This window comes from Talpa europaea, assembly GCF_964194135.1.
Source record: "Talpa europaea genome assembly, chromosome: 12".
Lineage (NCBI taxonomy): Eukaryota > Metazoa > Chordata > Mammalia > Eulipotyphla > Talpidae > Talpa > Talpa europaea.
This window is the reverse complement of record NC_140079.1, coordinates 48,434,682-48,495,629: the sequence shown is the minus strand read 5'-3', so window position 1 is coordinate 48,495,629 and position 60,948 is coordinate 48,434,682. Positions and strand designations below refer to the sequence as shown.

Below are 60,948 nucleotides of genomic sequence, written 5' to 3'. Positions count from 1 at the left end.
GAAAGGGAAAGCGAGGCTGGGCAAGGCACCTAAGAGAAGGGTAGGACCTGTGGCAAGGGGCGGGGACTCTGAGGCTGCCTGGGAGCGCGCAGGGCAGTCACAGAGGCCGCGGCTGGACGCGGCACCGCGGGGGAGGTGGGGGCGACCTTTGCTCGGGGCGGGGCCGGATGGGCTGGTCCCGGGCCACCCCCTGCCCTGGAGCTCCGCCGCCGAGCAGCGGAGACCTGAACGCGCGGGTATCCGGGCCCACCGCTATGGACGTCCCGCCGCCGGCCGGCAAGATCGCGGCTCTGTCGCTTGGCGCCCTCCCGGTGTCCTATGCGCTCAACCACGTCTCGGCGCTCTCGCAGTGCGTGTGGGGAGGATGTGCGGGGCGGGCTGGGGGCAAGGAGCGCACTGAGAGAGGATGCGCCGCGGCCGCCCAGGTCCGGGAGCCCGGCACCCTCTTGCACCTCTGCCCACGAGTATGGGGGCGGGCCAGAAAAACCCCTCTCCCACCGGAAGTCCCTTTCCGTCGGCGGGAGACTGTTGTGGGGTTGGGGACACTCGTGGCAGTTCGGAACCAGGGGAGAAGGGGTATGAAGCTTTAAGAGTAACCCACAGATCAAAAGTTTCGGCGGGTTTCTGGGGGGCCCCGGAGAAGTGCCCGCACACTTTCCAAAGTCGCCAAGGGTCAAAGTATTGTCCCAGATAAGGCCCCAGTGACCTGACTCTCCAACACACACTACCCCGCCTCCCCTACCAGACAATCCCTTCATCACCTGCCAGTATCAGAAGTGGGGCTTTCTTCGGGACTGGCCCACCCTCTCCCTAGCCCGACCTTCCCCTATATACCTTGACCCCTCTCCTCCCCTTTCCTGTCTCCTATCCCTAGACCTCAGCCCAGTGGATCCAGTCACTGGGTACCTGGCATGGGAAAACCCCTCAACACCCCAACCCAATTCAACAAAAAAATGGGGCAGAAGGAGTACTGACCGAGGGGTAGACTCCTCAGGTACAAATATTCCTGGCTCCACCCTTCTGGGGCCTGGGTGAGCCTGGTTGCTTCTGGGAATCCCCAATTTTTCCTTTTATAATGAATAAATCCTAGATCCCATCCCATAGTTACAGTTAAAAATTGTGAATTGTGTGCAAAGACTGTTATGGCCTCATCTGATGATTATAATTGTCATTGGTAAGATGGACCCAGGATGGGATGCCAAGGGGCAAGAGGATTCATGAAAGGTAGGGACCTAGAGAGAGTGTGTGACTCTTTAAGTCTTGTGCCCTCTCTGGACCTAGTTTGGCATGTATTAGCGGCCCCTAGAGATACCTGGCTTATATTATCTACGCACTTACTGACCTGCCTTATCAGGTTGGCAGAGACTGATTAGGGCACAGGTGAGGTAGAGTCAGGGAGGCTTTTGGACTTTAACTGGGAGGAGTCTGAGCTTCAGACAGGTATACAGAGTGAGTACTAGAGACCCTCTGTCAGGGTTGGGAACTCTCTCACCCCCAGGGTTTGGCATTATTGAATGAGTGACAAATTGAATCAAACCTATATGATCAGCAAGTGACAGGAAAATTGTGTAGTCAGAAGTGTCAACAATGCCCCCTCTGTACTTGACCCAAGTTGGGCAATGAGCCTTTCTGATGAGTTGGGAAGGGCTTTTTGGAGGAGAGACAATATGGATGGGCCAGGAAGAATAAGTAGGAGTGTGCCAAGTTGAAAAGAGTTTTCTTCTAAAAAAATAAAAAAAATTTTTTTTTATCCATACGAGAGCTGGGGTACAGGCCAGAGATGCAAGGGAGGGGGGTGGGGGAAGGGTGAGAGGAGTCACCAGAGACAGAGTGGGGAGCAGAACAGGCAGATTGACTGAAGTACACTGCTGATACGCCATATGTGTTGCTCCATGGCCAGCTGGGGATCAAACTCGTGCTGCAGAGGCTGTAGATTGCTTCATAGTGCAGTGCTTAACCCCTTGCCCCACCAGGGAGGCCTAAAAAGAGATTTCTTGATGGATTTTCCAGGAGGGAGAAGCAGCCAGGGCACCAGCTTGGTGACAGAGAAAGTCAGTTTCACGGAATGGCATTCCTGGATGATGGATAGACACTTCAGTCTTTGTCCCCTGAGGCTTCCCAGAGTCTGCGCTTGCCCTAACTAGATGGAATGGGCCTCATCACTGGGCCTGGCCTCCTTCACTTGTTTTTTTTTTTCCCACAGCCCCCTGGGGGTGGCGTTGATGAGTATACTGATCCTGGGCCTGCTCTTTGTGGCTATCTACAGTTTGTCTCGAGGTGATATCTACTATGACCCGCTCTATGCAGGTGAGTCAGTGGGAAGGTCCTGGGGAAGAGAACTGCCTGGGCAAGGACCTCCCCTATTAGATTAGACACCACTGAAGAGTTCTCATCAGACAGGAGAACCTCAAAAAGACCTGGCTTTTTGGCATTGTTGAATGAGTGACAAATTGAGTCAAGCACATATCATCAGCAAGTGACGGGAAAATTGTATAGTCAGAAATATCAACAATGTCCCTATCAACCCTATTGATTGGGAAACTTCAAAGGGCCTCCCCCCTCTGACTTGGGGCTCCTAGGAGCAGTGCATCAGATGGGGAACCCCTGAAAGGCCTTGCTTCCCATCACTCTGGTATCTCGTAAGGGCCAGGATGGTAACTCCCTATCAGCTAGCACTCCCTTAAAGGCAGGAACTACGCCTCATCGTGAGGCTGGAGTGGGTCACATGACCTTTGGGGTGGGGGCCTGGATGGGAGCATTTCGGCCTTGAATCCTTTCCTGGAATTTGGGTACCTGATCTGCAACCTCAGTCCAAGCCCACACCTGGCCCTGCCTCACCTAAACCAGTCATTCTCTCCTCCCAACCTCTACCCACCCCCCACATCAGCCCAGTCCTGCTCACTCCCCCACAGTATTTGCTGCCTTTGCCTTCACCTCGGTGGTGGACCTCCTTATTGCTCTCCAGGAAGATGGCTATATGGTCGGCTTTATGGAGTTCTACACCAAGGAGGTAGGTAGGGGACTGCCTGGGATGTCCCCTGGCCTGCTACCTGTCTGAGCCTTGCACCTACCTCCATAGGGTGATCCATATCTACGCACCGCACATGGAGTCTTCATCTGCTATTGGGACGGCATTGTTCACTACCTTCTCTACCTGACCATGGCTGGTGCCATTCGCAAAAGGTATGTGGACAGACTGGGTGGCTCCTGGACCCTGGGAAGGTCAAGACCCCAGAGGGTTCCCAGGCTGGGGTGGAAGCCAAGTCTGTAGGGGAAACCAGGAGGCCCATCTCTAGGACTCTAGCCAGGGTTGGCTGAGAGAAGGTTCTGGCAAACGTCACAGGTGTATGTGGTGGCCAGCTGGTCTTTCCTGTGCCTGAGCATCCACTCTGCCCTTGGACAGAGGACCCAACTGTTCATTTCCTCATTCAACTCCCTGTTGTCCCTTCTGTCCTGGGCAAACCTTGGAGTGACCCGGAGCTATGAAGCCCAGGGTGTTCCCTGGGTCCTAGCTAGGGCTCTGAGGGGTAGGTATCTCCTGGTCATCCCTTGATCCCCTGCCCAGGAAGAGGTACCGGAACCTTGGACTCTACTGGCTGGGATCCTTCATCATGAGCATCCTGGTGTTCCTCCCGGGAAACATCCTTGGTAACTCCTTGGCTTTAAGGAATCTCTTCTCCCTGGGCTGGGTCACTACCCTGTACCCAGAAACCCCCATTGTGTCCTCCATCTCCTCCCCAATATCTTTGAAGCATTACCTCCCTATACATGTCCATGCACCAGGCAGTCATATGCCTTGCCTCTCCCTGTTTCTTCCTGGAGGGCGGGAGGGGAGGGAGGAGGGTAAACTCATTCCACTTTCTCCCCAGGGATTTGCCCCAGAATGCTCTTGACACAAGAAAGGAGTTTTAGTGTGAATCCAGGAAGCAAAATGAAAGCTTTGTAGGTGGATCCTGGGAGGTCAAGTGGAGAAGACAGCAGGTGTGAGGGGATGGTGTCAGGAGGAACAATGCAAGTGTGTCCAAAGGGAACACAAAATAGCTGAAGTGTAGGAGCTGTATCCAAAGGTAAATCAAGGCAGGTCAGACTGAGGAGGGTTTGGGGAGCCACAGATGTTAGAGCTTGAACAAGGATGACCTTTGTGAATCAGACTTTCAGCCAGGGGCTTTGGCAGAGACCCTTACTGAGTGATGCTGTCTCTTTCCCACGTGGCAGGAAAATACAGCTCGGAAATCAGGCCTGCCTTCTTTCTGACCATCCCCTATGTGCTGGTTCCCTGCTGGGCTGGCATAAGGATCTTCAACCAACCCCAGGTGCCAACCTGCTATACCCACAGGATGGTGAGTGTTTTGGCCCCTTGTGCTAATATGCCTGCGTGTTACCCATTTGAGCTGCTTCTGGTCAAAGACACTGTCTGCTTGGAAGGATCTCCTTGGTCACTAGGAAAGACATGATGAGCCATTAATGAGTGCTTATTGGATACCAGAGTTCCCATGCTGTCTCTCCCATGGAGCAGGTACAGGTGGAACAAAGAAAGAGTATCCTGCAACGCCCACTTGACCTGGCCCTCATCATTTACCTCATCCTGGCTGGCTTCTTCACCCTCTTCCGGGGCCTGGTAAGTCTGTGCTAGTCAGCCCGCACCTCCTTTTCCTCCATCCTGGCCCACCTCTCCTACATATGTTCCAGTAGCCAGGGCAAAAAGGCCACTACTCACCTGAGTGATCATCCAGGGAAGTTCTTCATGACAAAGCCTCATTCCCTACAGCATTCTCTCAATATCTTTGGCCTCCCAGACAGATGGAGAGAACCAACTGGGGGAAGCCAGAGCAAGGGGTGTGGCCTCTGCTGGGAAGGGTGGAAAAGCTTCCTTGGGAGAGGTATTTGAGAAGTGTTGTTGGTTTGTCCCCAGGTGGTGCTTGACTGTCCCACAGATGCCTGTTTTGTCTACATTTATCAGTATGAGCCATACCTTCGGGATCCTGTGACCTACCCAAAGATACAGGTGAGAGGGCAGGTGGGAGAAGAGAGGGCCACTGGGCCTCTTTGAAACAGGTGCCAGAAACATAAGTGAAACTAGCAGAAGTACAAGTGGAATTTGGTGTCCTAAAGAAAAGTAGCTGGGCTGCCTGGTCTTTAGTTATGGCTGGATCCAGCAGCTCAAGGATAACTCTGTTTCTAGGATCTGCTTTTTTTTTTTTGGTCTGGGCTCCATTCCCAGGTCTTCCCTTTGTGGGATGACAGTGACAGTCTAGGGTGGCTCCAGGTTACCCTCTGTCCTTCCTAGCCAGCCTAGGATAGTGTAATCCTTATTTACCCAGAGATTAAGCCTAAGTTTCAGGGAGGCTCTGATTGGCCCATTTTAATTACATCCCATAGCTGCATATCCCATAGTTGATCTTTATCGCCAGTGAGCTAGAGTTTCGTTATTGACCAGACGAAACATGACACTTCTGGACTGAGCTGGACTCAATTATATGTGTTCAGGTATCAGGGGGCAATGAATTGTGGTAGGGGTGGGAATACTCAGGGAAATAGAGCAGCACCATGCACAGGGGTGGGATGTGCAGAGTCTATCTTGAATGGGATCTGAGGCTGGTAAGATCCTCCCTGGACCCCCCCCCCACATGAAGGTTATCAGGAGACTTGCTGGGATAGCTGCTCACCCCATTGACTGTGTGCCCCCAGATGCTGGTTTACATGTTCTATGTGCTGCCCTTCTACATCCTGGCTGTCTATGCCCTCCTCTTCCCTGGCTGTTCCTGGCTGCCTGACTGGGCCTTAGTGTTTGCTGGAGCCATAGGCCAGGTGAGGAGGTGGGAGGTGGGGTGTATAAGTGACGAAAATTTCTGCTTACCCAACAATTGCTCTTGGGGAGGGTGATCTGGGCCCTGAGAGGTACAACTCAGTACTACAAGATTCCCTAGTTTCAGAGGGAAAAAGAAAAAAAAAACCAGACACAGACCCCATGAGGTCAGAACTGGAGAAAAGGAAGAAGTGATGGGGGCTGAAAGGGATTCCACATGGAAGGAAGTTTTTCTTTTTTTTTTCTTTTTTTCTCAAGATTTCTTTATTTATTCTATATAAGCACTGGATACAGTCAGAAGCGCGGGAGGGTGAGAGAATTCACCAGAGCCAGAGCGGGGAGCAGAGCAGGCAGAAGGACCGAAATACACTGCTGAGGGGAGCAGCGGGCGGCAGGAGAGGTCTGCGCGCCATGCGGGACCCTCCTCCGGTGGCCGGGGAGCAGCCGGGGATCGAACCGATCGAACCGGTGCTGCAGAGGCTGCGGGCAGCTTCGCAACCCAGCGCTCAACCACTGCGCCACCGGGGAGGCCCTGGAGGAGTTTTTCTTGAAGTGAAGTTTTTCTTGAAGTGAAGGCATAGGTGCTGGGCTTTGACTTAAGGGTATAAATTCTCCAGGCAGGGAAGGGCCTTCCAGGATGCGAACAGCTTTAGGGAAAGGCACAGAGGAGGACAGTGATTTTGCAAGGCCATAACATGAGTAAAGGCAAAGCAACAGAAGTTGGGAAGGGCTTTGAGCTCTGAGTGTGGGAGCTTGTGCTAAGAACAGTGGTGAGCTATGGTAGGTGTCTAAGAAGTGGAAGGTCTGGCTTCTTCCATGGGAGATGATAAAACCTATGACCAGTGCAGTGGGTACCAGAAAGGTATCTTCAGGATAGAATTGATAGGATTTGTGTCAAGGGCAGCTGCTCAGGGTGGTGATACTAGGAGGAAGAACTGGATCCACATCAGAGATAATGGGATTCAGGGCCAGCAGATGGAGTGAAGATGGTTCTGGTTATGCAGCGGGAGAGAGAGACTGACAGACAGAAGGACACAGGTAGACAGGACACTTGGGGAAGGTATATTTGGAGGTAGACAGATGAACTGGAGAGGGAGAGAGGTCAGCTAGTTGAAGATGGGGCCCTCTGGGTTCTGCCTGACTGCAATCTGAGAAGCCCTAGGGAGTGGGAGGGTGTCAGTAATTCCAGGACTTGTTCCTGCCCATGACATTCATCCTCCTGTGTGGCCACCAGGCACAGTTCTCACATATGGGTGCCTCCATGTATTTGCGCACACCTTTCACCTACCGCGTGCCAGAGGACACCTGGGCCTGCTTCTTCGTGTGTAACCTGCTGTATGCACTGGCCCCCCACCTGCTGGCCTTTCGCTGCTTGCAGTGGCCTGCCTTCTTCACGCGCCTGCCCCAGAGGCCCCCGGTCCACCACAAGCAGCACTGAGCTGGCCATGGAATCCCCAGAACTGTGTTTACATGGCCTGTTAGCTCTGGTCCAGGGAGGATGGGATGTGTTTTTTAGAGGAAGAAGGTATATCTCTGGGTGCTGTTGGTCCTGGCTATGGTGATTTTAAGCCAGCAGGTGGAATGGGAATCCCAGGAGCCTGGTGTTCTGGCAGAGAGGGCCACAGCCAGATCAACTGTCACTGTGCCCAAACTCCACATGGACTCTTGTACTTGCTCCAAGCCTTTATCCATAATTCCCCCATGTATTCTTTTAGTAAAAACTCTTGATGCCCAAAATGTTGTTGTCTGAGTGTTTCTGGGTGCAGGGGTGAGGGACTCTTTTCAGGCTCCACAAAAGCCCACCCATTGATACCAGTGTGACCATCAGGAGCTGGAGGTACCAGACAGCAGAAATCTGCCTCTGCTTGAATATCTTCCAGATGGTCAGAAGGAACCAAAGACCTGTTGAAGTAACCATTGGAGATAAGTGTCTGATGTCCTAACCCTGAGAATAAATTCAAATAACTACTAATGTGGCACATTTATTAAGCACCTGCTAGATTACCACACCAAGGGCTAACCTCATGTGCTCTCATCCCCTGTTCCAGATGGGGAGCCTACAGGAAATGAAAGTCTTAGTGCAAAGGTCATGCCTCTTGGATGTGGCTGAATTTGGGCCCTGGCCCATTCAACCCTCAGAGCTCATAACTCTGCTTCTGCTATCTGGTTGGCTCATATTTTGGAGACTGGGGAGACAACCAGGATTGTTGAGGGGAGAGTTCATTGTTTCCTGGTTCTGTTTTTGAAGACTTTTTTGAAAAAAAAGATTATTTATGCATATAGGAACTGGGGTATAGGCCAGAGGTGTGGGGTGTGAGAGGATTGACCAGAGACAGAGTGGGGAACAGAATAGGCAGGTCAAATGAATTACACTGCTGAGGGGAGCAGCGGGAGAGACAGGAGAGGTCTGCTGCACCATGTGTGTAGCTCCTTGGCTGTCCAGGGATGGAACTCGTGCTGCAGAGGCTGCAGATAATTTCATAATGCTGTCCTTAACCCCTTGCGGCACCAGGGCGACCCAGGTTCTGATTTTTAATTTTGGTGAAGGGCATGGTTCTCAGCTGACTCAGGTCCAGAAGGGAGCAGAGGCTTGATCAGACACCCCTGCTTCCTGTCTTTGTCAACCAGTTAGGCACCTATTTTGTATCCAAACATGGATCTTTATCAAAGAACCAGCATTCCATTTCCAGAGGAAGTTCAGAGAGACCAAGCTTCTTTTCCAGTATCCCATAGCAAATAAGCCAAATTGCACTAGGACCTGTTGCTGCAGGCCCCTTTTGCAGAGTGTAATTTTTGTTAGGCTCCTGCCTCCAGAGTGAGCACCTTTGCGTGCCTGAGCCCAGGACCCCATGGTGGTCACCATGTGACAGATCAGAAAACAGTCCTGCAAGCCAAGTCCCTCTTCCAGGTCACCCAGCGCCCCTCCTCCACCCACGCAGGACATCCATGATGGAAGACTCCTTCAAGTCCCGTCCTACAATTTATAGATGGTTAAACTGGGCTGGCCCAGTTTCCTGCGCTGGCCCACGTTCAACCAGCGGGGGCAGAGACTCTGACTGAGAGACTCTAACCAACCGAGGCGCGCGGCCCTACCTCCTCAGTGTCCGGTCACTTTGCGGAGCATGCGCCGCCGCGTCCCCTTTAACGACAACCCCCCCACCCCCCCACCCCCCAGCGTAGGACTCCCTCCTCCCCTTGCAGGCAGACGCCGGGATTGCGCCGCCCGCCTGGAACTGCCCAGTCCCTCCCCGGCGTGCTAGGAGCGCAGTCTCAGCGCGCGGGGGCCGCTCCGCGGGGCCGCGCGGGCAGGATGGTAAGTGGGACCGGGGGCGCGGGTCCGTCTCTCTGTGTCTCTGAGTCTACGTTCTGTTCAGTCTCTCTCCTCTCAGTCTGGAGTCTCCCTTCCCAGTCTCTCCCTTGTGTATCCTCTTCCTCGCGCTCGTGCCTCGCCTGTTCTACCCGGGTCAGTCTCTCGTGCTTGACTCTCCCGCCCCCCGCCCCCCGCCCGTTTTCACTCCCTCTCTCTGAATCTCTGACTTTTCTAGCCCATGGCGCTCCCTTCCCACGGCCTCTCTCTTTCTCTAAAGTCTCTCCCTCTTCATCTCTCCCTTCTTCTTGTCTCTTTCCCTTTGTCTCTCACTGCCTTTCTCTATCTCGCGTTCCCTCTGTGTCTCCACCATCCCATCGGCGGCCCCAGCTCCCCCCCCCGCCGGGTTTGCTGCAGTCTCCTGGCGCACGGATAACCTTGCCGGGGCTGCTGCTGCGGCTCCTCCTCCCCCCGCCCTCCTCGGCCTAGGCAAGTGTGCGGGAGGGGGGCGGGGCTCCGACACTCCTGGCTTTGGGGGTAGAGGATCAGGCGAGTTCCACTCGCGGCCGCAGGGAGGGTGAATCCAGGGGCGTGGGCTTTTGCGCAGCAGCCCAGGTGAGAGATGGTGGGGGGCTGTCAGTCTTCTTGGGGGAGTGATCCCACCCTGACTGGGGTGGGAGCCGAGGCGTGTAAGAAGTCCTCCCAGCGAAGAAGGAAAGACCGGAGGCTAGTCCTCCGAAAACCAAAGGTCAGGAGACTAAACAGAGCTCCCTGCCTCCAGGTGTGTGCTCGGGCGGCCCAGGGTCCCGGCGCGCTGTGGGCTGCAGCCTGGGGCGTCCTGCTGCTCACAGCCCCCGCGGAGGCGCAGCGCGGCCGAAAGAAAGTCGTGCACGTGCTGGGTGAGTTCGGCTGCGGGTGCTGGGCTTGCCCGGCAGGAGTGGCCACCTGTGACAGCCTGTGTGCAGGGAGGGAGAAGGGAGGACAGCCCCAGATGCCCCCACCCTAGTCCCCTTCCAGTACCACCACCCAAAACTTTTCCCCATATCCCCTGCCCAGGGTCTTCCTTGCCAGGTGTCCCGCCCGTAGGACTTTTTACTGAATTCTGCTTGGTCGCCTGCAGAGGGCGATTCTGGCTCCGTGGTTGTGCAGACCGCTCCTGGGCAGGTGGTCAGCCACAGGGGTGGCACCATCGTTCTGCCCTGCCGCTACCATTATGAGGTAGCTGCCCATGGCCATGATGGCGTCCGCCTCAAGTGGACCAAGGTAGTGGACCCGCTGGCCTTTGCCGACGTCTTTGTGGCACTGGGACCCCAGCACCGGGCATTTGGCAGCTATCGCGGGAGAGCAGAACTGCAGGGCGATGGGCCTGGGGATGCCTCTCTGGTTCTCCGAAATGTCACACTGCAGGACTACGGGCGCTATGAATGTGAGGTCACCAACGAACTGGAAGATGACACCGGGATGGTCAAGCTGGACCTGGAAGGTGACTAATCCCCCCCCCCCAGGAGGAGGTATTTCTAAGGGGAGGGGCATTGCAAAAACAAAAACCCAGTCAAACTGGCCTGAAGGAACTGGAGGCTTGTAGGGGTAAGGTAATGGTTCTCGTTCAGAGTGATTGCCAGGGACATTGGCAAAATCTAGAGATGTTTTAGATCACCGCACTTGGAGGAAAAGGTTGCTAGTGGCATCTAGTGGGTAGAGGCCAGAGATGCCGCAGTTAGCACAGAACAGTAAGAACAAGCCAGATCAAAATGTCAATAGTGAATACTTTGGGAAACCCCAGGATAGGATGAGGTACTCAACACTGTGTCAGGAGCCCCTCCCCTCAGCTCTGCTACCCTGGGTGGGCTTTGCTCAGGCAGGTTTGCTCTGATGGAATCAAAACCCTGATCCCAGGCTTGCGTCCTCCCAATTTAGCAATTTCCACCTAAAGTCCCAGAGTTCTTCGTATTGGCCATTCTTTGAATCATGTGCCCATCCATCAACCAATCACTATAGCTGGGAATGGGCTTGTTTTTATTAGCGGACTATGAAACTGAAATGTAGGGTTTCTTTTTGAAGAATTTCCTCGCACCTGATTCATCCTCCTCCGTCCACCTTAGAAGATGCTGAGAATGCTTTTCAGAGTTCTCCCCTAATAAACATCCCAACAATAGCAAGTAAAAGTAACAGCTCCCTTTTATTGAATGTTTTCTATGTGCCAGGAGCTTGGTTGAAGAATTCTCTCTAGTCTTTAATTTTCAAAAACAAAACAAAACAAAAAACAAACCCTGAGGGAGGTGCTATTACAAACTCATGGGTGGCTGACTTGGAAAGGTCAGAACCTTGCCCGGGGCACATGCTGGTGAGTGGCAGAGCCAGGACATGAAACTTGGTCTCTCAGGCTCCAGGTCATCTCTTTTGGTCCTGTTCACCTCATTCCAGTATCTGCTACCCAGCCCACCCCAAGGTCTACCCCTCAAACAGACACACAGAACTCTTGTGTTACTTAATGGACTATAGACTGGATGAGGGACAAATTATAACTGAAAGTGGAAAAGGAAATCAAAGGGAACTGGCCTTAGCAATGCTGGGACTCGTAGGGATCTCTGTCAAGGTTAACTTCTCAGGGGCTCCCACACATTTCCAGTTCTGTAGGCTCAGTGCTTAGCCAGAGGGAAGTTCCTAATGATGCAGAATGTCAGAAGTATATAGGACTGGAGGGAAGAGGATTGTAGGAGCTGGGTTTTGAAGGATGAATAGGAGTTTAACAGGTGGAAAAGGATGGAAAGAACATGAGCAACGACTCTAGTGATGGCAAGAGGGCACATAATTAAGTTGATTATGTTAATGGGGAGGGTCAAGTGAATCCCAATTTAAGGCTAGGAAGCCATCAGATGTGTGAGCCTGGGAAGGCTGTGGTCAGGTCTGAGGCCAGAGTGAGGAATGAGCAGGAAGATCCAGGTTGAAGAGTCACGTGTCACCCCAGATGTCAGGTGATTGGAGGCTGGCTGGGGCGCGCAAACTGACCCCCATGCATCTTCCCAGGTGTCGTCTTCCCTTACCACCCCCGCGGAGGCCGCTATAAACTGACCTTCACAGAGGCGCAGCGCGCATGTGCTGAACAGGATGGCATTCTAGCATCAGCTGAGCAGCTGCATGCGGCCTGGCGAGATGGCCTGGACTGGTGCAACGCGGGCTGGCTGCGAGATGGGTCGGTGCAGTACCCAGTGAGCCAGCCCCGTGAGCCCTGCGGCGGCCTGGGATTGACTGGAAACACCGGGGTCAGCGGTGGTGCCTCCGGGGGCGTGCGCAATTATGGGTACCGTCACAACGCTGAGGAACGCTATGACGCCTTTTGCTTCACTTCCAACCTCGCAGGTGCGTAGGCCTAGCTCCCCAAGAGGTCACTTCCCTGTTCCCTCTCCCTCTCATTCGCTCTACCCTAGCTTAGTATCCCTCTCTCTACCCCTCCCCACCTTGACTCCGGCTGGTCGGGAGCCAGAACTCCCTGCCCCAGGAATGCCACAGCGCTGCGAGGCAGTCCAGAATCTCCTGGTTCCCACACTGCTCCCGCTGAGGCTGGGTCCTGGGCTGTAGGGGAGGGTGTGCCAGAATCCTGACGCTGAGGTCTGGGCTGCACACCTCTGTGGGTCCAGAATCCCAAGGAGACCGGGTCCCGGGAGTAGCCCTAACCACCCCCCAACCTCACAGGGCGCGTGTTCTTCCTGAAGCCACTTCGGCCTGTGCCCTTCGCGGGAGCCGCGCGCGCATGCGCAGCGCGCGGCGCAGCCGTGGCCAAGGTGGGACAGCTGTTCGCCGCGTGGAAGCTGCAGCTGCTGGACCGCTGCACAGCCGGCTGGCTCGCCGACGGGAGCGCGCGCTACCCCATCGTGAATCCGCGCGCGCGCTGTGGCGGCCGCCGGCCAGGAGTGCGCAACCTCGGCTTTCCCGATGCCACACGCCGCCTCTTCGGCGTCTACTGCTACCGCGCACCCGGCGCGCCGGATCCCGCACCTGGAGGCTGGGGCTGGGGCTGGGCCGGAGGCGGAGGCTGGGCGGGAGGCGCGCGCGACCCCGCCGCCTGGACTCCCTTGCGAGTCTAGGTCCGTGACGCGACATCTGGGCGCTCGGCGGCTGGCCTAGTGCCCTGCGGTCCCCAGAAACAGGCCAGGCCCCTGGAGGTTGACCGCGCCCCCTGCCGGCTGCCGCGGCCTCCGGCGGGGCTGGAACGCCGACCAGGCCCCCTGAGGGTCCTTAAAACTGGCGGGTCCTGGGAGACAGGATAGTGGATATTCCCTCCTCCCACAACTTTTTCCTGGAGACGGACCACGCCCCCTGAAGATCCCTGGAGGCCAACAAACCCCGAGGTCACCTGGAAACTGGAAACCAACCACACATTTCCCCACTCTACCCCACAGTTGCCTGGAGGCTGGACCCCCGGGATTATCTGGAGACTGGGCACACACCTTCTGCATCTTTCTGGAAACTGGTTTACAGTCACTTGGACACTGAAACCACCTCTCCATCACCTGTAGAGAAACCAAAAACTATGGAGTTTCCCTGGCAGCCCCTGTGGTTGCATGGAGACTGTGGGCTCCTGACCTCTCCCCTGCAGTGACCTGGAGATTGGGTACGCCCATTCTCTCCCCCTTCGTCATGAGGCCCTCTGAAGTTTCCAGAGTAATAGGCCGTGTGTCTGAGTTACCTTTGAGAACAGCACCGCCCTTGGGGAGGTGCTTGTCTGGGAACACCACCCTTGTCTGTTGCTGCTAAGACAGATTAACATACCCCAGCTGGCTGGCTGGACTGGTGGCCAAGCCCCATCCCTCAGGTATCTCTCTAGAGGAAGCAAATCCTCATCTGACAGCCCTTTTCCTGGCTGTCACCAAAGAGACAATCCTTCTCCCTGCCCCCCCCCCCTTGCCCCAGGAGCCCATAGAGCCATGTCATTCTCTGTGGGGACAAGCCTCTCCACTTCCTCTGTCACCAAGATGACCAGCCTGATTTCTACCTGTCACCTAGCGTCACTCAGCCCTTCCCTAATCAGTGACACCCATGGAGACAGTACTGCTTCCTCCAACAGTAACTATGGCTACCACACATTCCCAAAGACCGACAACTCTACTTCTGGTTGTTTCCACCCTGACTCACAGCCATAGAGACCATCTCCCCTTAGCTATTCCAGGAATCACCCAGCATTCATTTAATCTCACTCTCACCATGGAAACAGTCTGACCCTTTGCTCAGACCCACCCTGCTCCTGCCACCTTCCAAGGTCTGCCCCCAGGCAGCTTGGACCCTCCCCTCAACATAGCTATTGCCATAGAAACCAAATTTTGGTGTCTGTGTTAATAGAACACCTGTCCCCCTAAGTTTTCCCTTGTGGGCAGGCCCTTTCCCTCCAGGCTGTCTCTAAAAAGACTGTCAATGCCTTCCCTACCCATAACACTGGACCTCCCAGCTCTCAGGAACTTCTCACCTTGGGCCTGAACTGTCCTGTCAGGTAGCCCAGCCCCAGGCACTGTCCCCAGACATGACTGGACTTGAGCTGCTGGTGCACTCCTTCTGCATGCTAACTATCCCAGACAACAGCTGTGCATGAGACACCCTGACAACACCAGGTTGCAACTGCAGATGATCAATCTGAAGTACCACCCTTTCAGCTGTGCAAGCACTAGCCTCTCCTTTTGCCTCTGAGACCCCATCCCCATCTCACCAAGCTCCTCTCTCCTTCCTGGTCTCCTGCCCCCATTTCTCTCTTTTGAGATCCAGGGGAGATGGAATATCCTTGAACTTCAAAATCCACCATGTGTGCCAGGTCTTAGGGGGCAATTCCTGCTAAGTCAGGACCCAGCCAAGCTCCTGTGTGAGAACCAGCTTGGGGGAAACAGTCCATGAGCAAGGGCACCCTGGGAGAACCCAGTTCCTGTGGTTTGCCTGAAGTTACACTGGGTTCCCTACTGGGCTCTCCTGTTATCACATCCACCTCTGGGAAACCCAGCTCTGGGTTTGGAACCAACTGGGCTGGGGTTCAAATCTTGGCTCTGTGGCCAAGTGACAAACCTCCTGAGCCCATTTCTTCTGTAGCAGGACTATTCTGAGGTACCAGTGAGTACAAAGCCTATAGCAGGGACTCAATGAATATTTGGGTTGGTTTTTTCTATTTTAATGAATGAGAAAATGAGGCAGCCAGAGGGTATATACTTTTTAAATGCACTTTGGTGGATAAAATTTCCCAGCTAGGTATGTCTAGTGATTCAGTTGGGAATCTACTCCCCTCATTTCTCGGCTACACCCCACTCCCCAATCTCTCTTCTCCCTTCATTCATCCTGCCTTCTCTCTCTTTCCCTTGAGCCATCTTCATGGACCTAGCCCTTCTCAGCCCCTTCCTGTCTAGGTCTCTGACAAATCTAGTGATTCCTCGATATCCAGCCTGAAGTGTGTAAAGTTGCTTGGGGAGTTCTGCACCTGAAAGGCAGAGACATTGCAAGTTTTTCCCAGGATGGGAGGGGGAGGGTTAGGGAAGTGGGGGTAAGGACCCTTGGACATATCTGGAATACAAACAAAGGGGAAGAGAAGCAAGTATAAGGTTTGGTTTGGTAATAGAAGTAGGGTAGTCAATTTAACTGGTTATCCTCATTATCTGGTATGGTGGGCTCCTGGAGGTACAACCATTCATCTGAGGTTGGTGTCCAGCTCAGTGATTAGATTACCTTGGGCTATGGCTGGGCCTTGTCTTCCTCCATGGGGGGAGTGGATATGGACATGTTTCCCAAAATGAATGTGTGGGATTTTTTGCTTGCCACCTTCTCTGCTCGCATCCTTTCTCCCTTCCATGTATTGCAGCATCTTGGTTTCCCATCAGGTTAGCAACTTTCCCAACTCCACCTGCTTCCAGCATGGCCAATGACAGCTGTAGTCCATCTCCCCAGGCAGCCCTGATTGATTCCAAGGTGGACATGGACCTGGAGTGACCAGTGTCAACTCCTGGGATTTTTTGGACCTACTGAACAGGGAAACTTCCTTCTTAGGTCACTGATGGAACAGAAGCCTCAAGGACTGCCTTGGGGAGAGCTGAAGGCTGGCAACCTGGAGAGAATCCTTCCTGAAGCCAGATAGTAAAATGTCTGTCTCCTGTGCCCCACCACCTAGCTCATTTCCCAGAGACATTGAAAGTTTCTTACATGTTCCCTGGAGATGTTTTGTGTTAATAAACATGCATATGTATTTCTTTTCCCCATTTTTACATAAATGATGGTGTGCAATGTATACTTTCTTATGATAAAAATTCACATAAAATTGACCATTTTAATCAAAGTGGAAAATTGAGTGGCATTTGTACACTCACTGTGTTATGCAACCACCACTTCTATATAGTTTTAAGTCATTTTCATCATCCCAAAAGAAAACCCTGTTCCCATTAGCAGTCACTCCTCATCCCTTCCCACCACTGCCAGGTCCCTGCAACTGCTAATCCACTTTCTGTCTCTATGGATTTGCCTATTCTTTTTTTTTTCCCCAAGATTTATTTATTTATGCATACAAGAACTGGGATACAGGCCAGAGGTGTGGGGGGAGGGTAAGAGGATTCACCAGAGACAGAGTGGGGAACAGAACAGGCAGACCAACTGAAATACACTGCTGAGGGGAGCAGCGGGTGAGTCAGGAGAGGTCTGCTGTGCCATGTTGGTCACCTCCCTGGCTGACCGGGGATCGAACTCATGCTGCAGTGGCTGCAGAGTGCTTCATAGTGCTGTGTCTTAAACCCTTGTATCACCAGGGAGGACCCTGGATTTTCCTATTCTTGATATATTTTTTTAAGATTTATTTTATTTATCTACGCATACAAGAACTTAGGTACAGATCAGAGGTGCAGGGGGTGAGAGGATTCACCAGAGACAGAGTGGGAAACAGAGCACCTGGACTGACTGAAATACACTGCTGAGGGGAGCAGCAAGTGAGACAGGAGAGCTTTGCTGTGCCATGTGGGTTAGCTCCCTGGCTGGGGATTGAACTCATGCTGCAGTGGCTGCCAACAGCTTCATAGTGCTGAGACTTAACCCCTTGTGCCACCAGGGAGGCCTCTATTCTTGGTATGTCATATAAATGGAATCCTACAAAATGTGTCTTTTAATGTCTGGCTTCTTTCAGCATAATGGTTTTGAGGTTCATCCATGTCATACCATGTATCAGAACTTCATTCCATTTCTATGACCACATAATATTCCATGATTTGTACATACCGTAATTTACTCATTCACCATGAGTGACTTTGGGTTGTTTCCACGTTTTGGCCATTGTGAATAATGCTGCTGTGAACATTTCATGTCATGTATACCATTAAAATAGTCCCTCTTTTATTTAATAAATAATTTTTGAGATAATGTCCATTGTAGATATCCTGCCTTCCCATTATTTTGAAGGTTGGCAGAATACTCATTGTTTGGATACACGTAATTTTTGTAGGCAGCTCCAAATGGTGGACATTTAGGTTGTTTTCTGTATTTTACTTTTAGTAATAAATAACCCTATCAGGAGTGGTTTGATCAAGCTGTCATTTTGCTATCGCTCTTCACCTCTGCTTAGGGTGTATCACTTTTTTTTTTAAAGATTATTTATGCAAACAAGAGCTGGGGTACAGGCCAGAGGTGTGGGGGGGTGAGAGGAGTCACCAGAGACAGAACAGGCAGATTGACCGAAGTACACTGCTGAGGGGAGCAGTGGGTGAGTCAGGAGAGGTCTGCTGCGCCATGTGGGTTGCTCCTTGGCCGGGGATCAAACTCATGCTGCAGAGACTGAGGAAAGCTTCATAGCTTGCGTCTTAACCCTTGTGCCACCAGGGAGACCCATGTGTGTCACATTTTTTATCATAGCCAACATGATAGGTAAAAAATGGTATCTTATTGTGGTTGCCTTGAAATTTTCTTAGTACGTGTGGAGCTAAACACCCTTCACTTTGAACTTAGGTGCAGGTGATTGAGTAAATCCTAAATAATTCTTAGTTCAGATACACTGTCTTCAATGATCTATGTAAGACCCCTCTCTCATTAGATTTGTTTATTCCCTTTTACTTACATGCCCTCCCTTTTATCTTGGTGTTCTTGGGAAATGTGAATTATTGTGTTGTGCATGTTGTAATTTAAAAGCTGGTTTTGTATCTCCTTCTATGTTAATTCTTCATAGCCTTTGCCTGTTTGGCTATTGAGTTATGTCTTTGTTTCTATAGGTTTGTAGTAGATGTTTACACATTAAGGCAACAAATCTTTTAACTTTGATTTGAAAAGTTATTTTCAAGTTTGACATTTTCCTTCTGACCTTGCTAATGGTGTGTGTTGCCACAATTGTTTTTAGAATAAAGCCCCAACTCCTTACTACAGCCCATAATGGCTCTGAGTGATCCCCCCTCTCCCTCTTTGATTCCCATCTCCCTCACTCTCTGTCTCTTTCACTCTGCTTCAGCCACTATGGACTCCCTGCTGTGTCTCAAATGAGCCCTGTTTCCTTCTTCATGGAAGGAAACTTCCTTTACTCTTTTCTCCCCCCTGAAACTCTCTTCCTCTCTTCCCCTCCCTCCTTGTCTAGATATTCCTTTAGATTCCATCCACCTACCTCCTCCAGGAAACCTTCCCTAACTTCCTCCTAGGGTACTGTCTATACTGTTCACCACTATTTTCCCAGCACACAGCAAAGTATATGACACATAAAAGCTGCTCAGATGGGCCTCCCCGGTGGCGCAGCGGTAGAGCGCTGGGTTGCGAAGCTGCCCGCGGCCTCTGCGGTGCGGGTTCAGTCCCCGGCTGCTCCCCGGCCACCGGAGGAGGGTCCCACATGGCGCGCAGACCTCTCCTGCCGCCCGCTGCTCCCCTCAGCAGTGTACTTCGGTCCTTCTGCCTGCTCTGCTCCCCGCTCTGGCTCTGGTGAATTCTCTCACCCTCCCGCGCTTCTGACTGTACCCAGTGCATGTATAAACAAACAAACAAATAAATAATAAAAAAAAAATGCCTCTAAAAAAAAAAAAAAAAAAAACCTGCTCAGAAAGAACTGGCTGAGTGAATGAATGAAGGAAGGTGTCGGGAGGTGACAGGCAGATTGAGCTGTTAAAAAAATTTTATTAAAATGTCCAAGTACATTAATGTCCACAGTGTCAGATACCACAAACCCACAGAACACTGCAGCTTACAGCAGAACCAAAGCTATTCACACGCACACACACTCACACATGTGCCATGCATGTGGCACACACAAACACACACACACATCCCAAAGGGAAAGACCAAAAGACAAACCACCCACTTTAGAAAAGACCAGAGCCCCCTCCCACTGTGGGGCTTGGGTGGGGGCAGGGCAAGGGGCTGAGGGAGCCACAGGTGGGGGGGCATAAACCAACCCCCCCCAAAAGTTGCATCCCCAGTATCCCCCCAAAAGAAAATTCTTTTGTGATGCCCACCAAACAAAGGAAATTCTTCTATAACATGGATAATTGAAGAATGTTGCTATTATTATATTTTTAAACCAAAACAAAAATGATCAAAGCAAGAGGGAAACCAATATCCCTGGGCTCTCTCAACAACCATAAGGTGGAACGGTGGGTTATGTCAATAGCAGGGAAGATTGAAGACCACAGTCAAGTATTCTAGCCTACTCTGTGCTTCTCAGTCTTTTCCTAAATCTGCCTATGTGTGAGAAAGAGTGTGATTATGTTTTCATCCCTTCTTCCAAAGAGAGTGGTGTTTGCATTCAGAGGTGAGATCAAACCCTTATTCTTGTCTTGCCTGTGACTTCAAGCCAGTGCCTTTCCCTTTTCTGATCCTCATTTACCTTATATGTAAAATGTGGAATTGTAGTTCCTAAATCACTGGGGGTGTTGAGACATTTCAAGGAGATAAGGCCTTGGCATAGTACCTATTCCAGAGTTGTCAACTGTGATTATTACTTCCCAGTAGGGATACAGGTTCAGTCAACAGTCCTTTTCTCTATTGAACCCCTGGAAGGACCATCTAGTTGCTTATTTTTCTTTTCTACAGAGATCCATCCTCCACTGTTGTTTTTAACATTAATCCACAGATTTGACCCAGATTTGATGGTTTGAGGGTGGACAAAAGACATGGAGGTGAAGCTGTGGCCTTTCCTGCTGGAGATGAGGACTTTTGCCTTTGCTCTCCCTCTGCCTGAAACTTTCTTCCTTTCTTCCCCTCATTTGGGAGGTCTTTTACAGGATGAAGATTTGAGGGAGGAAGGCAGGGTGAATTCTTTCCTACTCAAAAAGAAAAAGCTATGAGAGAAAAATGTATGTGTGTTTTAGTTTTAATACTGCACATCTTTCTAGAACATAACTGCAGGTGGATGTCATTATAAGTTTTAATTGTTTCCTAGTCTGCCAGACAATTTGTGGAGAGAGGGATGGAGGAAGCAGGGCGGGACCCAGGACAGGGGCACTACCAATGTCTGCTTGAGGAGTGAGTATGGACACTGAGCTAGAAAACTTGGCACCTCGTTGGTCCAGGAAGGAGGTTCTTTGTCTCCCTGAGAGATGGATGGAGAAGAGATCTGGGCTCACCAAGCCCCCAACATCCTTTCACCTATGTCTGTTGTCAGAACCATCAAATCTCAGCATTGGACTACACCTGGGAGAGAGAGCAGAACTTTCCCTCCACTGCCCACATATTTCTCTGACTATCCTGACCCCTAACTCTGATGGAACATAGGTTGTTCTTAAAAAAAAAGTCACTAAAATTCATACATAGGATTTCCACGCTATGTTTATCCACCAAGACTAAAGACCAGCCTTGGGCTGAAGTCCAGGAACAGCAGTGAAGTAAAGAAAGAACAGTAGCCAAGTTCAAGCAGGGCACTTACAAATAATTTTCTACTCCCAGTCAGTGACCTTAAAACTAGGCTTCAGTCTGCATTTAGGACATCCAATGGTTTACTAAGCCCAAATATCAGGTGTGAAAAGCAATTTCTTTCATGCAAGTCGAAAAATATACACTCTTGCACCTTCATCAAAGCCTTATTTCAACAATTGGCAATCAGCCTTGCCAACAAGTAACTAAACTGATACAAAGAAGATCTTTGTTGATTGTGCTTCCCTCCACTGGGAGGTGCTCCCAGAGTTCAACCTAAAACTGACTTTCCAGACACAAGGCTACTCCTGCCAGGAGGAACTGCATATGTAAGAAAGGAGAGAGGAGCTTTTTACAAAGGATTATGAAGGGGGGGCAGGGAGGGGGGATGTAGTTCGGGGCTCAGGGACTTCCAGACCTTCTTGTTTCTCTCTGGGCTCTGTCTCCCCAGGTGAAGGCTCCAGGGGAGGTCTGGGAATGGGGTTGTGCTTGCTTTCCCTGGCTCTTCAACAGAAATTCCCTTCTTCCTTCTCCCAGTCCTCCACTGGGTGTTTTTTGTGTTTTCTGCGCTCCTTGCGAGATTTGTGGTGGCGATGCTGATGGTGATGTTGGTGGTGGTGATGGTGCCGCCGCATCCGATGAGACCGTCTGGCTGCAGGGAAATGAGGGAGGAAAGGGACTGGGCATGAGGGGGTGAGAAGCAGGTGGCCCCTCAACGGAGGGAAATGGAGGAAACTCCAGGTAGGCTAGCAAGTTTCCCCTATGTGCAGGGCTACAGACCAGCGTATGTAGTAGTAAGACTACAAATAGCTAATAACCTGTGTTGGGGTGGCTGGGGCAGTCACTTACGTTTGGTGCAAACGATTTGGGGATGGTCCCACTTGCCGTTGCTCCGGCACCTAATGATGGCCACGTGGTGCTGAGCAAACCCCTCATTGCACTGGTAGCGAACTGTGGCATGGACATTGTACTTGGCCTTGCGAGCACCCACAGGTGAGGCGTTCTCCACTGCTGGAGGGGGACCACAGAGCACTGGGGATGGAGGAACTTCCAGTTAGGGAAGTGACCAAGGCTGGAACTGAACAGGTGTCCTGCCTTGTTAGGGACATTGCACCTGTCCATCCTCTGCCCCACTATAACCCCACGGGGCTTCCAATTGGCTGTGTCTGTCTCAGTATCCTCTACCCAAACCAGGAGCCCCTTAGGGAACTGCACCTCCTGGACATGCCCCACTCCCTAATTCTTATGTAAGTATGACAGGAATTAAGGAGATGGGAGGCAAGATGAGAGCAAATGAAAGGAAGAAAGGACATGAAGACTGGCAAAGAAATGGAAGCAAGGATGAACAAAGGTGTATCCTGAGATTGCATACAAATATTTCCTTAATGTGTTAAAAGCTCTTACGAGTCAATAAAACAAGCTGCTAGAACATTAGGCAAAGGAGATGAACTAGGAGGTCACAGGAAAATAAATAAACACAAATAGCTTATTAACATATCAAGTGCTGGTCATGCTCATCCTTAAAGGCATACTATTTTTTCGTCATTTAAATAAAGAATGAAAGTTTAAGAATGCAGAGTTTGCAAGTGTGGGGGAAAATGGGAATGCTCGCATCGTGCTGGAGAGTGAAAATTAGGCTGGGCTGATTCTTACATTTAAAAACTCAAGGAAAACAAAAAATCAGTAAATGAAGGGGGTGTGTAGAAGCAGCGTACCTGTGCCTTTCTTACAGACATAAGGGAGGTTGTAATTGCAGGGAACATCGTTCCAGCGCCCACTCTCATGAGCCACCATCACCACACAGTCCTCCCCACCGGCAAAGAAATTGTCAGGCTGGTTCTCCCGCCAGTTCTCATATTGCTGCAGGAATAGGGGGGAGGGGTGCTCAGGGGACCGCATCCTGGCCTCGATTTTTGTCAAACTCCCCTGGCCAGACCACTCAAACTCTAGGGACTCAATCCCCGCACATACATAATGAGTGCTGTTCCATCTCTCCCTGAGGTCCAGCCACCCTCCTCTGGCCACAAGGCTGCAGTACCCCCTTCCTCCCTGGTGCTCCAACCTCTAGTCTTGCCCCTGACTATCTATTTTCCACATGGGTTCTGTTAGATAGTCAGGAGAACTTCTCTGAGGTGGCAACAGGAGGACTGAAGATTCATGGAGAGGAATGATGCAGGCAGGGAACAGAATGGGAAGCAGAAGGAATAATCAGTGCAAAGGCCCAGAGGTAGCACAGCTTGTCCTGTTTGAGGGGTAAGATGGAGGCTAGAGGAGCTGGAGGTGCATGGTAGAGTTGGGGTGTGGTCAGAGAATAGGCAGGGCGAGTTCTCCTGGTGAAGGAGAAGAGGTGAATTTTTTCAAATTGTGGTAAAATATATACAACATAAAATTTACCACTTTAACCATTTTTAAGTGTCCAGTTCAATGGCATTAACTAGATCCATAATGTTGTATACCCATCACCACCATGTATTCAGACTTTTGTCATCACACCAAACAGAAACTCTGTACCCATCAACAATCACTTCCCTCCCCCAGACCCTGCAGACCCTGCCAACCACCAACCACTCATCTGCTTTCTGTCTGTGGATGTTCTGCCTGTTCTGGACATTTCATATAAATGGATCACACACTGTGGCCTTTAATGTCTGGTCTCTCACTCAGCATAAAGTTTTCAGGTTCATCCACATTGTAGCATGTGTCAGGGCATCTCTCCTTTTTTTAAAAGATTTATTTATTTATGCATACAAGAACTGGGGTACAGGGCAGAGGCGAGGGAGGGTGAGAGGATTCACCAGAGACAGAGTGGGGAGCAGAACAGGCAGACAGACTGAAAACACTGCTGAGGAGAGCTGCAGGTGCGACAGGAGAGGTCTGCAGCGCCATGTGGGAATCTCCCTGGCATGGCTGGGAATCGATCCCACCCTACAGAGGCTATGGACAGCTTCACAGCGCTGAGATCAACCCGCTGCGCCACCGCCACTGGGGAGGCCCCAAGGCATCTCTCCTTTTGATGGCTGAGTGATTGATGGATCAATTTGTTCATCCATTCACTAGTTGACGGATATTTGTTGTCTCCACTTTTTGACCACTGTGAATAGTGCTGCTCTGAACATGTGTGTAAAAATATCGCTGAGTCCCTGTTTTCACTTCTTTTGCAGATCTAAGTAGGATAGGAATTGCCGGATCATATGGTAAGTCTATGTTTAACTTTCTGAGGGACTGCCAGACTGTTTCCCACAGCTGGAGGAGGTGGATTTTTATCTTGAGAACAACGAGCAGTATGAGAGGATTTCAATCAGGGAAAATCCTGATCTGATCTATGATTTTTAAAAGGTTCCTGTGTACAGCATTTTTTTTTTTTTAGGGGATTGTGGAAATGTTCTGGAACTACATGGAGGTGATAGTTGTACAACACTGTGAAGGTACTAAATGCTACTTTAAAAATGATTAATTGTGTATTATATGAATTTCACCTCCATCTAAAAAGAAGCCCCCATGGCTGTCAGCTGAAGGGACAGGAGTGTAGGTAGCCAGTGGACGGCTGGCTACTACAGAGGTCCCAGTGAGCCATTCTGGAGGCTGTACAGACTGGGCATGTAAGGAAATAGGGATACCTGGGTGACCACAGCTGGAGGACCAGAGGGAGAGAAGAGAGGGGCACTGGGCTACAAACTGAGGTTTGCAACCTCAGTTACTGGATGGACAAACCTTTGCCGGGCTGGGCAGAATCTCCTTTGCAAATTCCAGCATTTCAGAGCCCCAGGGAACATTAGACAGTACCTCACCTGTAGATGCTCTACACAAGAGGGTAAAGTGAGGCTGGGGTGATGGGCAGGGTGATAAGTCTCACCCAGATTCCTCAGTGTGACTTCAGGGACCCAGGTCCTGGTTCCCACCAACTCACCAGCGCGGTGTTGTCTGTCCACTGGAAGTCCCTCTCCACAATCCTGTCATTCAGGCCAATCCATGTATTCTCACGTCCAAAGCCTGTGGGGTAGAGGGGTCATGAGGGCTGGGCCCATCTCTCCCTCGGCCTGGTGTGCAAGCTGAGGCTGAGTAGGGGGTGTGGGAAAGAAAGCTGCCCTCCTTCCTCACTCTGGAGGTGGGCTGGAGGGGAAAGGAGATGGAGGGGGAGTGAAGGTGAGAATGGGGTGGGAGAGGACCAAGAGCCCCTCCCAGCCTACAGTGTGGACTAGGGGCTGTGCCTCTCCCTCACTCCCCCCTACCTCGGCAGGCAGGACCCTGGCTGCCCTTTGACCTGGCGGGTGGAGTTAGGTCAGGGAAAGGCCTGGTATGAGGCCCCTTCGCCTTGCCACATGTGTGGCTTAAACAACCAGAGGAAGGACTAAACAATGACACATCAGACCTTTAAAGAAAAAAGGGAGCAAGGGGGAGGAGAGCCAGAGCTCTGGCTGGACGGAGGCAGGTGACATGGTCAGTCTCTGTCTGTGGGGGTCGGTCACTGAGGCTGGAGGAAGCTGCACAGCAGCTTGATTGATTAAGAGGAAAAAGAATCTAGGGAGGGGCCTCCCCAGTGGCGCAGTGGTTGAGCGCTGGGTTGCAAAGCTGTCGGCAGCCTCTGCAGCGCCGGTTCGATCCCTGGCTGCTCCCCGGCCACTGGAGGAGGGTCCCACATGGCGCGCAGACCTCTCCTGCCACCCGCTGCTCCCCTCAGCAGTGTACTTCGGTCCTTCTGCCTGCTCTGCTCCCCGCTCTGGCTCTGGTGAATTCTCTCACCCTCCCGCACTTCTGACTGTACCCAGTGCTTGTATGTATAAATAAATAAATAAATCTTTAAAAAAAAAAAAAAAGAATCTAGGGAAACGGAAATGAACAAATGAAAGAATTAACAGGGACAAGATGGGGAAAACATGAATCTATGGGTGCATGAATAAATGGCAGAGGGATAATGAACAAACCCATAAGTGCTGGGCTTTAATGCACACTCCTCTCCTCCCAGGCCCCTCACCGCTCCTTCTGAATTTCACCCCATCACAGATGCTTCCCTGGCATCCTCCATCCCCTGGCCAACAGCACACTGAGGACCAGCTAAATTATAGCATAGACTTATTTAATCAGTTACTTGCTTGACTGTGTCCCCGCCGGGACCTTGCTGCCTGAGGACAGGGCAGCGTGCAGCTCACTCACTGCTATGTGCAGTACCTGGAACCAAGCCTGACACATAATGGGTTCTCTGTAAGTATTTGGTGAATGAATGAATGAAGTGGTTGTACGAATTAACAAACAGACATGTGAATAAGTGGTCAGGCCTATGGTGAACATAGCATAAAGGACCCTGGGAAAGGACGGCCACCCCTGCCCAGCCCGAGTCCCTACTGTTAATGAAGCTGTGTTCCTCCAGTGAGTGAACGCTGGTCAGGTGGCCGGCTCGGCGGCGGCAATCTCTCTCAGCATCCTCCCATGCCCGCCGATGGGCAAAGTAGCGGTAACAGTGGCCCTGGAACTTGTGCCAGCCGCGGTCACAGCCCTCTGTGTCTGGGAGGGGGTGAGAGAGTGAAGGGAACTGGCCTCAGTATGAGCACAGCCAGAGACAGAACTCAATGCCAGGGCACCTAGGGCCAGATCACCCGTCCCCTAGCCCAGCCCCTCCTCCTGAAGCTCTGTCCCCATTCGTTTCCACCTCCCGTTTTCATTTCTCTGTTGTTGGAAGAGTTTCAACAGGAAGAACATTACATCCATCCCTTCTTATCCCACCGTCAATGTCTTCTTTTCTGACCTGCGTGTAACTGGGAACTCAGGACATGGTCTCAGGAACGTCTAAAATTCCCTTGCTGACAAAAGGTCTGAATGTACATTTCTCTCAAAAAGATATACAAATGATCAACAAGCACACGAGAAGATGCCCAGCATCATATGTCATTAGATGCCCATCAAAACCATAATGAGGGGCCTCCCCGGTGGCGCAGCGGTTGAGCGCTGGGTTGCGAAGCCTCTGCGGCCTCTGCGGCGCCGGTTCGATCCCCGGCTGCTCCCCGGCCACCGGAGGAGGGTCCCACATGGCGCACAGACCTCTCCTGCTGCCCGCTGCTCCCCTCAGCAGTGTACTTCAGTCCTTCTGCCTGCTCTGCTCCCCGCTCTGGCTCTGGTGAATTCTCTCACCCTCCCGCGCTTCTGACTGTACCCAGTGCATGTATAAACAAATAAATAAATAAATAAAAATTCATGCCTCTTTAAAAAAAAAAAAAAAAACCATAATGAGGGGGGGCCTCCCCAGTGGCGCAGCGGTTGAGCGCTGGGTTGCGAAGCTGCCCGCGGCCTCTGCGGCGCTGGTTCGATCCCCGGCTGCTCCCCGGCCACTGGAGGAGGGTCCCACATGGCGCACAGACCTCTACTGCCGCCCGCTGCTCCCCTCAGCAGTGTACTTCAGTCCTTCTGCCTGCTCTGCATCCCGCTCTGGCTCTGGTGAATTCTCTCACCCTCCCGTGCTTCTGACTGTACCCAGTGCTTGTATAAACAAACAAATAAAAAAAAAAAACATGCCTCTATAAAAAAAAAAATTAAAAAAAAAAAAACAACCATAATGAGGGGCCTCCCGGGTGGCGCAGCGGGTTAAACACCCCGCTGTGAAGCTGTCCACAGCCTCCGCAGTGCAGGTTCGATCCTGGCTGGCCGGTGAGAATCCCACATGGCGAGGCAGACTTCTCCTGTCTCACCTGCTGCTCCCCTCAGCAGTGTATTTCAGTCAGTCTGCCTGTTCTGTTCCCCACTCTGCCTCTGGTGAATCCTCTTACCCTCCCATGCCTCTGGCCTGTACCCCAGCTCATGTATAAAAATAAATAAATCTTAAAAAAAAAACCCCACATTGAGATACCACCACACACCCACCAGGATGGCCACGATCAAAAAGATAGATAGTAAAAGTGTTAGAGAGGATGTGGAAAAATAGGGCTCCGGTGCACTGCAGGTGGAAATGTAAACTGGTACATGAAAAACTGTCTGGCAGGTCCTCAAAAAGTTAAACACGGAATGACTACATGACCCAGCCTTCCCATGCCTGGTATATTCCTAAAAGAATAGGAGTGGGGGAATGGAAAATGTGTTCAAATAAAAAACTGTATCTGAATGTTCACAGCATGTTCACAACAATCACAAGTGAAAACAGCCTAAATGCTTCCCTGGTGGCACAAGGGGTAAAGTCTCAGCACTAATAAGCTGTAGGCAGCCACTGAAGCACAAGTTCGATCCCCAGCCAGGGAGCTAACCCACATGGTGCAGCAGACCTCTCCTGTCTCGCCCACTGCTCAGTGGTGTATTTCCCCTTAGCTGTGTATTTCAGTCAATCTGCCTATTCTGCTCCCCACTCTGTCTCTGGTGAATCTACTCACTCCTTGTACCTCTGGCCTACACCCCAGCTCTGATATGCATAAATATAAAATAAAACTTTAAAAAAAAAACAAAAACAGGGCCTCCGCTGGTGGCGCAGCAGTTGAGCGCTGAGCTGCGAAGCTGCCCACAGCCTCTGCTGTGCTGGTTCAATCCCCAGCCACTGGTAAAGGTCCCACATGGCGCGCAGACCTCTCCTGCCGTGCCTGCTGCTCACCTCAGCAGTGTCCTCCATCTGTCTGCCTGTTCTGTTCCCTGCTCTGGCTCTGGTGAATTCTCTCACCCTCCTGCACTTCTGACTGTACCCAGTGCTTGTATAAATAAATAAACAAATCTTTGAAAAAAAAAAAACAGCCCAAATGTTCTTTTTTTTTTTTAAAGATTCATTTATTTATACAAGCACTGGGTATAGTCAGAAGCGCGGGAGGGTGAGAGAATTCACCAGAGCCAGAGCGGGGAGCAGAGCAGGCAGAAGGACCCAGGTACACTGCTGAGGGGAGCAGCGGGTGGCAGGAGAGGTCTGTGCGCCATGTGGGACCCTCCTCCGGTGGCCGGGGAGCAGCCAGGGATCGAACCGGTGCTGCAGAGGCTGCAGGCAGCTTCGCAACCCAGCGCTCAACCGCTGTGCCACCGGGGAGGCCCAGCCCAAATGTTCTTGAGCTGATAAAGGACAAACACAATGTGGTCCAGCCACACAGAGAGTATCACTCAGTCATAAAAAGGAGAGAAACCGGGCCTCCCTGGTGGAGCAAGGGGTTAAGATGCAGCACTCTGAAGCTATTCATAGCCACTGCAGCATGAGTTTGATCCCCAGCCAGGGAGGTGACCCACATGGCGCAGCAGACCTCTCCAGACTCGCCTGCTGCTCCCCTCAGCAGTGCATTTCAGTCAATCAACCTGTTCTGCTCCCTACTCTGTCTCTGGGGAATCCTCTCACCCCCTACACCTCCGGCCTGTACCCCAGTTCTTGTATGCATAAATAAATAAATCTTTAAAAAAAAGAGTGAAACCTTGACACACACTACAACATGGATGAACTAAAAACATGATGCTGAGTGAGAGACTAGACACAAAAGGCCACACAATGTGTGATCCACTTACATAAAAAGGCCAGAATAAGCAAGTCCATAAACTGACAGCAGATTAATGGCTGTCAAGAGCTGGAGGAGGGAGATGGGGATAGAGTCTCTTTTTGGGTCATGTAATGTTCTAGAACTAGATAGAAATGGTGATTGCACACCATTGTAAAAGTACTAAATGCCGCTGAACTGCATCTGCATATCTCTCTGTTACGTGAATTTTATCTCAAAATAAAAACAACTTCCCTCCTGCTGGAATTACCCTGAAGCAGAGGCAAAGAAAGACCTGGATCACATGTGGGAGACCTATGGCCAGCACACACCCCCACCACGGCACTGTTCCTGCCACTGTTTTCATCAGGGACTCACCCTTCTCACAGAGGCTGCCCCCGTAGCTGGGGAGGCAAAGGCAGATGAAAGCGTTGATCTCATCAATGCAGGTGCCCCCATTCTCACAGGGGCTGGAGACACAGTCATCAATGTCTGCAGGGGAGCAGAGGAGTTATAGGTCAGTCTAGCTCCCAGCCCCCACAGAGAACCAGGCAGAAAACAGGTCATGATCCCGCCTTCTCTCCAGAACCAGAGTGCAGGGACTGGTCTGGACAGATGGCCCAGTGAGTGTGAGGATCCAGGAGGGGGTCCTCCCACAAGTAACATGAGCTAACATGAATGAGTCATGCCACAAGCAGCTGCAGGCCAGCATGCACAGGCTCTCTCATCCAATTCCAGAACAGACGTTGATATTCTGGCAAGAGACCTATAGAATATCAAAGCTGGGGTTTGTTTTTGTTTTTGTTTTTTTGAATATGGGACTCAGGGATGCTGGGTTCCAGAGCACTGCAAGCACTTGCAGTGTCAGCTCAAATCCTTAACTACCAATCCCCCTGTAGATGGCGTCTGAGGCACGGATGACCCTGGTGGGTCACTTTGAGACTCAGTTTGCGTTTTTTTGCAAAATCACAATAGCACCTTTTCCAGGCTGGTTGTGAATGGAACAACAATGGAAGAGCTCAAGAAATTGTACAGTTTATGTTTATTGTTATAATTCTTTAATTAGTACAGCCATGTATCGATTAAGGATACCTTCTGAGAAATGTGTCACTAGTCAATTTCATCATTGTATGAAAGTCATAAAGTGTAATGACGAAAATCTAGAGGGTATAGCCTATCACACACCTAGGCTCTATGGTAGAGCCTATTGGGACCACTGTCATATATGTGCTTTTTTAGTGATCAAAATGTCATTAAACAACACATGAACTAGATAGAGATGGTGATTGCACACCATTGTAAATGTACTAAATGCCATTTAGTACAGGAAGGGGTCCCTGTCCCCTTCCGTGTAGCCTTTGTAAAGGTTTCCACAGTCAAGGGGATGATGCTCAGAGATAAAGAAATTATATTATTTATATTTATTGTTATAATTTCACAATTTGCCATATTTCCTGTGTTGGGCTTTAGGGTTAGCATCAAAATGGTCTGGGGGTAGTGCCTGTACCCCTGCCCACCCAGGAGAGGATAGAAGCACCCTGAGCCCTAGGCTGCGAACAGTCTGAGCCTTAACCATTATATCCCCCGCCTCCCCCCAGTAATAAGTGAGGGAGCACACTAGCCTCAATCCCCAGGATAGCGCAGCTGTTTGGAGCTGGCTCAGCTAACAGGGGTTAATTCACTGGATCCAAGAAGTGGGGGAGGAGGGAAGCATCTGAAACCAGTATTCTGTGACCCCTGAGTCCTGGGAGTGGCCCTGGGGTAAACCCTATGACTTTGAGTCAGATAAGTCTAAATGAAGACCCAATTCTGGGCACTCACCTATCTCGCAGTTCTCCCCGGTGTATCCCTGCTCACAGCTACAGCCATACATGGTACCATTGGCTTTACAGGTGCCACCATGCAGGCAAGGGTTGTTCTCACAGGGATCCAAGGGGGCTGCAGATAAACAGGAAATGTGGTGAGGAGTCACTACCTTCTTGCAATTCAACCCTTAGATCCTTTCTTATCCAATTCTTCTTTATGATTGTCAGTTTTTTCTCATATACCATTGTGATGATGAAGAGCTTGCTCTGCCCAGGAACTACTCCAAATGTCTGTAGGCTGCTCTGTGTGTATTAAAGGCACTTGGAATGAACTGGAATGGGCTTCCCAAATCTTCTCTGAGAACATGGGTTTAAGTGCCCTCTCTAATTGTCCCCCTCTTATGGACATGCCCTGTTAGTCACTATACTTGTCACAATTCAGAGCATAAGGGTAAACGAAAAGTTCCAGACAGGCTATGAACAGCTCTGGGAAGAGCAGGAACTATCACCTTCTCCATTCTGGTGGTTCAGTCTCTTTTGATACAACCTCAGTGGTTATACTGAGAAGTGGTAGATTATAATGATTATAACTGTGGGCAGTGAAGTCAGAGAGGCTGGCTGGACTCCTGGCTCTGCTATTTATAGGGCAAATTATTTCTCTGAATTTCAGTTTCCTCATTTAAAAAATGAAATAAAAATAATGCATCCTTCTCTTCTGATCATAATGCCATGTCCAGCTCTGTGTATATCAATCTTGAGGGGACTCAGCATGGATCAACACCCAGGGGAATGTGAGTCCCTGTCCCCTTCCTTGTCATTTCCCAGCTAGGTTTCCCTAGAGGCAAGAAGGTCTCCCATCCCCATCTTGGGGGTGGATGGTCTCTATTCTGGAGTCTAGGAGGGGCAGAAGAAGAACTCCCATCCTACCCCAGTCAACTCCAATCCTTTATCAGGGCAGTGTTCAATCCTTCCACTACAAAGACACTAGAACCAAGGTCCAGAGAAGGATAGAGCCTGGCTCAAAGCCACAGAGAGATAGTACATGAGCCATCATGGCCTCCAGAGACCTGGAAGCCCTCATAAGGCCCCCTCTCCAGCCTTATAATCTAGAATTTGTTCTGTTTTGTCCAGACTGGAGCTTCACAAAAAACCGAGATGGTAACAAGCAGTCTCTTCCTCCCTGTTTTTCTGATGCCTACTTCACTCCCCACATTCACCAGAGGGGGTCTATGTAAGCCTGAGACAGAACACAGTCCTCCTCAACTTAGATCCCATGATGCCTCCCCATCACCCTCCGAGGAAGTTAAATCCCTTACTGCAGGCCACAGGGGAGGTTTCTCAATACCTGCCTTCCCAACCTCCCCCACTCTTCACCTTGCTCATGCCATTCCAGTCACAATGGCCTTGCTGTTCTTTCCACATATCAGGTACAGTGGACCTCAGGGCCTTTGTACAGACTGTCCTTAGACAGGCTTCTACCTGGACCACTCTTCCCTGGATTTCCACCTGGCATCTACTTTACCACAGGAATTTTGTCTGATGAGAGGCCTTTCCAGACTCCTTCCAAAACTTCAAACCACCATCAATTGTTTCACTTTTTTACTCTGCCCTCATCGCTTTCTAACTCCCAATATAATTTATCAAGGTCATTACCTCCTGTCCCTGCCTCCCCCAGAGTGGTTATGTTCCACAGGGCAGCTACATACAGCTCTTGAGATTTAATTAAAATGGAAGAGAATAAAGAAAATTCCTCTGTTGTACTAGACACTTTAAATGCTTAGTGGCCACCCATGGTGGTAGCTGTGTACGACAGTGGGGCCTGAAGACATTTCCATTTGGGGAAAAGTTCTAGAAGGTCAGCTTTCAGAGGCAAGGGGCTTAGTCCCGGCATAGAGCCTGGAACACAGAAGGCACTCAGTAATTGCTTGCTAACTGAATGCAGGTAGCTATTGGCCCTCCTGTCTTGCCTGGGTGTTGGTTGTGTCTGTTCCAGGTGTGGCCCCAGCACGTGTGCGCACATGCATGGGGTTGTTGGGCACAGGGACGCGTGAGACCTGCCAGGTGCCCTGAGCTGCCGACACCTGCCCACGGACTGGCAGTGACTCAGTCACTTGCTGGTGCTGCATTTATTTTTGGCTTCATTAGCATTTCTGCTGCAAACCAGGGTGGGAAGGCGACCGGGTCTCCCTGCCTCCCTCCACTCAGCTGCTGCCGCCGCCACTGACTTCAGTCTGTATCCAACAATACAGCAGTCAAAGGCGGACCCAGCTCTCATTCAGCAACCCCCGTGTGGTCTCCTTCCTGCCTTTCTGCCCACCCTTCAAGGTTGGACCTCCCCAGAACCTCTCCTTCTCTGCTCCCTCTCTGAACAAGCTCACCCTCTCCCAAGGCTTCAGGCTGGGTGCTTTTTTTTTTTTTCCACCCATGAAAGAAACACCATACAGCCTAATGGGTGAAACAGAGACCCTGTTGTCAGATGGCCTGGTTTCAAGCCTTCTTCTAGGCACTCCCAAGGGTGTTACTTTGCAAAAGTCACTTAACTGTTCTGTGCCTCAGTGTCTCCATCAGTAAAGTACAGAACTTGTTCCACAAGGATATAAAATAGGGATTAACCAACATGATTTCAGTAACGTGATGAGAACAAGGCAAGCATGCAGGCAGAACCGAGAGGTGTCAGTCTTTATCAGCACATGCACCCAGAGTCCACCTGAGCATCTAAAAAAAGAGGATTTGACCCAGGACACAGTCCAGAGGTGACAGAGTGGGCAACAGTACCCAGCATCTGCTACTTCTACCACTGCCTTCAAAAAAAAAAAAAAAAAAAAAGAGTGCAAAACCAATTGTGTTAACGAGTGTTTTGCAACTCAGATAAAGTACCTTTTTCTTAAGCTTACTTGGCCAAAACAAACAAACAAAAGCTCAATATGGCAGGACCTAAAAAAAGAGGTGGAGGCAAGATTTGCAGTCTGGGTTGTGGACACACCTGGCCCTGGAGAACAGGGCATGGCTTTCTCTGGACCCCGACACAGAGCGAGCACTGACGCCCATGTCGGCATGGGCCCCCAATGAAGTTCAACCACTGACTGATTGGTAGTGACATGCCTCCTGTGCCTTAGTCTCCTGTCTGTAATATGGGGTGATGCCCATCACTCTCACCCCTTCCCAGCACACACTTTCCCTGTGGCTTTGGGTCCCTCCATGATCCATATCACTGGATTCCAATACAAGTCCCACATGTCCAGGAAGCCCTCCCTGCCATGCCTTCTACTTCTGCCCCCTCACTGTCCCAGACTGAGGAAGCACTGAAGGACAGCCCCCAGCACCCCACAGCTCTTAGAGCAGACATGAACATGATTTGTTGACTGACCTCATCCCCCAAGCCAAACTGTCCCCAGTGCCTCCATGTGCATCTAAACACATCAAGTTCATTATCATCTTCTGGTCTTTTTGCCCTTGCTGATACCCCTCCCAGGGAAGTCCTTTATACAATTCAACTCCTGACAAGTTTCCACCTCCCACGTCACCACTGCTAGAAACCTTCCCAGGCCCCTTCACTCCCTGCTCTGGCTTGCCAGCCCCAGGTTCCCAAGGCCTGACCTCAGTAGATGGGATGGGGCCATAAGCTTGGAACTCACCCTCCTCCACAGTGCAGTTGGTGGGGCTCGCTAGCATGGTGGGCTCTTCTCCACTGGCTGCGTCTTCCCAGAAGCCTTCCACACCTGGGCTCCCCCCCAGGACTTCCAGCTCAAACTCCTCTCGGCCCAAGGAAGTAGGCAGGAGGGTGCTGGGGGGGTTCCACAGCATGGTAGTCTCCCCTGAGGACACTGAGGCAGGCTCCTCCATGCTGGCTGAAGTCGGTGTCCAAGGAGGAAGACCAGGCTCCCCCAGGAGGCTGCCCTTGTGTGATGGAGCTGAGGTTCCTACTGTCTGGCCCTCCAGCTCTGGGTGGGGTTGGGACCTTGAGGAGACCAATGTAGAAGGGGCCAGGTCTCCCACCTTGGTCCCCTGGTCCAGGGATATTAGGGACGTGACCACACTTGTGTCCACAGGCCCTTGAGGACTCATGGTGGAAATTTCAACTCCCTCAATCATGTGGGAATTAGGTTCCCAAATTCCACCAGCACTGCTGGGGTCCAGCATGGCTGTAGAAGCCATGGGACCCATTGTGGCTTTTTCGTCTGTAGCAACCCAAGTCTCCAAACTTGGGGTCACCCCAGGCATCAAGAAGACCTCAGGTCCTCCCAAAGGTGTATATTTGGGGTGCAAGTCCAGCCTTTCACTGTGTAGTGTGGGCCACATGCCCTGTACCTCCTCCATGGTAGTCTTCCATGCTGTGCTGATGACCCCAGAATCAGTCTCCAAGATGCCTCTGGCTCCTGTGGGCTCAGTGGCAGCCTTAGTTGGGGGGAGATCTGTCACTAAAATCTTGTCCACAGAAGCCTGTGGGCTGGATCTGGGGTGTTCAACTTTGCTGAGCTGAGTGGGCCTGGTTCTCCCAGTTTCTCCAAAGTCTGCCCTGGGAGAGATAGGCCTAGCCCCAGCTTGTGTGTCCATGTCTGCCTGTGAGGGAGCTGTGGGACTTCCTGCACTGTGACCACTGGGTGTGACCTCTCCACTCTGTCTTGTTGGGACCGAGGAGGTCAGGGAATATACCTCTGGATCAATGGGGTCCTGGGCGCCAGCCTTGGTGTCTGAAGCAGGGGAGGGTGAAGAAGATGCCGTGGCCTCACTAATCACCTCAACCCTGTTGGCCTGGGTGGGAAGGGGCGTAAAATGTGGTAGGAGCCATAGTTTGGGGGCACGAAGCATGGCCATCACAGGGAGGTCTTGGGAAGTGACCATGGGGGAGGCATCCCATGGGGCAGAACTGGGGCTCTCAGAGGGACTGAGAGCTGGGGTAGTGGTCTCTGAGGGGGACCAGGGCAGGTTGGGCATGACCGGTCTCACACTAGGATCCTTAGCTTCCTCTGGCTCTAGGCCAGGGTCCCTGCTAGGGCCTGAGATGCTGTGTGGGACCAAGGTTGGGGGCCATAGCCAGGGCTCTGCGGGACTCCTGCCGCCAGCAGAACCTACAACATCAATGACAAGAATCATCATTACCTTTATCAATAGTTGTCGACATCTCCTTGGCTCTAAGCATAAGGAAGAGAGCTTCTGAGGAGTGATAAAATCAGGGAACCCAGCTGGGATTCAGACTCTCCCTTCCTCCCTACCTCCCTACTCCCTTTCCAGGCCCTCAGTCAGATCCCACCTCCCTCTTAAATTCCACTCACCCGCTCCAGGGACATCCACCTCATTGGTCAGTACGACCCAGGGTCTTTGGCTATGGTCACTCCCCAAGGACTCTGTGGTTTCTGTAGTCAGGGGAAGCTCCACATGATTTCCAGCAGCTTCTGGGGTAGGGGGCTGAGAACTGGCCTCCAGAGCCCCCTGTAGACCTTGCTGGGGTTCCTGCTGCTGGAAGTGGCGTCCATTCAGTCCCTTGAAGCGTCCCCTCTTCCTGGGTATGGGACTGGCAGGGGCTGTCACAGTGTTTGTGCCAGTACTGACTGTCACCACCAGATCAGGGCTGGGGGCTACTGTGCTCAGCCATACCCCTTCAGCCCCCAAAGTAGGGCTTGAGGCCAGCATGAGACTCCCAGGGGCAGGGCTATGGGTGTCTACAGATTCCTGCTTCTCTCCCAAGATCAGAGGGTCTTCCTCTCCACTGGATACCAGTGGCTCCTGGAAATTAGGTGTGACCACTTCTCCCAGGCTGGGCTCCAGTTCTCGGTTTGGGGGCCCTTCTGCAGACAAAATCTCCCCCTCATCCCCAGATGAAGGGGTTTCTGGGTCTCCATGCTGTGGTGAAGGGTGATGAGCTGTGGAAGAAAATACAAAAGATTGTTAGGCACAGGAACTGGCTGGGAAGTTCTGACTGTCTATCCACAGTCTAGTACACTATAGCACAGACCTGGGTATCTCTATCTCTGTGCTCCTCTATCTCTCTCTCTGAGTGGTCGCTGGGATCCCCCAGCTTCAGAGAGGGAAGTGCAAAGTTATTACCCACACTGTTCAGGCTGCAGTCCAACTGAACCCCCAGTCAAGGTTAGAGTCAATTGGTCACAAGTGGTAAGAGATCAAGAGGTGGCTCCTGGAGGCAGGTCCTACCTGCACCATGGTGCCTGGAGGGTGGGGAGGGAAATATCCAATGGACATGGCTTCCTACAAGATCTTTGTTTCCCTTACACAGAAAACTCAGTATCTTGAGGTTGAAGTTTGCAGCCACTGAGGCTGTGGGCCACCCAGTTCAAAGGTGAGGGTCATCCCTGATCCTGACCCTGGGGTGTGGTCTTGATGGAAGTGTGGCCAGTGGGGGAACTCATGTGCAGGACTCCAAGTAAATTATGCTCCACCCATGGTCGACACTTCCAGGGACCTCAGGAGATATGGCTCATTCCCAAACAGAACTTCCTGCACCAGAGCTGGGTTGTGTCCCTCTCCAGGAGTATGGCTCCTGGAGCAAGGCCTTCTATGGGGGCGTGGCTTATCGCAGAGCGTATTTCCACGCCCCAGTCTTGGCCTCCACTAGAAAGCAGAGCACCTAGGGTCTTCACCTAGGTGCATGCATAGGGGCGTGCTCATTAGGGAACCCAGCCTCTGAGGACTTGGCCTTCACCTGGGGCGTGGCCTTCAACCGGGCAGGGGGCGTAGTCACCCGGGGACCCCGCCCTCTGAGATACGGCCTTCACCCCGTACAAGCCGGTGGGGACATGGCCCTTCGCGCACCTCGGAAGCAGTAGGCATCGAAACGCGCTCCTGGAGCCGGGAAGCCGGTGCGGTTGGCGAAGCGGTACACGGTGCGTACTCCTGGGGCCGGGCCCCCACAGCGCCGGCGCGGAGTCTGGATCGGGTAGCGCACGCTGCCGTCGGCCAGCCAGCCCGGGTCGCACTGGTCCAGGCCCTCGTGCCAGGCGAGGTGCAGCTGTCCCACCGAAGCCAGCGTGGCTCCCTGGCGGCGGCACTGGGCACGCGCGCCAGCCAATGTCAGGCGGCGGGCGGGGCCCACGTAGAAGACCTCGCCTGCGGGAGGGCGCAGGAGAAGGTCACCTGGGGCCAGGCACCCTCCTCCGGAGCCAGGAAACAGCCCCACTTCAAAGAGCCTCCCTCCACCAGGCTGGATTTTGGTGGTGGGACTTTAGCTTCTTTTTAAAAATGAGGTAACCCAGACAACGGAGCTAGTCAGCCTTCGGAAAGAGGGTGGGGCTCAGTGAGGGGATCCAAAGAGAGGGAAGGAAATAGAAAAGGGGATGGGGACCAGTAGGGGATTGCTCAGGGAAGGGGTAGGATGGCTGCAGGTTGAGAAGAATGACACTTAGGAGAGTGAGGCAAGAATTTAGGGAGGAATGGGATTTGAGAAAGGTAACAGGGCAGGGGGTGAGGGTCCTGCCAGCCCAGACTTACCCCCCAGCTCACGGGCAAAGCAGTAGACGTCATAGAGTTCCTGTGGGTTTCTTCTCCCATAGCTCCTGACTCCTGGAAGGCTGCTACGGTCACCATAGCAACCTGGTCTGGACTGAGTGATGGGATACCTGATAAGACAAGGAGGGATTCCTGCTCAGATGTATGCTCCTGAGGTCCCCCACAGACCCATCTTTTCTCAGAGGCTACCTCTCCACTTCCCCCCACCCCAGTAGCCCCTCACCTAACAGTACGATCAGAGAGCCACCCAGCATCACAGTTGTCAAAGCCATCCTCAAAAGCAGCCTGCAGGTGCCTTGGGGCCGCTATGGTGGCTGAGCTGAGACGGCAGGCTTCCTGGGCTTCAGCAAATGTTAGTGCATAGCGATCCTGGGCAGCCCGGTAGTGGAACACAACACCTGTGGGGGAACATCCAGGGTGGAGGGGGGATAAACTTAAGTTGGAATCTTAAAGAATAAAACTCCCCCTTACAGAATGAACACTCCCCCATGTCTGATAATAAACCTGCTGCTCTTCCCTGCCTCATACCACACTCACTTGCTCTGTGCTAAGTACAGCACAGGAAGAGGTTGGGAAATGAGACTGATATGCTCCCATTTGACAGATGAGAAACTTAACTATGGTCATAAAGGGCTAGCATTTTTCAAATGTTTACTATGTAAAAGCACTTATAAGCATTACTTCATTGCAATTTTACAACTACCCTGATAATTCTCATTTCCAGAGGAAGAAACTAAGGTTCAGAGAAATTGAGGGACATGTCCATGGCCAGTATGAAGCAGTGCCAGAATTTATATTCAGGAAGATGTGACACCAAAGATAGCACTCTTCATGCCCAGGGTTAGAACCTGGAAGTGACAGGAGGCCTGAAGAAGAGTGAGAGAGAGTCTGTCTTTTAGGAATTATGGACATGTGCCAATAGATGAAGCAAAGGCAGCAACCAAAGATGAAATGTGGTTCTTGCTTGGTCTGGGAATGGAGTCATAGGAGGCTTCCGGGACAAGGTGACATGTAGGCATCAGTAATAGGCTCCCTGTGACTAAAATTCTGATTTAGGGATGAAAAAAAATGGCTGAGCAAGACAAAGGAATGAAACACTCCTCCATCTAATCAGACCAAGCGCCACTGGAGGATGGCAGCAGCATCTCAGCCGTGGCTATGTCCCCACCCTGAGTTGGCACATGGCAGATGCTCAGATGTCTGAGTGGATGAATTAACTGAACAAATGTAGAGGTGGGATTCATTTCCTTCACCACTTATTAGTTTTCTTCCAGGTTTATGGATTTTGAGAAGCAAGACTGTAGAAAGGGAATGATGGTAGACTTCATAAATGCAGTGAGGCCCTGTAGGATAGGCGAGACGGAGTCTCCGGACAGGAGTGTAAGATCCTGCTCATGACCAACAAAAGTGATGGGAAATGGACTTTGCCGCAGGAGTCCAAGAGTATTTTCCATACAATAACCCATGCAATGAGTGATTCATCAGATATTCAATAAGCAACTGCTATGTGCCAGGCCCTGTTCTAGAACTGTGTTTTAATAATTAAAAAAAATATATCTTTGCCTAATTTTCTTTGACCAGTTAAGAAAACAAAAAGTGCACTGGGTAGTTCAACAGAAAGGATTTAATACAGGAGTTGGTTAAACGTGTATTTGAGGACTATTATTTACTTAATATAGTTTTAATTGACTTTTTGAAAAATACTCACTTTTTTAAAAACATAATGCAAATTTCCTTTATTTTAAAAGGAAATTTGCATTCCTATTTTTAAAATTTATTTTATTTATTTATGTATACAAGAACTGGGGTGTAAGCCAGAGGTGCAGGGGGTTAGAGGATTCACCAGAGACAGAGTGGGGAGCAGAACAGGCAGATCTACACTGATGAGGGGGAACGGTGGCTGAGACAGGAGAGGTCTGCTGTGCTATGTGGGTAGCTCCCTGGCTGTGGGTTGAACACATGCCACAGTGGCTGGTGATAGCTTGATAGCACTGAGACTTTAACACCTGCACCACCAGGGTGTCTCCAGCATTCCTATTTTAAATGCACTATCCTATATCCTTTGCCTTATGTAAAATTAGGTAGCCATAAAATGGTTTAGGTAGCCATAAAACTTGAAGCTATGAAATCCCTTGAAATACTGTGATCCATAAAAGAGACAGAGGCTGCTCTCAGCTAGAGAGAAAGGTGTAAACACAGCAGTATCTTTGGGGACTTTCTTTGTAACCTTATCTGGAAAAGGAATAGTTCAGAGAGTGATTTCTGAGATAACACACAGTGGGTGGGCTTCAGGCCCAGTCCCTCCCATCCCAGCTCAGCCTCTCCCCTGCACCCCACTGACCTGTCACCTCTAAGGGCACCAGGTCCTGCTCATCTTCAATGCCTCTCACCACCTGGCAGCGGTAGAGCCCTGAGTCGCTGGCCCGCAGCGGCCCCAGCAGCAGCGTGGCATTAACCCGGTGGCGGGGATAAGCAGGCAGTGACACACGCCCCTGCCAGCCCTTGGCCACTCGCACCACATTGTCTTTGGCCACCAGGATGGGCAAGTCCTGCCGCTGGCCAGACATAGTCCGAACCTTGGTCCACTTGATCCGAGGGGCCTCTCGGGCAGCACCTGGCTGTGGCTGCAGGGCAAAGAGACAAGGCAGGGCCACCAGCTCTGCCAGCGCAGCCCTCACTGACCCGGACCCCACTTTCTGCATGTGCAGTCCCTTTTCAGCAGCATCCTGCATCCCTGGGGTGGGGAAAGTGGAGAGAGAGTATGTTTCAGAGACAGGGGCTAGCACAGACTGCTGTGTCCCTCACTTTACAGATGTGGAGGCCTAAGCCAGGGAGGGTAGGCTTCCCACACAATGTCACAACACAGGGCACATATCTCCCATCACCCCCATCTGTGAGCAGAGGAGGATGAGTAATTTGAATTCCTCCAAATTCTGCCTCCACTCAAAATCTTTATCCTGGAGGTCTCTTCCTATAGGGACAGAAATTTGATTCTCATTGTCACTCACTCGCTGTGTGGATGTGGAAGTGTCATTCTTTCTGAGTCATGGTTTCCCCAAAAGCTAAGCAAAAGACAGCCATTGGAAAGAAAATGGTGTTTGCAGAGTACATTCTATAAAGCAGACACTTCATAGATAACTCATTTGATTTTCATTACCATCTGGAGGTAGCCCCCATCTTCCTTTGGGGGTTGAGGAAACTGAGGTTTGAAGAGATCACTGTACATGGCTGAGGCCACAGAGCACATTTCTACAGCCTGGGCTTTTGACAACCACTGGGGTGAAGCAGCACAGGGATCTCATTTCTATTGCCCCACCCATGGCAGGCATCACTAATCAATTTCTGCACTAGTCTCATTTTTCTCTTTTTTCAGCTCATCTCAGCAAAACTGTGAGAGGCGGGAACCTCCTGCCTCCGCTGGCAATGACTAAAAATAACCTCTCAGGTGTCTTGTTCGCTTTTGACTGTTCAAAGACCTTTTTTATCTATTCTCATTTTATTCTCCAGATCAGGCCAGGGAACCAGCAGGAGGAGGCTCTCCAGGTAAAAGGCTGCCTCATCCATCATATGAACCCCTAGATTCTAACATCTCGCACACATAATTCAACTCACCCCGCTCTCCAGTCACAAAGAGCAACACCTGGAACATCAGGAGACCCAAGGTCCAGACAGACATGGCCCCCATTCTGGACCTAGAATGAGGTGGAGAGGGAGAGAGAGGGGGGTGGGTGAGCACAGCCATCCTGACAGTGGACATGAAAGGACATGACCCTAGCTCTACAGATCTGGAAATGAACTCAGAGAGGTGAGTATGGTCCCTCAAGGTCACACAGTCTACAAGCAAGAATCCGAACCCCGTATCCAAGCAGTGAAGTCTCATTGTTAGAATCATGGATGCTGAAGTGAATCATACCTGGGGTTATCTCTCTGCCTGTACCTTGTTGTGTGACCTTGGGTAAGCAGCTTAGCTCTCTGTGTTCAGTTTCCTTGTAGGTCAGATGAGGATACATCAGGTAGTTGGAAGAAACTGATGAGTTAATACAGAACATATATATATCTATATATATGTATCTATACACACATACATATATATTTCTAAGCATACACACACATATTATTAGAACTGCCTGGCACCAAGGAGTATAATATATTTTTTAAGATTTATTTATTTATGCATACAAAAGCTGGGGTACAGGCCAGAGATGTGGGGGCAGGGGGGTGAAAGGATCCACCAAAGTCAGAATGGGGGACAGAACAGGCAGACTGACTGAAATACACTGCTGAGGGGAGCAGCGGGCGAGACAGGAGAGGTCTGCTTCGCCATGTGTGTTGCTCCCTGGCCGGCCAGAGATTGAACTCATGCTGCAGAGGCTGCAGATTACTTCATAGTGAGGTGCTTAACCCCTTGCGCCACCAGGGAGGCCCAAGGAGTATATTTTAACTATTATTATCATTAACCTTAACACAGTTAAGATAAAAATCTCACTTTTCAAGTCAGTCTCCCCCATCAGACTGGGGAGTCCTCCAGGGCAACAGACTGGCCTCCTAGCCAGACTTTAATCTGGTTTTGCTTACTGACACGATTCTCAACTTCAATTCCAGGAGTTGGTTGTCGCCAAGGTTCTATTCTTAGTTTCTAAGATTTTTTTGAGGAGCTTCCAAGTACCATCCAGAGGAAGGGGCCTCACCACTGCCCACCCCATCTTCTGCCTTCACACTACCTGGTGAAGATGCCTCTAGGTTTGCAGAGAAATTCCAATTGTGGATCCAGCCTTTTATAGGGGCTGTGGCCCACAGGCACAAAGTGGACAATTATTAAGCTATAATCTACAAACAAGCTATAAGCACCAGAACACAGTGGTGCCCTCTCAGACCTCACATTCTTCCAGAGACTAGACATCCTGGGGAGGTGGCCTCTCCCCAAAGTCTCTCACCCTTCTGGAACACTCAGCCCACCTCTGGAGCTGAGGTAGGGGCGGATGGAAAGTTAGAGCATTACCTACAAACCCACTCCTGCTCTGAGGACAGTATGGTTGGAATCCAGAAGTTGTGTGTGAGAGAGAGTGGATTGTGGGGAACAGTTGCTTCCCCTCCAGTGCTCACCAGGTGGTTCCCAGCTGAAGGCCCAGCCTGGAGGCCGGTGGGGACCTGTCCGTGGTGCTGAACCGTGGGGTGGCAATGCAGCAGCAACACACACTTGGTTTTGCCTTTTTTTTTTTTTTTTAAGATTTATTTATTTATGGATACAAGAACTGGGGAACAGCCAGAGGTGTGGGGGTGAGAGGATTTACCAGAGACAGAGTGGAGAACAGAATAGGCAGACTGACCAAAATACACTGCTGAGGGAGCAGTGGGCAAGCCAGGAGAGGTCTGCTGAACCATGTGGGTAACTCCCTAGCTGGGAATCAAACTCATGCAGAAGTAGCTGGTGATAGCTTCATTGGTTGCATCTTAACCCCTTTGTGCCACCAGGGATGCCCGGCCTTGCATTCTTAAGGTGGTGCCTCCAGGCCCAGAGAGGAAAAGTGGTTGCCTAGTGCTACACAGCAAAGCAGATCCCGAGCTCTAAGATAGTACCCCCAACTACCAACCTGTAAACTTCAGAAACCTCTGTCTCCCTCTCAGGTTGTCTACATTTCTCCTTCTCAGAGCCCCTAGCAAGTGCAGTGTCACACTGATGGCTGTTCCAGGCCTGGCTGAGTATTAGTCCCAGGAAGACCTTAGGAGGGGATGAGTACAGAGAATTCTGCATATGTGTGTGTGTGTGTGTGTGAGAGAGAGAGAGAGAGAGACAGAGAGAGAGAGAGACAGAGAGAGAGAGAGAGAGAGAGAGAGAGAGAGAGAATAATTAAGAGTTCGGACTTCATCCAGATTACCTACGCACTGCATGACTCTAGACAGGCTACTGCATCACTCTGCCTCAGTTTCCCTGTAAAATAGGTATCACCCAACATATACCTCAGAGGGTCATTGTAAGGATGGAATGAACAAAGCTTTGTAAAGTCCTACAAAATATTAAATTAAAAACCAGCTTTTGGAACACAAAGGCTCACATCATACACATGCAAATACACTGTGGGCACTTCATTGCCCACAGTGACACAGTTTCAGGTGCATCCCCCCCACAAGCGTGCGCATGTGCGCACACACACATTCGCCCTTCCACACACACTTGTCCCTTACACTCACACCCTCATGCATCCACACCTCTTCTCTTAAAATATCTCCTCCAGAGGGCCACCGGAGGTGAGCATTTACACAGCTGTCTAGGGCTTGTCCCCTCATGAATAATGTATGAGCCTTATGCATATGCAAGCAGGGGCCTGCAAGAGGTGGGGGAGGGGCAGCCCAGAAAGAGTGGGGGGAGGAGAGAGAGAGAGATTGAAAGAGACAGAGATTGAAAGAGGTTGCCAGCAAGCGTTCCAGTCTGTCTGTGTCTGGGTGTACTTCAGGGCAGGGATGTTCATGAGGTTGTACCCTGTGGTAAGTCTTGTTCACATCTGCAGCAGCTGCATGCACTGGATGGAGCTTGAAGGACTCAGAGTGGACCCTGGATGGACCATGAGCACGTGTGTGTATCTGGTCTGTAAACCAGAGAGAATTTATGTACATGGGCATGAGCAGGGAACTCAAAGGAGAAAGGAAACTGCGCTCAGTAAATCATTCCAAGCTACCCCTTGGGTAATTCAACCCCCTGCCAACTTGTTCCCCCTCAACTCCCCCACTGCACACAGACCACATCCCACACCCTTACGCCCAGAGTCCACATGGCCAGTCACATAGACAGGACCCTTGCTGTACACATGGGTCACACACGTGGGCACTGCCTTGGACACAGAGCCTGGGAGACACACACAGATTCACAATGACATTAACAAAGAGAGACAATATGAGCACTCAAAGGCAGGCAGCACATCTTCTGTACAAAGAAACACACCCAAAGCCTCAGGCTCCCCACAGAAACCCCTCGATGAGGCTAAACCATCGGACAGCTCCCCCCATACACTCACACACACAAAACACAGGTTCTGGCACGGACTGGGCTGGATAAATGTGGCTTTGATGACTGGTGGGCACACATTAATTTTGCCACCTGGTGATGTGTCCCCCAGTACGAGTTTCCTGACAAAGACATAACCTCAGTGACACCAGACTCATAGAGAACCCCAGAACCCATCCACCCTGCCCCCACCCTCTCTCCCAGTCTGGGGTAGACACATACCCGAAGCCCCCACACCCTGAGGGATACTTTCCATTTGGGAATGCCCACAAACCAGTGAGTTTGTTGGGTTCTGTGGTCCCACGGTCCGCCCACCTCGCCCTTCCCACCCTTCCCCCACAACCCCCGCTGGGGCCCGTGCCAACCCTCTCCTGGGCCTGGCTGTCTCCCATTAGTGCTGCCTAGAGGAACAAAGCCCTGCATGGAAGAATGGGGGTCGCTCCTGCCCAGGCTGGGCCTGGGTCCCAGTCTCCTACTTCCCAGTGCCTATGTCCCCCAAACAGGACAGGACTTTCACACTCGTTCATATGGATAGAGAGAAATGAAGGGGTGAGGCAAGGGTCTGTGTATTGCTGAGGACTCGATCAGCTATGGAAGTGCTGAGGGTAGCTCCCTCTTGGGATTGGGTGCCCCTCATGGGCCCTGGGAATTTTAACTGGGAGTTTAAGGGTGCTCCCACCCAGCAGTCACCTGAGAGACCCAGGGTGCTCCCAGTAAGAAGGGACAGCACCCCCAACTCCAGGTTCTAGGGGGAAATGGGGACCACCTTGGAATGGAGCCCCTAGAGCCTCCTCCTTGAGTCAGAATGTGGTGACCCAGCCTGAGCAAAAGGATAGGGAGACCGCAGGTGTCCCTTCCTCATGGTACTCACTCTCAGTGCAGACCCCCCTCCATCGGGCTCAGGCTGTTCTGGGGGGCCCCCTCTCTTCTGCAGTCCAGCCTGGAATCCTCAATTCATCTGCAAATTGGGGATCCCCACTGAAAATCCTGGGGTGTCTTAGCTCAGACACCGGGGATAGCCTGTTCTGAAGTCCTCTATAGCTATAGCATTGGGTGTCCCCCTCTTCTCCCTAAACTCGAGGCGCCCCTCCCCTAGCCTTGTCTCCCAGTGTCCCCTTCCAATTCAGAGACCCACCCCCAGCCCAGTCCCCTCCCTACCGTGGGGTCTTCTCCGCATTCTCGGGACAACCTAATCTTTACATCTGCATCCTACTGACATTCTCAAACGACCTCCCAGTTGGCGTTTGTTCCCCAACCCAGGGCTCCCCTCCCCCTCCCAGCCCCCTCCCCAAGGAAGGGGAGGCTTCTCTCTTATCCTAGTCTCCCTCCCTAATCCCGGGTTCTGTCTCAAATCCCAAGGAACTCTCCCACGACGCGACACCTTCCCCACGACGGACCCCCACCTGGTTCCTAGCTCGGACGCATCCCGGGGCGGTCGCCCAGCACAAAGGACGCTCGAACTCTGCAGGCTCCGCGCGGGGTCCAGCCCTGCGCCCTGCGCTCGGCTCTCCCCGCGCCGCCTCAGCGCTTATAAAGGGGCCATGGGGCCTCTCTGCGCATGCGCCCCCGTCCGCCGCCCGGGGCTGCGCGAGGGAGGGGGCTCTCCCTGCCTAAGTCCCACCGCACACACTCTCTGCACCACTCACCCCACCCCGGGGGAGATCGCTCCTGATTTTTCCCCATTCACTTCGTTCAAGGAGCCACGTTAAATGTCCCCAATCGCCTCATGGTGGTGGTACCTACCCCATCTTACAGATAGGGAAACTGAGCCCCAGGGAGGTCAAGTCTCTCCCAAGGTCATGCAAAAGGGAAAGTCAAAGATGGCATTATAACCCTGGCATTCCTGACTCTCCAGGGCCCACTCTTGAAGCAGTTTGGCTCCAATTGTCATTTTATATTGTTGATGGAAAGGCAATGTTTCAGAGAGGACAGAAGATTCCTGGGTGACACACAGCTGGAATGACTTGTCAGGACCTAGCCAAGAAATGTTGCACCCCTGAGCTTTTTCCATCACCTTTGGCCACATCAGGGGCATTCATTCATTCCTTTGTCCATTTGCATTCATAGAGCACCAGGTACTGTTGTCACAGGAATAATTTTTCTTTGGGCAGGGGACATGTGTTGTGTCTTTGTAAACTGAATCTTAAAATGTCTCCAACATGCACTGGAATATAACTCAGCCATAAAAAGAAGTAAATCCCTGATACACTACAATATGGATAAACTTTAAAAACATGATGCTGCGTGAGAGAAGCCAGGCACAAAAGGACACATAGTGTGAGATCCATTTAAATAAAATGTCCAGAATAGTCAAATGCACAGATTTGTGGTTGTCAAGCACTGGAGAGGGGGATGGAAGTGACTATCATGGAGATGAGATCTCCTTTTAGGGTGATAGAATATCCTAGAACTAGATCGTGGTGATGATTGTACAATAATGTGAGTATAGTTGGTTTCACTGAAATGTACATTTAAAAATGGTAAATGTTGTAAAAAAAATGGTAAATGTTGTGCCTTTTATTTTTTTTAAAGATTTATTTATTTATGCATACAGAGCTGGGTACAGGCCAGAGATGCAGGTGTGTGTGTGTGTGTGTGTGTGTGTGTGTGCATGTGAGAGAGAGAGAGAGAGAGAGAGAGAGAGAGAGAGAGAGAGAGAGAGAGAGAGAGAGAGAGAGAAAGGATCCACTAGAGACAGAATGGGGAACAGAACAGGCAGACTGACTGAAATACACTGCTGAGGGAAGCAGCGGGCATGACAGGAAAGGTTTGCTGCACCATGTGGGTTTCTCCCTGGCCAGCCTGGGAGAAACTTGTGCTGCAGAGGCTGTGGATTGCTTCATAGTGTGGTGCTTAACCCCTTGAGCCACCAGGGAGGCCCTGTTGTGCCTTTTGGCATAATGAAAAATGATAATGTGAGGGACAAAAACCAAAAAAACCCTAAGGAGATTAAGCCTTCCCTACCTTGCTTCCCAAAGACTGAATCTTCAGCACAGAAAATGGTCCATGCCAGGGAAAGGGTCTGGGTACTGCATCTTGTGTTCTGAGTGTGCATGTGCATGCATGTGCCAGCTCTGAGAATGGATCTCTGTCTGGTGTTTGGGGTAGGCAAACAGAGAACATGATAGTTTTGGCAGATTACTAAAGAGGAGTTGGGAATAAGTGAGGTGTGTGTGTGGGGGGACCCTAGGGGTGCAAACTCAGCAACTTTCTGCACTTGTCAGTGTCTAGCAGCCAGTGTCTACTGACTGGTGATGGGGATTGTAACTGAGCAGTAGCCCAAAGGATACCATGACACTTGGCTTACTATCCCATTCCATATCACAGAGGAGGAAATGGAGATTGGGGACCAGGCAGATGTGAGTGTCTGCAGGCTGGTGTGAAGGGGGTGGTTGTGGCTGTGGTAGGGGACTGGGGTCCGGGTGTGGTTGTGTGATGTGTGTGGGAGCAGAGCAGTTTGGCCTCCACAATTTCAGGGTTCAAAACTCCTCTGCCATTCCTAACAGGGTGACAGTCATTTTGTGTGTCTGTGCCTCAGTTTTTGGCCATCTAAAACAAGACAAATGAACAGTTCCACTATAAGGGTTGCTGGGACAATGAAATGGGAAGTTAACGCACAATGTGGGTGCTGCCATCATATTGTGCCCAATTTCCAGCTGGGAAAACTGGGGCATAGGGGGACACCTCTTGTTTGAGGCTGCATATATGAGGAAGGGCCAAGTGGGAGCCAAAATCTGTGATATCAGAGCCAAGTTGACCACCCACCCCCTCCCTGCTCAGGTCGCTCCTCCTTCTCCTGCTGGTGCCAGGCTGAGCTCAGAGGGGCTGGCCTGCAGCCCAGAGGCAGGCTGTTGCTGGGGGCTTGAATGGGGTGCCCTTGCCTGGGAATTTGCTGGGCTCAAAGAGCTATTAATAGGCCAGTGCTGGGATTGGGCTTGCAGCCCCTAGCCTTGAGTGCCTTCTCTGTCCCCCATGCTGGGGCCCAGGCCAGGGGCTGCTGCCAGTCGGGGGAGAGGGCTGGTGGGCCAGATCAGAGACATGGAGGATGGGCCTCCTGGAGAGCTAGGTCTTAGAGACAGATGTTGTCCCCAAAGTGCCTCTCAATACACCTAGGGTGATGCATGGGCATGTCACATGCAACCATGTTCACATCTGTCATACACCATGTGGGTTTATGTTACCAGTACCACTCATACCCAGTTACAGTGACAGCAGACAGCACAGGTATCTCAGGTACAACCACGCCCAGTTAGTTACACAGGCCATGTATAAGTCATACAGATCATACATATTACACAGGTAACATACAAGTTACACAATGCCAAACAACCTCCCTGGCCACACACAATCTCACCTGACTATACAAGTCACAAATGCCACAAATAGATACACCTGCCACACACAGACTCAAGTAGTAACACACAACTATACCTGGTCATACACAAGTCATGCCTACTGCTGCATAACTAAACTCATTTGTGAGTGTGGCAGGTCCTAGATTTCCTTCACACTCAAACACACCCACTGTTCAAAGCCACCACACCTTAGCTTTCCTGACATTTGCCCTACATTGTTCATACCCAACCACCTTACAGCTGTGGGCACACCTACCGATACTGTGTCCCTAGTATTGGGTGTACAGGCCCCCCAAGGCCATGCTCACAGCACAGCCACTCACACTCACCATTAAACACACTCAGTCTCAGCCCAGAAGTTCCCACTGTGCAAATTCACCTCAGTTACTCCATCCTATGTCATCCCCTCCCACTGTCACTGTCACCTCTTACCAGACTCCTAGTCTTATACCCCGCTAGATGGACAAATGCATCTGGCAGTGAGTGAATGCTTGTCCACTCTCGAGTTGGGCTTTGTGGGACCTGGGCAGATCCCAGGCAGACCCTAGGCAGACAAATCACACCCAGTCTTGTCTCACAGTAGATTGAACCTCATTATACTCACCCCCAAGACCCTCCAGGCTGGGGCCTCGGAGCAACCATCACACTTGTTCCCCATGAGGAAAATGAGGTTGGAAGGTAGTAAGAGCCTTTCCCTGCAGAGTTATAGGCAATAGGCTCAGCCATGAGAGGGGCTGCCTCCCCAGAGAGTCACCCTCTACCTAATCCATACTTACTATGTAACTTCAGCAAATAGCTGTCCCTCTTAGAGCTTTCATTTCCTTTCCTGAAAAATGCAAAACAGCCCAATGGAGGGAACTCTGGAGTCAGATTCGAGTCAGATTTGAGGTCCTGGCCTCCCCAGGAGCCAGGAGACCATGGTCAAATGACTGCCTCAGTTGCTGTGCCTCAGTTTCCCTCAGTGACCCAGAGGAAAGTCTCCTGGCTCTTCTAGAGCTCCACCTATCCCATGCCCTGGGGTTTGTGGGGAGGCAGTGCTTAGTCTTCTCTTCACTCAGGGGAATGAATGGACCACTTTTGGCTGCCCTGATGGGATTTGCTAATTCCCTGGAGAAACAGGAGGCTCTTTCATGCCCAGGCGCCAGTGGGGTGAGGAGGCGGGAAGAAGGTACTGAGCTGGCCTTATCCCAGTGGGCAAGGCGGCTCCATGCCAAGAACAGGAGTTATGTTAAGGGCCCTAAGGCCATGTGTATCCTTGCTGAGGAAACTTGCCTGTGTCCACAATTATAAAATGGGGTGACATGGAACAGCAATAGCAGGTTTCCCCAGTCAATGGATGGAGATAAGATGAGGCTTCAAGTCAGATACAAATGTCAGTCCCTGTTATGTGTCGCCCTGCTGAATTCTTCAGCAGTCCTATAAGTAGAATGACCCCCATTTCACATATAAGGAAACCAAGGCTCAAAGAGGTCAAGGTGTTTGTACCAGGTCAAATGGCCAATGAGTAGCCCAGCCAGGAATTGAAGTGGATCTGGGCCCTCAGGATTCATGCTTTTCCTCCCTTCTTCTCAGGGTAGGGAGGTATTTCCTGCCAACCCAACCCTGAGACCAGCAGAGTCGGTCTGCATGGCACCAAACCCTGATTGAATACAGGAAATCCTGGCAAGCAGAGATTGATAAAGAGACCCTTCCGGGGGTGTCCCAGTTTCCAAGCCAACCCCCCTCCTAGAGTGGGCTTGGCCAGACGCTCAGAGGATGCTGGAGGACCATTCCCCCAATCCTTGAAAGGACTGGATCCCAGGCCTTTCAGCCAAAGCCAGGAGCTGCAGCCCTGCCAGTGGCAGCTCTCCCTGGGAACCCTTCATTCATGCAGATCAGATGGGGTTCCACCCTTCCTCAATCACCTCCTGAGACTGCTCCAGGCCCAGAAGGAACTGGCAGGCTCCATATATTTTATTCAAATTCATGGTTTTTCAGTAAGCGAGGCCCTTGCTTATACTGTACTCCCTGCCTGGAACTCCCTTGTGCCCTTACCCCCAGATTTTCTCACCCTGGTGAATTCCTGCCCATCCATTAAGGAGCAGGCACAATATCCCTTCTCCCAGGAAGCCCTCTACCAGGTTGAGCTCCTGTTCCCCAGACCAATACCTCTCTCTTGACCTCAGCCCTGGCTCCCCGGGACTGGAAGTACACATCTAGCTCCGCCTTGCTCGGAGTGGAGCTTCCTCAGGTATGTCATGGTACCTGAGGCTTCTTGCTGTCCCCAGCATCACTCAGCATTGGGCTGGAAAGTAGGGGATAGGAGTTGTGTAGTGAATCACTGAAAGAAATCTTTAGTCTAGTATCTGAGGCTCTGTGTAATCTGATTTGGCAAACTCCTATTCATCCTTCAAAACTCACCTCACATACCCCCTCCTCCAAGAAGCTTTCCTTGATGTGGGAGACAGCAATTTAGTGGGAAGACAGATTTAGAGACTGGCCTCTTGCGTCTGAAACACCAAAGAATGATTCACTGTACTGAAAACTTCATGGTTTCTCCCTCAGTTCTTCCTTTGGCCTCTGGGAGGCAGTGAGGTGCAGGGGCTCGGGCTGAGTTAGCAGTTACGAGAATTGATTCCAACGATTTCTCCAAGTAGGAAGACATCATTACAGGAAGGCCTAGGGACTCCAAAACCAGTGCTCTATAGCCGCGGGCACCAAAGGACATTGTCGGCTAGCAGCCGGCACGCAATCGCTCTAGGTACTAGCCTTCTCCAGCTCCAGGGCAAAAGCCACCACTGACGTGGCTCTTTAAGAGGAGGGGGCGGGGGGCGGGGCTCAAATCCGAGCCCGTCCCGTGATCGAGGCTGGGCGGGCCCGAGTCGCACTGCGCCTGCCCGGACTCCTGCGTTTCCGGGTCTGGACTTTGGTGCCGGGAGCTGTTTGCTGAGAAAGTGAGCCTCGGAGAGCGCGCGGGTGTCCCTAAAATCCCGAGGTACCGTTTCCCTTTCTTGGACATGCTGTGAAAGGCCTGGCCGCTGTCACTGGCAGTTTTCCCGACACTCGCAGTCCCTCCCCAGGTTAACGCCCTCTTGTTCCGAGTTACGGGTGAGGACGTGCGGACCCACGTGTGGACTAGGGTGAGCCGCTGTGGCCGCGGGGGCGCTGGGATTTGAACCTGGGCTAAGCCCAGCTCTGCGCTCTGCGAGACCCTGTGAGCCGATATGACCCACTCTTTGGTTTGCTCAGAGACCATAAGCAGGTGAGAACTTGGAGGGTGTGGGCGGTGGTGGGCAAAGCCCTCGGCCTGGGGTGTTACAGAGGTGGACGGAGCTGCGGGTGAGCAGAGCTGCGGTCGGGAAGCCGCTGTTGCGGAGGGGGCGGGCACGTGGTGCGCTCAGTCTCTCTGCTCACCCTGATTTTGGTGGCTCCAGGGTGAGTTCGGTCCTGAATCGCAACACCCGGCAGTTTGGAAAGAAGCACTTATTCGACCAAGATGAGGAGACGTGCTGGAATTCAGATCAGGTGGGGCACTTCCCTGGACTGTCTACCCCACTGCCAAGGGTGCCCCTGCCAGCTGGGATCTCCAGGGAGGTATTTCAGTTACCTTCCCAATCAAGGGCATAGCAGGACTCTGAGCTTGCAGTGAGCCTGGGCCTCAGTTTCCCTGTCTGCTTCCAGGGCCCCATCCAGTGGGTGTTACTAGAGTTTCCCCAGCGCATCCGTGTCTCCCAGCTGCAGATCCAGTTCCAGGGGGGCTTCTCCAGTCGCCGGGGACGCCTGGAAGGTACTAGAAGAGCCTGGAAGGTAGGGGCTGGGAGGTGCCCTGGCCTCACAGTATAGCCCTTTCTTCATACTGCAGGTTCCCAGAGGAGTGAAGCCCTTGGCAAGATTGTGGAGTTCTACCCAGAAGACAACAACTCGCTTCAGATATCTTGTGTGGGCCTCTGGGGTGAGGGTGAGGGGGTGGTCTGTGGTGCTGAAAGCTGTTGGCCTGGTTGAACCAGTCCTGGCACATGACTTTGATCTGTGGCCAGTAGGCCTCCATTGTTTTATCTGTATAGCAGGTTGGTGATAACCTGTTCTGTATGAAAGTCTCAGAAGGGCCCAAAACCCGCTGGTTACCCAGCACACTGCGGGTGTTGAAGGGGGGCTGGGTGGGGCTGCAGGTAGGAAATACTGTGCCACCTCTTTGCCTTGACTGCCCATGCTAACACCTTTCCTGTGCCGGCTGCGGAGGTGGACCAGCTGAAGGTGACATTTGAGGATGCCACGGACTTTTTTGGCCGGGTGGTTATCTACCACCTGCGGGTGTTGGGGGAGAAGAAGGAATGAGGTTACTGGACAGCCACCTCTTCCAGGAAGCACAGCAAAGTCCCTCGAGTTCTGCACAGAAGGTTTATTGGTTCCTCTTGGGAAAGGCCCCTTCCCACCGTCTGTCCAAGAGCTGAGCTGCCTTTGAAGCCTGTGCTGGATCCCCCCAACTCTGGGTTGACCTTTTGCTTTGCTCCCTGAGTGTCTGAGTCCCAGTGGGTAGCCTTCACTCAGGGTCGGCGGGCACCAGGTTGCTCTGGAAGAGTTTGAGGATGTGGCTCTCGATCACCTGTTGCACTGGACACAGGACAGGCGGGAATGACTGAGTAGCAACTGAGGAGGGTGTGTGCGAGGGGTGCTGTAATATCTTGCCTTCCCTGAGAACTGCATCCTCCCCTCAGGGATAAATAGGGGTCTGCATCCTATGACTTGGACATGTGGAGAAATCCATGCTCCTCCCCAGGAGATGGAAGATGGAGGCTGCCACCCCAGGACCTACGTTCATAAAAGTGAAGTTTTGGAGGCTTTATAAAAATATTCCTTGCCAAACAAAATTGGTGAATTATGACAAGAAGGGTTGTGGCAAATGACTTCTATTCCAAAGGGGGTAAACTCAAAGAAGGAACTGGAGATATCCCAATCCCCCAATTTCCCTGTGATACTAGGAGGTCTTTCTTGTTAGAATCTCCCCATTTTATGGATAGGGGAGCTGAAGGGGGAAGTGGGGTGTCAAACTAGGGTCAGCCGCTGCCCTTGCTCACACCTCCCTCCAGGAGAAGGTTGGCTCCATGACCCCTACATTGTGGTGTTCCCACCCAGCTAGACCTCTGTATGTGCTGGTCATCTTTCCTGGACACTGTCCTCCCTCACCCCAGGGAGCCCTCCCTGACCCCCACCCATCTCAGTGCCTATGTGTCCCTAAAACTGACACATGACGGCCTTCCACCCCCAGTACACAAGGAACCCCAAAACCAGAGCTAGGACATCCCCAAGCCAGGTGCACAGTGGCACTTGATGTTTGCTAACACAAATGCTCACTGCCAGGATCTGATATCTAAGGGGGTGTCCTGTGTTCCCTGTGGTTGCCCTGTCACTGCCCCTTGTGTCTCAAGCCAACCTTTCCGATATCCCAGAGCCACAGCCAGGTCCATAGGGGTGTAGCCAGAATCGGCCTCGGTAGTGAGATCAGCTCCTCGGGCTGCAAAACAGAGCAGGCACTCAATGCGGCTGGGCCTGGGAGCCAGAGGCCAGAGTCCGATGTGAGGACTTGGGAGGATTAGTAACCACCCCGCAACACAACCATTGGTCTGCTGGTTGCCAATATGCCTGTGGATGAGAGATGAACTTGCAGATGATGTGTCAATAGAATCCCCATCCCCAGGGCTCCTGAGGCACAGAGAGTGTGGATGCTTGGCCAGGTGGCCAGATGCCCATTATGTTCTTCCCAAGTCAATCCTCTGATAAAAGCAGGTGGTGTTCACCCTTCCAAGAACTGTCAAGAGCTCAGACCCCTCTCCCAGACCCTCAGGAATCCCAAAGGGTCAGTCTACTTCCACTCACCCAGTAAGGCCTCCACACACTTCACATGGTTGCCACGCACGGCGTACAGCAACGGCGTCCCTCCATTCTGAGGATAGGGGTGGGGGAACCAATACTCTATTACAATATTTTCCTGACTTGTACAATAGCTGTACCATCCAGTTGAATGTAGTTCCTCCTACTCATCATCTGACCTGTCTAGCTCCTTTATGTCTCAGCTTAAATGCATGCCCCTTCTTCCAGAAAGACACCTCCTCTGGCTATGTGAGCCACCTCTGGGCTCCTGCAGTTGCCTATGTGCCTGCCATTACAGCGTTGCTCACCAGAGTTCAGTTTTCTATTTGTGTCTGCCCCATGCCCCAAACAATTGGGAGGCTTAAGGGTGGGTCTATTTTATATCCTCAGCACTGAGCTGGTGGCGGCACCTCACCCAGTCGTAGATGTTGATGTCTACATCACGTTCCAGCAGCAACCCCACAATGTCCGTGTAGCCGCCCATGCTGGCCAGTGACAGGGCGCTCTCCCGCTCCTTGGCCAGGATGTGGGGGTCGGCACCCTAGGGGGCGACACAGGAGCAGTGACAGAAGGGAGGCAGAGGGAGCACTAATAGGTGGGATAGGGCTGTCCCTGGAATCTCAGAGTCCCTGTGGCAGCCCCACCTTACACATGAGACACCAGCAGACTCGGAGGAGCCCAACCCACCCTCCATTCCCAGAGACACCCCAGCCAGACCAGACGCACCCACTCAAGCAGGAAACGGACGGTCTCGATCTCTCCAAAGGCAGAGGCCCAGATGAGGGGGGTGAAGCCTCGCTCGTCTGGCTTGTTGATGAGGTTGTCGCCTGGCAGGAATGGGGGGGTGTTCCACTGGGCTGCACCCCGCCCACTCTCCCCAGTGCTGTGGGAGTGGAATGGGGTAGGTGTGGGGGGGTCAAACATGGGGAGAACACATACCTGAATGCACACCCATGGTCACCCTCACAGACATGTGTAGAGATAGGCACATGGACACACATGGGCACTCGTGGGTCATGTCAGCACTCGCACATACTAATACTTGGAATTGGACATGCCAGTGCAAGAGTGTGGACAATCACCTTTCCTCAGGTGCTCCTTCAGCTGGCTCAGTTCCCCCTGGGCAGCAAGCTGGTGAATGGATAGGGCTGCAGACCAGAGAGATGAAGAGTCCTCACTCCTGGTGTCCCAGTATACCCCTAGTCCAAAGTTGATCCTCTCAGCCCTTGCCACCACGCTATCTGACTTCCCTCTGGGACCAAGGATTCACTCACAGTCCAGGGTGGCTGGTAGGGCTGAGACCTCGTTCCCCCGTTGCCGGTTGGTGAGGGTTGTGGAGTGTTTCAGAGAGCTGCTGGCTGGGAGACAAGAGAAGAGCCTCAATTTCCCCATGGCAGATCTCTGGGGCTTCAGGCCAAACCTGGGGGCTTAGAACTTCCAAGAAAAGTGCCCACCATCTACTCACTCTACTTTCCCAGATATCAGGATATGCTTTTAAGGGACCTGTGAACAAGTGGGGGTGTCAGAGAGAAAAAAGGAAATAGAATGAAAGCCCACTTTGAAAAAAAAGTTTTCAGAAGTAATTAAGAGCAGGTAGAAAAGATGAAAAGAAGGAGGGCAGTGGTGAGTCTGTTTTAGACAAAGTGGTCAGGGAGGGCTGCTTTGAGGAAGTGTTACCAACTCAGCCCTGAGAAGAGATCTTGGAAGTGCATTCCACACACAGGAAGGAACCAGCAGAGATAAAATCTCTGGGAACTGAATTAGACATGTTCAAGGACTCTGGTCACAAGAAATCCTCAGGTTCTCAATGTTAAAGTCTACCATCTGACCCAACAATCACACTCCTAGGAATCTACTCTAAATTGCTGAAATCAGACAAAATCTTATACACAAGTGCTCACAGTGGCACTGGACACAATTACCAAAAGGGAACAAGCCACCTTCCCATCAATGGATGAAGGATGAAGGAAATATAGTTCATTCACATAGTGAAGTATCACACAGACATAAAGAGGAGTGAAATCCTGATACGAGCTACAATGTGGATGAACTGCAAACACGATGCTGAATGAAAGACCAGGCACAAAAGGTCGCATAGAGTGTGATCCATTTACATGAATGTCTGAAACTGGAAAATCCACAGACAGAAACAGATGAGTTGTCAGGGACTGGAGAATGAGTGAGAGTGACTGCTAATGTGCACAGCACAGGGTCTCCTCTTGAGGTGTTGAAGATGGTCTAGAATTATAGATAGATGTGATGGCTGAGGCATGGTGAACATATTCACTGCGCTGAATCATACATAACTCTGGTTACAATGAAAATTGTTAAGTGGACTTTGCAGACAAAAAAGCAATCCATCTCAGGTCTGACATTCCACTTTCCAAGCATCCCAGAGGCCAAAGCTCAGAGGCCCAGGCGAAGTATCCTACCCTGAGGTGAGGAGGTGACAGCATCTGGTTCAGGAATTCCAGGTTCTGGGGTGCAGGGGAAGAGACTGAGGACCACGGTGTCTGAACTATCAGGGGCCTCATCCCCAGGGTCTTCAGGGTCCCCAAGTTCTGGGGCAAGGGGCTGTTGGGTCAGACTGAGATCCTCTGCAGGCTGGATGGACTCCATGTGGAAGCTGGTGGTAGTGCCAAAAGAGGAGAGACAGCAATAAATATCAACAGCTCTTACTAAGTTGGCACAGGCTACACACGGTTAGCACAATCAGGGTAGGTAAATCACTAAATGGAGAAATTAAAACTCGAATCCAAGTGCTTTTCACGCTCACTCATGCCCACCACCAGACACACACAGACAGCATGCACTGCTGAAAAACCCAGGCACTGGGGTTAGTGTTTGTTCTAATCGCTCCACATACTGGATGTGAGACCTTGGCACACAATTTAACCTCTCTGAGCTTGTTTACTCACTAATAAAACGGGGAAATGAAACCTAAAAGAAATCATGTCTGTAAATAGCTGAGCAAGATGCCTGATACATGGTCATAACTTAACAATTGTGATTATTTGCTTATTTTGGGGACAGTGAGGCTCAGCAAAGGTGTGATGCGTTCTATCCCACCCGTGCCCCCCAAACTGATTCCGGGGATCCACTCACGTCCCACGAGTCTCCTCTGTCAACCCGCGTCGCAAGCCGGGGTCCCCCAAAACTTGGGGACCCAATTCACAAACTTTTCTCCTCCAATTGATGTAAGGGGCAGCAAACTGGAACCTGGACCCTCAGCGTCCTAGCTTCTTCTGCCGGGACAGAGAGCAAGTTGATAGGAAATCGCTACCCCCACCAGCAGCTCCCCCACTGCGCCTGCGCACCCCCGCCCCCCAAAAGTGCGGAAGGCCCCATGCCGTAAGAGCTGCTTCTGGCCCTTTAAGTCTTGGGGGAGGGGCGTGGCTACCGCTGGGGCCCAAGCAGCGCAGTCTAGCCTGTGAGTTCTAGTCCCCTCAGGACCTAGAGGGGTGGGCGGGGCCTAGGAGAACGCTGAGGAAGTCTGTGCCCCCGCTTACCAGCCCCAGCTCCGCCCATAGATTTTTCCAGAGAGAGCCTATCGGCTCCAGCTCCGAATGGGTAGGCGGGGCTTCCCCTGTCCTGGGGCTGTGGGGGGAGAGGGTGGGGGGGGGTGAGTCCGGGATTTAAAGAGGCAGCACCATCCAACGCCATAGGATGTCCCCTCCTTTTTTGGAACTCATAGGCAGTGATTTCGTGACAGTAGGGCCGGTTTACAAGGAGGGCCTCTATGTGGAGCGTTCCCTCAATTCGTCTGCCCCCGAAAAAACGGTTTCGGGAAGGGAGGGCGCCCTTGCTTCTCCCCAGCCTAGATGTCCCTGCTGGAGCTTCAAAGGTGTGCCCCTCCTCACCGCCTCTCGAGTGACACCTTCCCACGCCTCTCATGACTCCTCTCTTGTCCGGGGCGACCAAGGAGTGGGGAAGACAGGCTGAACCGCACTGGAACTGGGGCGCGTGGCGTCGGGTTTCACAGGGGAAGGTTTAGCAGGACGTCCCCGCGCCACAGTTTCAGTTCCGGTCCTCAGGTTCCCCGGCCGCGGTCGCCATGGAGGAGCCGGAGATGCAACTCAAGGGAAAGAAAGGTGGTGCGGGGCCCCGGGCGGGCGGGGGCGACCTGATCGGGGGGCGTCCTGAACGTCTGGGACATAGCAGTCTGCTGTTGTTGCCGTATATGTATATACACTTGTGTGTGTTTACATTGACTAATCAAATATATGTAAATCACAACTGCAAATTACAAACTGCCGCAAACTACTTTAAAATCATAAATGTTTTTGTCATTTCAGCAAACACACTATTTCTAGCTAAATATGTAGAAGAAACAAGTACAGTTAATTCCCTCTCCGTAACATTCCCGGGATGTGTAAGCTATACTATGCTCATTTTCAAAACAAACTAGGAAATCTAGGAGGGTAAGAGGACACAGGTTTGGAGGTGGCAGGCTGCGCCTTGCTCTACTCAGGACACAGCAGTAAGCTGGAGGAACTACCTCTACACACTCTCCCTTGAATCTCATATACATTTGGATTCTCTCCCTGGCCAGCCACACTGCCCTGGCAATAGCATAGGGTCTGCCTCGGTAGCAAACCTCAAGGTGGGTGAAGTTACTTCATTTTCACAGATGAGGAAATAAGGCTTAGAGAAACCCCTGTACTCATAAATCCAAGCTTAACTTTTTTTCTATAAACATGTAATCTTGATGTAACCTAATAAAGAACGACAATTTAAGGGTAAAAGAGATAACCAAGGTGCTGAGCTTGAGAGTGAGATGGAAGGAACACTTGATTGAACTTGGTGATCTGAAATGTCTCATCCTGAAAGTGACATTTGAGCAGAGGCATGAGAGAGCCTGTGGGGGAAAAGGCATGTTCAGTGGTAGGAATAGGTGCAAAGGCAAAGTATTCAGAGCAATGCTGCAATACAATAGCTTCTGGCTACAGGGTTTATGGGCAATTTAAGCTAACTAAAATTAGGGAAAAGTAGCACTTCTGACTCTGAGTTATATGAGCACATTTAAAGTGCTCAGTAGCCTTATGTAGCTGCCACATCAGATACTATAGATTATAGAACCTTTCCATTATCTCATAAAGTCCCTTTGAATAGCGTTGGGAGTAT

At 51.5% G+C, this 60,948-nt stretch overlaps 6 protein-coding genes across 6 annotated transcripts in view; 4 read left to right on the top strand and 2 right to left on the bottom strand.

Annotated features, from left to right (window-relative positions):
* Positions 1-254: 254 nt before the first annotated feature.
* TM6SF2 (transmembrane 6 superfamily member 2) lies at positions 255-7,244 on the top strand (the record flags this gene model as incomplete). Its single annotated transcript, XM_084250466.1, has 10 exons — positions 255-349; positions 2,204-2,307; positions 2,913-3,010; positions 3,080-3,183; positions 3,566-3,648; positions 4,216-4,340; positions 4,517-4,618; positions 4,913-5,005; positions 5,689-5,808; positions 7,041-7,244. 10 exons carry the CDS (start codon positions 255-257, stop codon positions 7,242-7,244), a joined length of 1,128 nt encoding a protein of 375 aa, XP_084106592.1.
* A 1,511-nt stretch (positions 7,245-8,755) lies between these two features.
* On the top strand, positions 8,756-13,198 carry HAPLN4 (hyaluronan and proteoglycan link protein 4; the record flags this gene model as incomplete). Its single annotated transcript, XM_084250041.1, has 6 exons — positions 8,756-8,772; positions 9,008-9,119; positions 9,895-10,012; positions 10,234-10,596; positions 12,141-12,473; positions 12,807-13,198. The coding sequence occupies 6 exons, from the start codon at positions 8,756-8,758 to the stop codon at positions 13,196-13,198; spliced, it is 1,335 nt and encodes a 444-aa protein (XP_084106167.1).
* An 8,247-nt stretch (positions 13,199-21,445) lies between these two features.
* NCAN (neurocan) lies at positions 21,446-42,307 on the bottom strand (the record flags this gene model as incomplete). Its single annotated transcript, XM_084248749.1, has 14 exons — positions 21,446-21,591; positions 21,789-21,971; positions 22,655-22,799; positions 24,847-24,929; positions 26,280-26,438; positions 29,735-29,848; positions 31,178-31,294; positions 34,797-36,230; positions 36,435-37,022; positions 37,930-38,223; positions 38,605-38,732; positions 38,846-39,020; positions 40,964-41,348; positions 42,221-42,307. 14 exons carry the CDS (start codon positions 42,305-42,307, stop codon positions 21,446-21,448), a joined length of 4,038 nt encoding a protein of 1,345 aa, XP_084104875.1.
* Positions 42,308-53,180: 10,873 nt separating this feature from the next.
* On the top strand, positions 53,181-54,291 carry NR2C2AP (nuclear receptor 2C2 associated protein; the record flags this gene model as incomplete). Its single annotated transcript, XM_084250040.1, has 5 exons — positions 53,181-53,218; positions 53,391-53,481; positions 53,638-53,743; positions 53,819-53,886; positions 54,172-54,291. The coding sequence occupies 5 exons, from the start codon at positions 53,181-53,183 to the stop codon at positions 54,289-54,291; spliced, it is 423 nt and encodes a 140-aa protein (XP_084106166.1).
* A 68-nt stretch (positions 54,292-54,359) lies between these two features.
* Positions 54,360-59,034, bottom strand: RFXANK (regulatory factor X associated ankyrin containing protein). Its single transcript, XM_084249097.1, has 9 exons — positions 58,930-59,034; positions 58,257-58,450; positions 57,099-57,182; positions 56,907-56,972; positions 56,551-56,651; positions 56,240-56,365; positions 55,831-55,897; positions 55,388-55,468; positions 54,360-54,567 (listed from the first exon to the last, which is right to left on the bottom strand). The coding sequence occupies exons 2-9, from the start codon at positions 58,441-58,443 to the stop codon at positions 54,497-54,499; spliced, it is 783 nt and encodes a 260-aa protein (XP_084105223.1). The 5' UTR covers positions 58,444-58,450; positions 58,930-59,034; the 3' UTR covers positions 54,360-54,496.
* An 844-nt stretch (positions 59,035-59,878) lies between these two features.
* Positions 59,879-60,948, top strand: part of BORCS8 (BLOC-1 related complex subunit 8) — a gene marked incomplete at both ends in the record, with an annotated part of 7,645 nt that continues 6,575 nt past the window's right edge. The window contains one exon of the mRNA XM_084248748.1: positions 59,879-59,915. Coding sequence (XP_084104874.1) covers positions 59,879-59,915 — 37 coding nt within the window. The remainder of the gene's footprint in view (positions 59,916-60,948) is intronic.

Bases quoted from the DNA above. Each gene is read 5' to 3' on its own strand.
- RFXANK (XM_084249097.1), bottom strand. From the start codon at position 58,443: ATGGAGTCCATCCAGCCTGCAGAGGATCTCAGTCTGACCCAACAGCCC. The intron at 56,973-57,098 runs GTGAGTGAATCC...TCTGGTCTGCAG, and splicing joins CCTACCAGCCACCCTGGACT to CCCTATCCATTCACCAGCTT. The intron at 55,898-56,239 runs GTGAGGTGCCGC...CCCTATCCTCAG, and splicing joins ACATCAACATCTACGACTGG to AATGGAGGGACGCCGTTGCT.